Source organism: Theropithecus gelada, chromosome 2 (assembly GCF_003255815.1).
Source record: "Theropithecus gelada isolate Dixy chromosome 2, Tgel_1.0, whole genome shotgun sequence".
Classification (NCBI taxonomy): domain Eukaryota; kingdom Metazoa; phylum Chordata; class Mammalia; order Primates; family Cercopithecidae; genus Theropithecus; species Theropithecus gelada.
The window spans coordinates 89,525,845-89,595,519 of NC_037669.1; the positions used below are offsets into that span (position 1 = coordinate 89,525,845).

General features: G+C 53.0%; 2 protein-coding genes across 5 annotated transcripts; one reads left to right on the forward strand and one right to left on the reverse strand.

Annotated features, from left to right (window-relative positions):
- Positions 1-10,026: 10,026 nt before the first annotated feature.
- On the reverse strand, positions 10,027-43,634 carry MAPKAPK3 (mitogen-activated protein kinase-activated protein kinase 3). Of its 3 annotated transcripts, none has more exons than XM_025376954.1 (11): positions 43,535-43,634; positions 42,963-43,233; positions 19,132-19,271; positions 17,815-17,879; positions 17,246-17,325; positions 14,793-14,916; positions 13,551-13,626; positions 13,072-13,196; positions 12,510-12,595; positions 12,132-12,212; positions 10,027-11,436 (listed from the first exon to the last, which is right to left on the reverse strand). In XM_025376954.1, the coding sequence occupies exons 2-11, from the start codon at positions 43,179-43,181 to the stop codon at positions 11,284-11,286; spliced, it is 1,149 nt and encodes a 382-aa protein (XP_025232739.1). In that variant the 5' UTR covers positions 43,182-43,233; positions 43,535-43,634; the 3' UTR covers positions 10,027-11,283. The 3 variants fall into 3 exon arrangements, with proteins under 3 accessions (XP_025232739.1, XP_025232741.1, XP_025232740.1); XM_025376956.1 differs by having other exon boundaries at positions 43,505-43,634; XM_025376955.1 differs by having other exon boundaries at positions 43,520-43,630.
- Positions 43,635-48,864: 5,230 nt separating this feature from the next.
- On the forward strand, positions 48,865-54,018 carry CISH (cytokine inducible SH2 containing protein). Of its 2 annotated transcripts, XM_025375949.1 has the most exons (4): positions 48,865-49,066; positions 49,949-50,106; positions 51,893-52,113; positions 52,344-54,018. In XM_025375949.1, the coding sequence occupies exons 2-4, from the start codon at positions 50,039-50,041 to the stop codon at positions 52,877-52,879; spliced, it is 825 nt and encodes a 274-aa protein (XP_025231734.1). In that variant the 5' UTR covers positions 48,865-49,066; positions 49,949-50,038; the 3' UTR covers positions 52,880-54,018. The 2 variants fall into 2 exon arrangements, with proteins under 2 accessions (XP_025231734.1, XP_025231735.1); XM_025375950.1 differs by lacking the exon at positions 49,949-50,106 and having other exon boundaries at positions 48,871-49,066.
- Positions 54,019-69,675: the final 15,657 nt, after the last annotated feature.

Sequence of the window (69,675 nt, forward strand, 5' to 3'; positions counted from 1 at the left end):
GCCCTGCCCTTTCCTAGCCACACTCCCCACACCCAAATCAGCAAGACTATTCCCAGAGTCATGCTGTGCCCTCTCTGCTTTGACCTTCCACATTCCTTCCAAACCCACCTCAAGTCCCAAGGCCAAGCAAAACTACCACTCTCCTCTCATGATCTCCATAGCCCTGATTCTCTGAAAGACATCCTTATGCCGTAGAGCCTATAGGCAGTGGCCGCATTTCCAGCCGGAGAGTAGGGACTTCAACTCAGCCAGGCCATGGCATCCAACATTTCCACAGCCCCACTCCAACCACAGAATGCACCCAAGAAATCCCTGTTTGTGTCCAGCCTTTGGGCAGTTGTCGTCCTGAGAGTTGTAGGCAGGGGGACATCAGTAGCCAGCCCAGAAGCCAGGACTCTCAGGCTTGAAGGGCCTCTGGGTTCCAGCAGAACATGCATGGGATGGGGTCTGAAAAACCCTCTTCAGGCCTCCAGGCTCTCTAGGCCCCAGTAATTCAGCATCAGTCTCCCTGCACATCTGCACTTCTCTCCATGCTATGGGCAGAGCCCCTTACACTGATCCCAGTGCCAAATACTGATGGTCTTTTCACTCAAAGCCTTTTGAAAGGAGGCCTAAGGAAGCCTAATTAAGAGCTATGGATGCCACAAAAACAGTCACTGATACAGTCCCCTTCAGGAATAAGCAAAAATGGAAAACAGCTCTACAGGAGAAGGTGAGAGCCAGAAAGACCTGAGAGGGAACTCTAAGACCAGGGAAGGCAAGGTGACCCAGCCAGTGGTCAGGGGGCTGCAATGTTGGGTGAGACAGTTGAAGCTGGGTAGCTGGCTTCTGAGTCTCAGTTTTCTCATTTATAAAATGAAAATCAAATAGTACTTTCCAGCTCTGACCGTCTTGAAGTCTATTTAGAACTGCCTGTCCATTCCAGCTCTCAAGCTGTTTCTGAACCATGCCTGTGTCAACTTTCATTTTTCCTGGATCCACTTCCATCCTTGGAGGACTGGGTTTGGCCAGTCCAAGAGGACAAACATGGAGGCAAGAAACTGCAGAGGCCCAAGAGGTACCATCTTTTTCTAAGGGTAATCATACTCTAAGGAGGAATCATCACAAGTCCTGAAGCTAGAACCACAAGCTCTTTTTTTTTTTTTTGAGACGGAGTCTCGCTCTGTCGCCCAGGCTGGAGTGCAGTGGCCGGATCTCAGCTCACTGCAAGCTCCGCCTCCCAGGTTTACGCCATTCTCCTGCCTCAGCCTCCGGAGTAGCTGGGACTACAGGCGCCCGCCACCTCACCCGGCTAGTTTTTTTTTATTTTTTTAGTAGAGACGGGGTTTCACCGGATTAGCCAGGATGGTCTCGATCTCCTGACCTCGTGATCCACCCGTCTCGGCCTCCCAAAGTGCTGGGATTACAGGCTTGAGCCACCGCGCCCGGCCAACTGCAAGCTCTTCTAAGTCCCTCCAGTCCCCATGCCCTTTTCCTCTGCCCCTATGATTCAGACCATCTCCAGGGAGCCTTCTTTTGTTCACAGATCCAGCTACTAACCTTCTGGGCAACCTTGGACAATTCAGCTGACCTCTGACTATCATCTCTCCAGAGTGTGGAAACTGGCTGTCTGCTCCTTCCCTAAACCCCCTTTCACACTTGCACGGCATCCTAACCTCCTCCAGGCAGCCCTCCCAGCTTCAGGTGGGAAGTATTTATTCCCTGGAACTAACTCTCTCAGAAACCCACCTGACTTCCAGAGCAACAGAAGGAAGAAAACCTTCTCAGGGCAGGCTGGGAAAGGTGGCCATAGGAGGAAGATGGCTGTCCCAGGAAGAACACCTTGGGATCCCCTCATCCCTTGGCAGTGCTCCTAGCCCAGGCCCCTAGCCTGCACTGACTCATGGGCTAGAGGGAGGAGGGGCTTGTCTCTTGCTTGCTGAGATTAGAGTGTGTGACTATTGCTGAAAATCTCTGCTCACCTCTACTCCAGGATCTCCCTCCCAAGCATTCATATAACTGTGATAAGATCAAGCCTAGTTACAGGAGCTCAGTAACAGGAATCCACCTCTCTCTTCCAGGCCCAAAGGGCAGAGCCCTATCTCCATGTAATCCATCTCCAGAGGTGAGTTGTATCTTATTGCATCTTAGTGTGAAAACAGGCACAGCCACTGGCTTTGCTGATGTTAACAGCCCCAATGAGCTGTGCATCCACAGTTTTGTGGGTTTAATTTATTGCCAGCAATTAGATATCAAAGCCATCTTAGGAGCTGGTGTTCCATCTGTAAAGTCAAGGGCCAGGTGGGGGCTGCTTCACACCTGGCCAACCCATCCTGAGCCCTGGACTCATTCTATTCTGGGTGGTCAGTGGCAGAACCTAGAGAAAGGTGCCTCCAAAAAGCTTGACTTCCTTGGGTCCCATAAGAATGCCCACATGCTCACTTCTGTCTGGAGGAGGCTAGACGAGACCAGCGCTCTCTATATTGTGCTCTTTTCTGCTCCTCAGAATCTCAAAGGCTGTTTCCACTATAAGGCCTTTGCGCTTGCTATTCTCTCTTCCTGGGATGCCCTTCTTTTCTTTTCTTTTTCTTTTTTTTTTTTTTTTTTTTTGAGACGGAGTCTCGCCCTTTCATCCAGGCTGGGGTGCAGTGGTACGATCTCGGCTCACTGCAACCTCGCCTCCCAGGTTCAAGCAATTCTCCTGCCTCAGCCTCCCAAGTAGCTGGGATTATAGGTGCATGCCACCACACCTGGCTCATTTTTATATTTTTAGTAGAAATAGGGTTTCACCATGTTGGCCAGCCTGGTCTTGAACTCCTGACCTCAGGTGATCTGCCCACCTCAGCCTCCCAAGGTGCTGGGATTACAGGCGTGAGACACCATGCCCGACCTCTCTTTTCTTATAATCAACTTCTTGTCATTCATCCTTGGCTGAGTGTCCCCTTCTCAGAGACACCCCCCCACCCCCCGACCCTTCTGTCCCTCTCTGTCACTCCACTGTTTGGCTGTTGGCTCCATCATTGTAGAAGGAGTCCTGTCTGCTTAACTTGACTCAGCCAACAGCACAGAGACACCTGCCCAAAGGAGGCATGCTGGGCCAGTCCATCCCGTCACTAGCTGGTACGATGCCCCACAGGCTCTGGCTCCCTTCCTGACCTTGTAAGGAGGGGTTCTCTGTACCTGCCTGATGCCACTGGGCAGAGCCTCACCTGCTTCACCTGTATTTCACAGCAGCCCTGGCCAGTCCCACTGCGCAGCCTACTAGGGCCTGGCCTGGCAGGAACTGAGAGAGAGAGAGAGACCGACCGAGACCTCAAGGGCAGGTGGGCGGCTCAGTTAGACAGGAGCTCTGACTGCAGCTTCTCCCAGGAAGTCAGCCTCCTTTCTGAAGGCTTTAACCTGTGACTCAATACTTCCTTAAACACCGTCCCACCCCACGCGGTCTCATGTGAGGTGAATTTTTTCAGGACCTGTGACATGCTGGTAGCGCAGCAAACTGTCGTGCCTGACCTCTCCCAGTCTCACAGTCTGGGGGGCAGGCATTGCTATCCATATGTTCTAATGAGGAAATGGGCTCAGAGAGATTAAGGGAGTTGTCCAAGGTCGCAGAGTGGAGTCAGAAGGGGATCCCAAGCTGTGTGACTCAGACCCAACATCTGTCTCCTCTGCAGGGAGGCACTCTGACTTTAAAGCATCCCGAGAGGTGCCAGGCACTCCTTGCCCAAGTTCAGGGACCAGAGGCCATAGAAGGGCACCCCCAAGAATCCTTCCTCTGGCATCGAGGGGCATAGGAGGTCAAGGCAGAGGAGGAACAGGTTTGTGACGTCTTCTCCAGCTAGACCAGATCAGGGAAGGGGTCAGATGACATTGGAACTCTTTGGGCAGGGATAGCCTTCCCATTAGGAAGGGGATTGTGAAGCTCCATGCCCCTAGCTTCAGACCCTGGTCCTGCCACACACCACTCATAGGAACCTAGGAAGTTTCTTCTGCTACTATTCAAGTTTCCATGACTTCATCTGCAAAATGGGCATGATCTCTGCCTGGGAGGGCTACGAGAAGAACAGAAAAGTAAACAAAGTCAAGTATGAGATATGTCGGGCACACACTATGTGCTAAAACATGAGCTCCAAGGCATGACTCAAACAGGCCCAGAGCTAAGAGCCCAGCCCCTCACCCCCCTGGGCCTTTTCAGGGGGCCCTGAGACCCTCCATCCAGCCCTAGTAGTTCATGTGGGGGAAACATGACCCATGAGTGAAGGTACTGTCACCTGGAAGGGAGGCTGGGGTGGGGAGAGTCCCTGCACCGGGGACACTGCTTCAAGAGGTGGCTGAGGGGCCTGCCTCATTCCCACACAGGGCATCTCTGCCAGGTTTGAGGGTTGATTACTCCCTAGCTTGCTGTGAACACAGATCAAGGTCAGGAATGGGAATGGGGGTGTCATTTGCTTTATCTACACAGCCTCTACACTGGGGCAGGGTTTATAGGCTAAGGCAGGCTTCCCAGTGCTTCCCCTGCTGCCTCAGTCCCACCACCCACTCTCTGCCCCAACTGTCTCTGTCCAGAGTGAACTCTCCAGAAAGGGGAAAACAAGCCTGCCTAAGACAGCCATGACCACCCAGTCATCTCTGCTCCCCTTGTCAACACCGATGCCCCACCAGACAATGCCGGCAGGTGCCTGTGCCCATGAAGTATGGACTCTCTGAGGGCAGGAACCATGGGAGAAAGGACAATCTTGTAGCCATTTTGCCACATCAGAGCCCTGCCTCTTGTCCTCACCAGCCATGAACCTCGGCAAGCCACTTAGTTACTCCAAGCCTTGGTTTCTCATCTGTAAAATGGAGATCTTAATGCCTGACTTGCAAAATTTGAGATCAGTTTTGTTAATGTCTAGTTCAGTGTTCCATAAACTTTTTTAACGCGTGTAAACTTGTTCAAATTATATCTCAGGACACCAATCTATGAAATAGCTGTGTTGGAAGGAAAAGTGGAGGGCCCTAGGACTCCTTCACCAAATCCTGGGAAGTTCAGGGAGTCCAATGTGAAAAGATCTGGCCCCAACTCTAACAGCCAACTCTGAAATCAACCAGAAATGCTAGAGCAGTAAGAGGGGATGGATAGATTGTCTCACACATTGGCTGGGTCTATCTCCAGAGGAGCCAGAGGTGCACATGTGGAGGGGGAATGCACCACCCATGGGAGAACCCTGGGGGCTCTAAGAAAGAGGAGCTGTTACCAGGGGCCCATTGTCTTATCCCTGAGCACCCAATTCTGACTTCCTACAGGAGGTGGGACAAAGAAATGAGAGACCCCTGTGCCACGGCCGCCTCTCACCCAGTAAATAGACTTGTTCTCCATTCTTCACACAAAATGCCTTGCCTCCCCGTGTACCTGCCAGCTAAGTCCCTAAATGTTTGTCTATCCAAATCTGGCTTTCCCTTTGAGTTCATATTGTCACCACCTTTTGGAAGTCTTCTGTGATTGCCCCTAGCCAAAAATAGCATTTCCTTCCTTTGACCTCCTCTAGCACAGAGAGCAGCAGCTAAGAGCTTGGGACTCAGTTTCTCTATTTGTAAGATGAGAATGTGAGGACTGAGATGATCCATGTAAAGCTTTAGTACAGTCCTGGCACACAGTAAGCACTCAATGTCAGCTATTCATTATGGTGCTGTGGTCTCTCCCCTGCCCCACAGCTCCTTCAGGCTGTGGCACACAGTAGGTGCCCACTGAATGCTTATCCAGGTGACCAGCAGGTGGCCCCACACCCCAATTAACCTCTCTACCAGCTCCTCTGAGCCCCAGAGAACTTGTTCCCTTGAGTCAACAGCTGCCTTCTCCTGGTCAGGGGACACAGAGAGGGTAGAACTGGCAGAGTGCTGGGCAGCTTAGTGCATCACCTAGCAGACGCTTGAGCTATGCTGGTGACCAAGGCCTTTGGGCTGAGCCTTCCCTCTCCCTGTCTTCATTGCAGCCCTGCCCCATCCTTGTGAGAATTATGCTAACAGATAAGAAAACTGAGGCTTGGAAAAATGCATGATCTGCTTGAACATAGAACATTCCTCACAATCCATCAACTGGTAGTGATATGTCTGTCAAGGGTGCTGGAATAATCTGGTCCTGTTAATTCAGTCTCTCACTTTACTGATGGACAACCTCAAAAATAAGAACTGCCTTGCTCAAGGCCTCATGTAAACCAAAGCTCATGTCTCCTGGCTCTAGACAACCCCACTCCATCCCACACACAGCAGGGGAGGCGGGCTTGCCAGACCCTTCCCTGCCTGCTGGTTAAGCATGCTGGCTGCTCAGTATGACAAAATGAAGAATTTTACCCTGCTGGGTTTGTGGGCAGCCATGAGGACCCACGACGGATGCAAAGGCTCAGCCCAAAGCAGCCAGGCCCAAGGCGGCCAGGTCTGGTGACAGCCACACACAGCCTGCCCTCCCCTCTTCCCCATGCCGGCCAGAAAGAAAGTTTCAAGCAGGCTTGGAATCATGGAGACCCCTGCAGATGCTGTAGCAGGCTGCATTTTGAGGCTCAATTCTGACACTGCAGTGAAGGGGCTGAATTGAGGGCAGAGAGGGGCTGGTGTAGAATAGCAATGAGCCAGGCTATTGGAAGCCAGCCAGCATCAGGTTTGGAGGACAGAATCAGGGCGGTTGGCCAGGTCAGGGGAAACATCACTGGGAAGAGATGTTACACACGCACGCATGCACGTGCACACGTGTGTATATAGCTTATGGCTTTTTTTTTTTTTTTTTGAGACAGAGTCTGGCTCTGTTGCCCAGGCTGGAGTGCAGTGCGGGATCTCGGCTCACTACAAGCTCCGCCTCCCAGGTTCACACTGTTCTCCTGCCTCAGCCTCCCGAGTAGCTGGGACTACAGGCGCCCGCCACCACACCCGGCTAATTTTTCGTATTTTTAGTAGAGACGGGGTTTCACCATGTTAGCCAGGATGGTCTCAATCTCCTGACCTCGTGATCCACCCGCCTCGGCCTCCCAAAGTGCTGGGATTACAGGCATGAGCCACCGCGTGCTGCCATTTTTTTTTTTTTTTTTTTTTTTTTGAGAGACAGAGTCTCGCTCTGTTGCCCAGGCTGGAATGCAGTGGTACAATCATGGCTCACTATAACTTCAAGCTCCTGGGTTCAAGCTATCTTCCTGCCTCAGCCTCCCAAGTAGCTTCTTATGGAATTCCTTACCGAAAGCTGCCAGGGAAGCTATCATAGAGCCCATGCAAATGCCTGTGCGTCTGGACTCGCTGATGAGAACAAGTGGCCACTTGGCTTCTTAGCTCACCTAATACTAGCTGATTGTCAGAGATTTGCGCCCATTTCATGGACAGCCACACTGAGGCCCAAAAAGGAGTGTGACTTGGCCAGGCATCCAGCCTCCCGGTCCTGGCTTGTAAGAGCAACACCTGATGCTGGAGATCACGGAGCCAGGCCCTGGGCTGGGCTAGCGGCTGGATCAGGCTCCTCATGGGCTCTTGGAAGTGGCCAAAAAGATGTGGGAGATAATGAGGCAACCCTTCCATCTGCTCCTCTGCTAACTGCCTCTAGGGCACCCCTCCCCACCTAGTTACAGGAGGGGCCCTACCCTCTCCCCAACAACAGCAAGGGGCCAAATGTGACCAATAAGAACCCTCCCCTGAAACTGACATGTGGACACCTGAGCAGATGACCTCCCCAGCTAGGACTTCTGCAGCTCTGGTTTTGCCAGAGCTGTGGAGGTTTAAAAAAAAAAAAAAAAAAAAAAAAATGGCTGGGCGCGGTGGCTCACGCCTGTAATCCCAGCACTTTGGGAGGCCGAGGCGGGCAGATCACGAGGTCAAGAGTTCGAGACCAGCCTGACCAACATAGTGAAACCCCATCTCTACTAAAAATACAAAAATTAGCTGGGTGTAGTGGCGCGCACCTGTAATCCCAGCTACTTGGGAGGCTGGGGCAGCAGAATCGCTTGAACCCGGGAGGTGGAGGTTGCAGTGAACCAAGATGGCACCACTGCATTCCTGGGCGACAGGGCGAGACTCCGTCTCAAAAAACAAAAAACAAAAAACAAAACAAAACAAACCACTAGTGCAGGCAGAGGATCAAGGCCAGCCCCAGGAAGAAGCACAGACTGGCAGAGAGGAGTGGCAGACAGAAGTCCTAGAGCAGGGAGTCCCTCTGTCCCTGAGGCCCTGGTCCCTGCACTTCTGCCTGTAACCCTGTATCCTATCAGGCACCTAGGTACCTTTCCCAGCACTGGGATGCATACATTCTCTCTTTGGCTCAAACTGTCCCATGATACCTCCTTCTCCTGGAGCCATGTTCTTCCATCACAGACCATATCAAGACTTTGATTAAACATTTTTTTTTTTTTTTTGAAATGGACTCTTGCTCTGTCCCCAGGTTGGAGTGCAGTGGTGTGACCTCGGCTCACCACAACCTGTGCCTCCCGGGTTCAAGTGTTTCTCGTGCCTCAGCCTCCCAAGTAGCTGGGATTACAGGCACCTGCCACAACACCTGGCTAACTTTTTGTATTTTAGTAGAGACAGGGTTTCACCACATTGGCCAGGATGGTCTTGATCTCCTGACTCCATGATCTGCCCGCCTTGGCCTCCCAAAGTGCTGGGATTATAGGCGTGAGTCACCACGCCCGGCCAATTTAACATTTTCAACATGTGATGTTTTTACCTTCTCCCACATGAATGTAAACACCTTGAGGTGAGCCCCCTGTCTGAAGTTCTCACTGCAGCCTTCCTTGTACCCAGCACAGCATCTCAGGTACACTGGATGCTTGGCAGCCAAGCGAGGGAGGCCATCTGTGCCTCCACAGCTTTGTGACTAGATGGACTACGTCTACCTTTGCATCTGGCCAGCATTCCTCCAGATGTAGAGTACACTAGGAAGGCTGGGCTGAACCACAGGCTCCATGGGGTCTCTTGAACTTACCTGGCCACCCTCCTGGAAGCCCAGTACTGGAACCAAGGCCCAGGAGGCCCACATGATGCTGCTCTGGAAATAAAACCCCATGGGTGAGGAAGGCCTGATTGTCTGGATAGAAATTTCCTGAGGTAGAAGTCTAGAGACTTCTAGATACTCTAGATATAACTCTAGATATTCTCTCCTTCCTGAGGTAGATTTGGGGCTGCTTTTTCTTCTAGAGACTTCTAGATACTCTAGATGTAACTCTAGATACTTCCTTCCTTCCTGATGACTAAGGATGTTAGAGTAGCTAATGACTGTGGGGCATAAGCCACGCACCTGGCACCTCACTAAGTACTTCACACACATCATCTGCTCAAATCCCCCACACAACTCCATGAGATGGGCACTATCATCACCAGGACACAGCTGAGGAAACTGAGGCCAAGAAAGCTGCCCAAGGTCACCAGGCTGGGAAGCAGCAGAACATCTCAGGCGTGTTTGCCTGTCCCCTGCTTTCCAGCAGCTCTGCACCCTCCCCCACGCCCTGAAGGAAGCGGGGTGGAGGAGCGAGCGCTGCAGGCAGCAGATGAGCTCTTGGAAAACTGGGAGTTTCAAGATAGGAGCTGGGAGAGAAATGCCACAGTTAGAGCCCTCCTTGAGGCTGCCCGCAAGGGCTCCTGAGGGGTAAGAGTGCTCTGTTACTGGAGTAGTCAAAAGACAGTCTTGCAGCATGCCGCCCCCTCCCCTCCTCGATATTCTCACTGCCAAATGAAATCTGGCAGTTTCTGAAAATAGCTCAGCGCTGCAGCAGGCACTCTGCCCGCCCTTCAGCAGGCTGGCACGCAGCTGGGGGTGGCCACTGTGGGCAGACACTGGCACACACAGGACCGGGGGTAGGTGTCACACACACTGCACAGGGGCGGCACAGAGCTGGGGGCATGTGGCAGCTGCCATCCCTCAGCTTTTCTGACCTTTCTACGCCTAGCGAGGACTCAGTGGCCTTGGAGTTAGCATGGCATGCTTACCAGGCCTGAGGCACCCCCTCCAGCTGGGGTGAAATCACTAGTGGGTCTGAGAAGCTGCCCTTGGGCCACTTTTGTCCACCCCTGTAGACAAAAAGTAAACCTAGGAGCCAGGAGAAAATGATGAAATGGTGTTTATTACTATCTGGATGTAAAACCCAGCAGTGTTGTCCTATCTGACATGGTCTAGGGTTTTCCAGCCAGTGAGAGAGGGGCCAGGAAGGAACTAGGCTGGGTGTCAGGCACTTGTCAGGCAGCACCAGGCACTCGGCACCCTGAGGCTACCATGGTGGGGTGGGGCTGGTAAGTCCTGATCAGCCAGGAAAGGCCCTCTCTGCCCCACTCAGGCCCAAGCCAGGACCAGATGTTCTGAGCATGGCTCGGTCGCCTTCCCCAACCTCAGGTCTGACCCAGAGTAAAGAAAGAGACCTCAGGTTAATGGGAAGCCTCTTGGCCCTGCTCCCAACCAGCCACTTTCACATAAGTACACCAAAAGATAGCCCCTCCCATCAACAGAGAGGGGCTTTCCTGCCTGAGATCTGGTGAGCAGATGGGTGCAGGGAAAGTATACTGGCTTTTCTCACAGTGACATTTTCCAAAGTGGAAAAAGGTTAAAAATATCCCCCACCTTAAGTTCAGATGAAAAGCCACCATTTGGGTAGGGAGTAGTGAGGGGATAGCTAGGCCCAGGGACTCCCTCAGGGGAGAGTGCTGTGTTCCCTCTGGGCTGGGCTGCAGCAAGGCAGGGCTGGACTGCACAGGGAGGCAGGCAGACCGGATCCAGCAGCCTCGGGGAGCCCAAGGAGGAGTGAGACTGAGAGGGCCAGCCCGTGTGTGAGAAATCAGCCTCCCCAAGAAGGCAGAGGTGAACCCTTAGTTGCCCCTCCTCCCTTACTCGCTCACTCAGCATTCACAGGCAGCAATGTGGTCCCTGGTCACCATGGCAACCAATGGCCAATGCCTTTCTCAAGGCCAGGCCCATCTGCCCACCCCGCAGGGGGATGTCTCTGTGGAAGACATGGAAGATGGGAAGCCCAGCCACAACTCCCAGTGGCCTAGAAAGCTAAGGCCATGGACCAGGGCAGGACAGCACAGAGGCCTCACTCAGGCCATCCTGGCTAAAGGTGCTGCTATGGCAGCAGGCAGCTCCCAGCCCCTAGGCCCTGCCCGTCTCTAGGGCTTGAGCCTGGGCCAGAGATCTGAAAGAGGTTTAGGGTCAGGGTCCTCCATCCTGAAGTTCCAAGTGACAAATTAAAACACAACAAAATAATCCTTTTGTTAAAAGAATGACCCTGGGCCCTCCTGGCCAGGGCCTCAGCACATTCCAGTCTGTCATGCAGGCTGAGAGGCCAGGCTCCTCCAAGGTCCCATGAGCTACTGGTTGTTGCAGCCCTGAGAGGCAGAGGAGCTGCCTGCCTGCTTTTTTCTCCTCTTGTTGAGGAGCCGGTTGTTAGAGGTCTTCAGGTCCTTGATCTTCACCTGATCGTAGTCCACCCGCATAGTGGCTAAGGCACTGGTCATCTCCTCCTGGGGACAGACAGGATGGGGGGCACTAAGAGGTCAGGATGTACTGACGTTAGGAACTATCACCCCCTGCCTGGGCAGCCCCTTAACAGTGTCAGTGACAGCCTGTGCTGCTTCTGTGCCCACTGTGTGCCCAGCACTGGGCCAAGCCCTTTGCATCACATGAGGGACCTCACTACAGTCCTCTGTGGCAGACACTGAGCTTCTTCACAAAGGCACAAAAGGAGAGTTATTCCCTGGGACCACACCAAGGGTAAGTGGGATAGTGAACTGAACCACTTCCACCACAGAACCACAAGACCTTCAGAGAATGCCATCTCGCTGGGCAACCAGCACACTGGGGTGTGGAGTTTGTGCCACTGGAGCTGCTACCCCATATATTCAAATGTGGCCTCTGCTGGGTCTAAACCAGGCTGACCACCCTCCCAAATGTTGTTGGTTATAAGACAGGTCATCATCCAAGCTTGGTACCAAAGCCCTGTTTCATTGAGAAAGTACGCCAGGAGCACCACACTGAATAGGGTAGTGAGGCCCAATCCTTGGAGTGCCATGGTTGGACCACTGTGACAGTCACTGACATCCTGTCCTCCAGGCATAGAAAGGGGCCAAAGACCCCAGACTCTGGGTAGCCACCCCCCTGAAGTCCCTTTTGCCCAAATCCTGGCACCTGTAGTGAGACTGAGGCAGAGCCCACCCACCTTGACTTCATCCCAGTGGTCTTTGTCTTCCTGCAGCACTCGGGCCGTGTGGAGTGGGGTCTGTGGCACCACCATCGATTGCTGGAAGGAGCCCCATGCCCATGGATTAGAAACTGGAGGCACCTGGGACAGCACTGGTTCCCCCAACTCCATCCCCTTCTCCGAGTCTCAGATGGGAAAACTAAGGCTTGGGGTGGGGAAGGAGCCTCAATGGGGCAGTGGCAAAGCCAGGTTGTAGGTGAGGCCCTACTATCTACCTGTGCGCATGGGCCCATTCCAGCCCTGTACTGGGGCCTCAAAGCAGAGCCACCACCCTCCTGCCCGGCAGTCCCACTCCGGCTGGACACCCTGCCTGCCATGGGAGGAGGAGGGGCTCACGTTGATCCAGGGGTGGTTCATAAACTGAGTGATGGTCAGCCTCTCTGTGGGGTCCGTCTTCAACAGGAGGCGGATCAGCTGCTTGGCTAGGGAGGCCAGGGAAGAGAGGGGAGAGGTGAGGTTGCAGAGTTCCTCAGAGCCAGCCCCTCCACCCTTCCCCATAGACCACAAGCTCTGCTGAGGCAGGGGCTGCATGTGCTCCCAAATTCCCAACCCACAGAAAGAGTGAGCTAACAACTATTTCTTGTTTTGAAGCACTAAGTGTCCAGGATAACTGGTTAAGCAGCAGTAGATAACTCATACAGGGCAGCCTTATTTGTGGTCCTCAGAAGGGAAAATATGAATGAGGAATAGGAGTTAGAGGGAGTTTTGAGGAAGCAAGTTTTGAGCCTGTTTGATAGATGTAGAAACTGAGGCTCAAGAAGGTTAGGGGACTTGCCTAGGATCCCATAGCTGGGAAGAGGGGGAGCCAAGATTTGAACACAGGTCAGTTTGACACCAAAGTGATGTTTCCCAGAATGAAAGCTGCAGGGGCCAGGCTGGGACAGAGAGGTTCACTCACCATCCTCAGAGACCTCTGACCACTCAGGATTGGGGAAGCCATACTGGCCCAGGCGGATCCTTCTCTTCATCCCTGGGGAGATGGCCTGGCCCGTGTTGGAGTAGAAGGGTGGGAAGCCACAAAGGCTGGGGGAAGGGGTAAGTCATTTGGCATAGGGTGGGACCAGTGCCAGGGTAGACCCATTTCCCCTCAAAAGTCCCTGACTGGGGAGACAGGCAACCAGACACCATGGCAATAATACCAGCCCTCCAGACTCCCAGGCATATCCCAGGAATGCCATCAGCCCTTGGCATGGGGAGACCCTCAGGTACCTGAAGGAGTGGTGTCCCATGACCAAAAGGGAAGGGCAGCCTGCATGAGGAGTGACACACACAAGCCCCTCACCAAGGACATGGGGGTAGGGGGACAGAAGTGGTCCTGAGGGCTCACAGTGGGGGTGAGGGCAGAAGATGGAGGCAGGAGGTGGGGAAGGTACTCACAGGATGTACATGATGACACCCAGGGACCACATGTCACATGACTTGTCATACTTCTCTGGACCCAGGACCTCAGGGGCTGCCAGGGCAGAGGGACATCAGGGCTCTCAGACCCAAGGGTCTTAGAGCCCAGGCAGAAGCCTGAAGCCTGGGCGAGGTGGGGAGCAGGTACCTGGGCTGGGAGGTAGGGCAGAGCAGACTGGCGTCTGGCACCTTTTGGAAAGGCAGCACGTGTGTGAAGCTGGGGGAGGAGAAAGCTCCCGGAAAAAAATCAACCACTTTCAGACATACCCCTAGCTCCCTTGGGCCTGGGCCCCTCTGCCAGTCTCAACCTTGGTGAAATAAGAGAAGGCCAGTCTGGGGCTTGGTGGGAAACTGCCGTAGGTGAGAGGGTCTTGGCCTGCCAGCTGTCCTGTGTCCCTTGCCTCCCAGAATGCACAGCCTAGGTCACAGGCAAGGAGGAACCAGGGGCAAGGCTCTGCATTCCATCATCAGCTTGGCTACCAATCCATGGGGCCTGTCTTCCCTGTGCAATGAGGTGGGTAGGCTAGAAGATTTCTAAGTTAAAATACTGCAAAACACATCCTACTTAACAAATTGCCATTTCAACTATCTCAGGGAGCTTCCCACCCCTTCAGCAGCCCTCCAGGAAGACCTCTTCTGAGGAAGAAAAGCCCTCTGTCATCAACCCACTCTCAGGTTAGGGGGCAGTTTTGGCAAGGAGCATTTTCAGATCTGGGGGTTGCCCACTTGCAGGAGGGCAAGGAACTTTTCCAGGAAACATGAGTATGTGCACACCTCCAAGCCCTGGCTTTAGTGACTCTCTCCCACAAGGCAGGTGACTGGTACCCTTTGTCCCTCCAGGTTAGGAGGAAATGCCTGCCCGCTTTCTGAATATGAATCCCAGGAAGACAAAAACTAGAGAAAAACAACCGCGGTTGGGCTCCGTCCCGAGCTGATGGCAGCCTTTTATCACATATATATTTAGAGCTGCTGTGATGTCATTCAGCTCACAGGCCACAGCCAGAATTTTCCTGGATCTATTTTCAAAAGCAGAAGCTGAAGTTTGGGAGAATATTTTTGCAGCCTCCGGCCCCCCACGTCACCCGCCTCCATGCAGACAGAATTCTCCCCCTCCCTCCTTGCTGGGCTTTAACCCTTTGTTTTCTGCAACCCACCGGCTACCCTACAATACAGCTGTATAAGTTGGGGTGAGGAGTTACAAATCATGTCCCAAGGACTCACCCACATAATAGGGAGTATAGCAGGGTGTCTGCAGGGCATTTTGGGTGGTCTCCTTAGCAAAGCCAAAATCGGTGAGCTTAAGCACTGCGTCTTTCTCCTTAGATGTGTAGAGCAGGTTTTCAGGCTGGGCCAGAAAGAGAAAACATTGGTTTGGAGTTAGGAACCAGGCAGGAGCAGAGCCCCAAGGTGATCTTCAGCCAGACTCCCCAACTCCATCCCAGTGCAGAAGGAGCCAGGTCCATTTATAAAAAGACCTGGGCCTTGCCCACCAACATGGGTCAAATACAGAGAAACCCAAGGTGCTACCTGCATTCACAAAAGGGGAAGCAAGGCAGGTGTTCAGCCAAGGCTGTGAATGACCAAGTGCCATAGAAAGTCTCGGGGCAGGAACTTCTTCACCCTGGCTAACCCGGTGAAACCCCGTCTCTACTAAAAAAAAAAAAGATACAAAAAACTAGCCGGGCGAGGTGGCGGGCGCCTGTAGTCCCAGCTACTCGGGAGGCTGAGGCAGGAGAATGGCGTAAACCCGGGAGGCGGAGCTTGCAGTGAACTGAGATCCGGCCACTGCACTCCAGCCTGGGCGACAGAGCGAGACTCCGTCTTAAAAAAAAAAAAAAAAAAGAAAGTCTCGGGGCAGGAACTTCTGATCCTGAGTTGGTGACATTGCCATGAAATGTTACAGCAAGGGTGCTAGGGGAAGGCAGGCTGCTCATAAGTCAGTGTTGCCAAGCACATGTCCCATACCCAGCCCAGAGTGAATCCTACAGGGCTAGAAGGACAGCCCCAACTGAGGTTGCTTAGGGGAGAAGGCCCTGGTTGCTCAGACCCCAGGAGCTGCACAGGGGCAATCTTCCTGTGTCCCAGGAGTAGCCAGGGGCCTGGCAGATGAGGGCAGTGGGGAGGTCTGTCCCTGAAACTGGTTTTTAATGAATGGGTAGGATATAGGCCCATGGAGAGGAGCAGAAGAGACCCCCAAGCAGAGCTGGGGTAGAAGGATGGGGTGTTGTTAGAAGGATGGGGTGGTGGTTTAGAACCAATGGATGCTATTTCTCAGGTTCTGTTTGAGAAGATCTGACCTTCTCAATTGTGATAAAAATTGTGATAAAAACAGAAAAGCAGTTTTAGTCTATTCAAGGGAATCTCCTCTGCAGAAGGCTTTTCTCTCTTTGGGAAAAAAAAGAAGCCAGGGTCCAAGTAAAGCAAGGATTTACAGGTTGTGGTGCTCAGCCAGAGGGAGGACCTGATGCAGCAACTAGAACCTCAGCTTGCCTCTGCCCAGTCTGAGGAGGAACTAAACCAAGGAAGGTAATGTTCTAGGCTTGGGGCAGAGGGTCCAGGAGAAGCAGACTCTGCTCTGATAGTGCTCACACATGCTTCTGTGTGCACGTGCATGTGTGTGCTGTACATGCAGAGTGCCTTGGATGCATTTCATCCATCTGATCCAGATGACCTCTAAGACCCAGTTCTCCCAGGATAGGAAATTTGGAGAGCTGACCTTCCAGCCTCAAGACTGGAAGGTGGCCCAACAACTGGCACTATCTCTATTCCTTCCTCCAGTGCTCAGCAAATGGCTTCTTTCCCTTAAAATGCTGGTATCAGAGGGCCTGATCTATCAAAGCTATGGCTGTGACTTCACAAAAGCCCCAACAGGGCCAGGTGCAGTGGCTCATACCTGTAATCCCAGACTTTGTGAGGCCAAGGCAGGTGGATCACCTGAGGTCAGGAGTTCAAGACCAGCCTGGCCAACATGGTGAAACCCTGTCTCTACGAAAAATACAAAAATTAGCCAGGTGTGGTGGCGGGTGCCTGTAGTCCCAGCTACTTGGGAGGCTGAGGCAGGAGAATCGCTTGAACCTGGGAGGCAGAAGCTGCAGTGAGCTGAGATCGTGCCACTGCACTCCAGCCTGGGTGACAGAGTGAGACTCTGTCTCAAAAAAACAGAACAAAACCAAACAAAAAACCCCAACAGCATCAGGCAGCCCCTTCCTGAGGTTGCATGCACACAAAATTTCTTGCTGAACAAGTGAACAAATGAATGAATGAATCCCAGTGCAGCAACTACACAGCCCTGGGCATGTCACTTAATCTTTCTCTGAGCCTTATTTTCCTCATCTGTAAAATGGGTAATGGCACTTGTCTCACAAGGCTGGGTGAGAATGAAATGAGATTGCTTGTCAGGGCCTGCTAGCTTCAGGCAGGCACTTGGTTATTCTTATTACTATTGGGATTACTCAGTATTTGAAAGAAACAAGGGGACCCATCTGGTGAGAACAGAATGAGTATGCTGAAACCAGAGAAGAGGCTGAGAAGAGCAGTCTGGGACACAGAGCGGATGCTTTGAATGTGACTATGGAATATGGCCTCCACCCAGTGGGTCCTGGATGCCATCAGGGATTGTGGAGTGTGACAATATCCTCTTCCCTGGGTCCCCAACCTGAATCCTAGAGCCTCACCTTGACATCTCGGTGGGCGATGTTATGGCTATGCAGAAACTGGATGGCAGTGCCGATATCCCGCATTATCTCTGCAGCTTCTGCAGAAACAGAAGAGGAGGGGGTCAGTGATGCCAGTCAAAGGTGAAGCTCCCACCCTATCATCCCTCCTGGACACAGTCTAGCTGGCCAGCACAAGACAAGAAGACAGTGACAGCACTCCTGCTATCCAGGTTCTCTATCCCGGGATGTCTACCCCACCCCAGATACCCCAGTTTCCTCCGAGGATACCCCCAACCCATCTAAACTTCTTTCCTCAGTCCTGAACTACCTCTTCCCAGTTCAACTGCAAGGCAGCACCAAGAGGCTTTGAGGCCCCCATCCCAAAGCCATAGAGAGTCCATCTTCGACAAAGTGTCTCAGACTCAGAGAGTCCCTTGTGGGGTTGGACACTGAGTCCCACCCTTTCTTATTCAGATGGGAAGACTGAGGCACAGAGAGGAACAGGGTCTTGCCCAGCATCACACACAACTCTCTGGTCCATACCTCTCACCCTGAATCCTCCTGCTGGTCCAGCTACATGCACATACCTCTCTCCGTGAAAGCCTGGTCGCCACGCTCCTGAATCCTGCTGAACAACTCACCACCTTCCATGCTGTAAAAGAGGTGACTATAAGCAGAGAGGGGGAAACTGCACATCATCGTACCCTTGCCCCTGCCCCAAATCACAGGACCAGGCTTCAAGCCCTACCACTCTGCTCCTCCCCTACTGAACAGCCACTGTCACCCTCCCTGTCCCTTGCAGAACCTGGTGCATGGTGGGTTGTCAGCTTGGGTGGGTTGAACTGAACTCTTGGAACTAGAAGAGGGTGGTGGGCTCTGATCCCTGCCAAGAAGCCTGTGTGTTCCCAGTGGCACGGCCCCTACCTGACTGTGAGGGCTTGGGTACTCCCAACCCTATTCAAGTCTCTGTTTCCCTAAATGTGAGATGAGATGTTAATTATCATCATATGACCACTGTTCTCTGGGCACCTACTATGTGCCATGCCCTGGGATCCACATTTCATGAGTGCTGTTGTGTGATCCTGGGCTGGTTCTTTCACCTCTCTGTGCCTCAGCTGTCTCTTTTGTATAATAGGCATGACAACACCAACCCCATAGTCATGCAGATTGAATATGCAATACACATGGGCCACGTAGAATGGAGTCAATCACAGGGTAAATGCTACATTAAGATCTTCCCCACATCTTACATCTGAGTTACAGAGATTCAGAGAGGTTAAGAGCTGCCCATGGTCACACAGCTAGTGGGTAGCAGAGGCAGGATCTGAACCCCAAATCTGAAGAACTGGCTAACCGGTACAGGAAGGGGGGACTTGAAAGGCAGACAGGGAGGAGCTGGGGACCCAGAGTCCAAGGACAGCTGGTGCTGAGCCACGGTGTTACAGAAAGAAGCCCAGGGTGGAGCAGGCTTCTGGCTCCTGGTTCTAAGCCCCAAGCACCCAATTCCTGGTGGGACCATGGGAGCACATATCCAGGTCAAAAAGAGAGAAAGTTGAGGGAACTGTGTGGGTCCTGTTCTTCCCCACATCCCCCATCCCCCATATTCAGGGATTGGGAGGCTTCTCTGACAGCTCTTCTAGGCCTCCTCACAGAGTAGAAATCACACTCAGGAAGGCCATATTAACCCCTATGGTTTCTTGTCCACCCTTGAGGGAATGTCCTTATGGCCAACTCCATAGATCCACAGGCAGGGCCTGTGGCTGCCTGCTCCATTGCCCCTCAGGGGCTACAGTGGCATCCAGATCTGCTACCTGGAAAACAAAGAAAGTCTCTAGAAGCATGGCAGGGAGCCTGGGGGCCACAGGGATGCCGAGGGGGTATGGAGACAGGGCAGGCCAGCATACCATTCCATGATGATGAGGAGACAGCGCTTGCCATGGTGCATGTTCTCATACACATCCAGGATGCGGACAATGTGGGGGCCGCCAGAAGCCTGCCAGTGATGGTCTACCTCCTGCCGGGCCTTGGGGCTGTCATATAGGAGCTGTGGGTGGGTGGGCGTAGAAAGCATCAGGCTCAGAGCCCTCTACCATCACTTTGCAGACAAAAACATATAAGCTCAGAGGCCTGTGACCTGCCCCAGGTCACACAGCTTATAAGGAGCAGAATGAGAATTTGAATCCAGGTTTCTCTGACTTGTGGTCCAATGAGCCTCTGGACTTGAGGGTCAGTCCTGGGCTCAAGCAGCTTGGCAGGTAGTTCAAGGAGTCTCTGGGAGGTGGCTGACTGCTTCGAGGGGCTCAGAGGCCAAAGAAGCCCTTGCCTCCCTTCTCAGGGACTGCAAATAAGATGGAAATTGAGTGGGTTTTATAACCCCACTCTAATCACACAGCAGCCATGGGACCTCAAGCCAGGGGCCACACATCCCTTGAGCCTCATTTTTACAATGAGGATGACACAGTTGTTCTATTTCCTAGGCTAGGGTTGGAAATTGTACATGTAAATTGAACAGGATAGCACCTGGCACATAGTAGGCCCTTGGTGCCTCCCTTGTGATTCTCACCCAGCACATCTATGAGAAACATAAGTGTAGATGTAAAAGGTGCTGGGGAAAGGCTGGGGAGGGGAGAGGGTGCACTAACACACAAATCTGCCCTACAGGCCGCAGCATGATCAGGAGAGTGCTGGAGTGGGAAGGAAGACTTCCTGCAGGAGAGGTTGAGGCCTGTGTCTGTCAATCTATCTCCCACAAAGAAACTGGCCCAGAGTGGAGGGAGACAAGGCCACACTCCTGTAGGGGTAAAAGTAATTAAGACTTCAAATTCTCCAGGAGTGGGAGCGAGAACAAAACTGTCACTACCAAGTAAAGTGCTTCTAAAATGAGTTGCTTGGTCATGACCGCCCAGTCAGTCCCCAGCTCCCAAGGTAACTTTGTAGCCTGCCTGGGAGCTGCTATACAATACCAGGGCAACAATGGCATCCCGCTGTGAGAGAGGTGGGGCCATCTCAAGGTGACCTAGCTGCCTAGCCTCCACCCTCATCCCATGCTTACAGATCTCCGGTGAGGACCCAGAGGTAGAGACTGGGGGCAGGGAGGACCCTAGTTGAAGGAGATGACAGCTGAGTGGAGTGAGATGTGGGTTTGGGATTGAATTCCTCCAATGACTCGGTGTGACCTCAGGCAAACATTCACAGCTCCAAGCTGCAGCCCACAACTCTGTAAAATGGAGTAATAGCAGAGTCATTCCCACAGGGTGCATCCCAGCAAGGCAAGCATCCAGTGGGCGGGCATCAGGATCCTTGCTTGGATTAACTCAGCCCTGGACTGTGGCTGCCAACCAGCACCACAAATGAACAAGGTCTCACAGTGGCCCTGCTGTAGGGGGAGAAGAAGTCAGCATGCATGAGGAGATGGCCCAGAATAGGGACAGCAGGGACAAGCCACTCCCCAAAAGGGTTGCTCACTCAAGGACCAGCCATGACACTGTGTTTCCTAATGGAGGAGGGCTGGGGACCAGGGCTGATGCTCAAGACTGGGGCTCAGATCAGCACTGCTCAGCATCCGTAGGACCCTGGGCTGCCCCAGCCTTAATTTCCTCCTCTGCAGGATGCGGACAGCCAGGCCACTTTACACAGGGCACTGTTGGGGGCAGGCTCTGGGACCACACACCCTCTCTAGGTAAAGACAAACTGGGGCAGGGCAGTGTCCCAGAGAGGGGAGAGGCAGGCAATGGTTTCTCGAGCCTGCTGCCCTTTGGCTGTCCCTCCTTTTGTGGAGCTGCTCCCGTCAACTCTAGCCTGGGAATACAGGCAGTGCAAGGAATATAGAGAGCCAGGGTCTGGACAAGCCCTCCAGCAGCTCTGTGCCCCTGTTCCATTACCCAGAGCAGGCTGGGGGTATGTGTCAAGGCTGCTGTGGGCAGATGCTCCTGCCTGGACACTGTGGATCATTGCTTATGCTGCCCTTGCCTTCCAGAACACCCCTCAGGTTGGTGTCCGCACAATTCCCAATCACCAGCTTCTTCCTCAGTGCTGGGACCAGAAAGCTCGGTGCCCCCAACTCGCCTCCACCATGTCCTGGGGTGGCTCTAGCTGGGGGTACCCCAATCCTCAGCCATAGGAGCCAAGAGGCACCATCCTCCCTCCCTGCACCTGGTTCCTTCTTTGCCTCCTCCCCTTCCCCTTGCCTGATCCACTCCTCCCCAGCCTGACCTAACCATCTCCTCTCAGGCCTAGCAGGCTGGCTCCCACACTCCCTCCTCACTCCCCATCTTGTGGCATCTCACTCCCACATCAGAATCCTCCTCTTCTCTCTTAAAAGCCCGAGCTCACAGCTGGAATGCTTTCAGTAGGGTCCTCAGCCCTGCCTCTCCCTTTATGACTGTAATCCACCTGTGGCCACAGACACTTCCTCACGTCTTCCAGATAAATGTCCTCCCCCAGCACGCAGGGCTTACCTTCCTTTCCCACCTCACTTCCTGCTACCTCTGGGCCAAAACCACTTTGTTCTGGCCAGAAAAATACATGTGCTGTTCCCAAACAGGCCTTACTCCCCCAGGCCTCTGCGTCTAGGCCTGTGCTGGTCTCTGTCATGTGCATTCTTGCCTCATCTTCTCTGTTGGGTCAACTCCCTCTTTTTGAGGAATCTTCAGGGCTCAATTCAGATCGATCAATCAATCTCTCTCTCTCTCTCTCTCTCTGTGGAAAATCCTCCCAGTACCTTTCTTACTGGTTTTGCCTCTGTTCCTCCTATCAGCCTGGGAGCAGCTTGAGGACAGAGGCAGGTCAAATTCAGCTGGGGGTCCCTGGCTGGGGCCTGGCAGGAAACACTGGGCTCCTGAGCAAACAAAGGATGGGAGGATGGGCCCAGGACCGGAGGGAGAGAGGGAGAGAGGGAGGGCAATCGATGGCCAAGGAGCCACCAGAGAGCCTTCCAGCCTGGGCCTGTAGCCTGTGCTTTGCTGAGGTAGAGGAGCAGGTGGAGCTGCCCTGAGCTGGAGCCTCTCGAGGCTTCCTGCCCCACTGCGTCCATATTTAGGAACCCATTTCCCACATGGATTAAAATAGTCCTTCTACAAGTGCCAAAGCCCTGAAAATAGGCACAGGGGCAGGGGAGAGGGCTGTTTCCGGAAAATATAATAAATGCCCCACTGGCCTCTCTACAGAGCACATCACAGGAGACAGACCCCTCAGCCTGGGCCCAGGTCCAGCTGCCAAGAAATCTCCTAAGCTATCTCCCCTGACCCCTTGAGTTGAACATGAGCATAGCCCAAAACCTCCTAGAGCCTCAGTTTTCTCATCTTCCTTCCCCTTAGCCAGAGCCTTCTCCTCCTCCAGGTCTCCCCTCAATGTGGTACACCTCAATGTCATCTCATCTCAGAAGCCCTCCCTCTTCATCCTTTGTTTTTCTTTCTTTCAATATATGCTTCGTTTATTGAGGTGTAATTGACATATAGTAGAATGCACAGGTCTCAAGGGTCCAATTCAATGAGTTTTGACGATTGCACACACCCTTGGGACCCAAACTTCCATCAAGATGGAAAACATTCCTAGCTCCCCAGAAAGCTCTCACATCATTGCCCTTTTTACTTCCTGTGCAGCACTTGCTCACAACCTGCAATTAGCTTGTTCCTTTGATAACTCTTTAAGCAAACACACACATACAGATATTGTACTTTCAATGTGCCTGGCTCTGTTTGGGGTATTTTATAAACATTAGGAGGAAAGGACTTCATTATCGCCACTTTTTGGATGAGAAATTGAGGCACAGAGAGAGAAAGTAATTGGCCCCAAATCACATGGCTGATCCCTCATCAGACTGTGGGCCCACAGGGCAGGGTCAGTCTGCCTGGCCACCTCTAGGTCCCAGTACTGGGATACAGGGCCTGACACAGAGCACTAACTCAGGTAATAGTTGTAGATTTCTTTTTGAGACAGAATCTTGCTCTGTCATCCAGGCTGGAGTGCAGTGACACAATCATAGCTCACTGCAGCCTCGATCTCCTGGGCTCAATGATTCTCCAACCTCAGCCTCCCAAGTAGCTGGGACCACAGGTATATGCTACCACACATGGCTAATTTTTTTTTTTTTTTTTTTTTTGTAGAGACGGGGTTTTATCATGTTGCCCAGGCTGGTCTCGAACTCCTAGGCTCAAGTGATCCTCCTGCCTTGGCTTCCGAAGCAATGAGATTACAGGCATGAGCCACTGCACCTGTTAATATTGGTAGATTTAATAAATCTATAGAGTAAGGATGAGGGGAAAAACCTCTCACAACCTATCATGAGGACAAGATAAGATTAAATTGGCTGCGCGTGGTGGCTGACACCTGTAATCCCACCATTTTGGGAGGCCGAGGCAGGTGGATCACGAGGTCAGGAGTTCGAGACTAGCCTGACCAACATGGCGAAACTCCGTCTCTACTAAAAAATACAAAAATTAGCCAGTGTGGTGATGTGCACCTGTAACCCCAGCTACTCAGGAGGCTGAGGCAGGAGAATCACTTGAACCTGGGAGGCGGAGGTTGCAGTGAGCTGAGATCGCGCCACTGCACTCCAGCCTAGACGACAGATTGAGACTCCGTCTCAAAAAAAAAAAAAAAAAAAAAAGATTAAATTGAGGAGGCCCCAGTGAGGCTCAATAAATGGGAGACATGACAACCTGGCCAAACTTTCTCCCTGCTGCCCAAGGGCAGCCTGTACCTCACCTACCCGCTCTGTTGAACCAGGCTTTACCTCCTCTTCCAGGGAGCCCATCATGACTGCTCCATTCCACAAGGCATTGCTGCAAGTTGACCTCCTTCACATAGGTACATGACTCCACACTACTCTTCACAAAAGATGTCCCAAAGCAAGAGCTCCATCTTCCCAGGTATGAGAATGAGCACAGAGCCAGGACACAGGAGGCCCAGGCTTTATCCCTATTCTCAGTATGACCTTAGGCCAATCCCTTTTCCTCTCTGGGCCTCTGTTTCCCCAGTGTTAAGTTGTAGGGCTTGGGCTACATAGGGTGGGGGAGAGAAGTGGGTAACAAGGCGGACTTCTAGACAGGGGTTCCTTGCAAAGTACCTACCATAGTACCACTCCCACATCATTGCCCCCATGGAGCAGCCTCTGGGTCCCCGTGGCCTCCACACCACATGCCTGAGCCCACTGGGGGCTACCTGGAATGGGCAATGATGTCATGGTTCCCAGTCACAGCTGGGAAGACAAGAAGATAGGAGGGGGCTAAGCACGGTGGATCACGCCTGTAATCCCAACACTTTGGGAGGCCGAGGCGGGAGGATCACCTGAGGTCGGAAGTTTGAGACCAGCCTGGCCAACATGGTGAAACCCCATCTTACTAAAATACAAAACATTAGCCAGGTGTGGTGGCACACACCTGTAATCCCAGCTACTTGGAAGGCTGAGGCAGGAGAACGGCTTGAACCTGGGAGGTAGAGATTGCAGTGAGCCGAGATTGCACCATTGCACTCCAGCCTGGGCGAGAGAATGAGACTTCGTCTCAAAAAAAAAAAAAAAAAAAAGAAGAAGAAGATAGGAGGGGACTTCTGACAACCCAACAGGCCCCTACCCTTGCCTCACTCCTCTCCTATGTTCCCTGAGCTCCCCAGCGGTCCATCAGAACTGGAGGGTCTGTGATGGCACTTGGGCAGCTCCACAGCTCTAGCTAGTGCCCAGTAGGTACACACAGACACACACACTCACCACACACACACAGACATACACACACATACACCCCTGTGAGGTGGAAACTGCGCTTCTTCCTGAAGAAGGGGATTCCTGGCCATGCACCTGAGGTGTGGGTCCCCACTGAAGCTCAATGAGCATTGAATTTGAGATGACATTTCCTTTAGCGAGTGACCGCAGGCCTCAGGCTTTGATGTACTGGTTTTCACTTCCCCCTTCTCCCCTCATCCACCTTTGCCAGATTCTCTTTCTTGCCCCCAGAGCCAGCAGCCAGAGGCCAAGACCCCTACTGACTTCACCAGCTAGTGAGTCCCAGCAAAATTTGAGAGCAGAAGGGCCAGTGCCCCTCTAGCATCACCAGGTGGAATGTGGGGGCCTCAAAACAGGCCAGGCCCCTCACTATCACCCTACTATGTCCCTTCCCACCCTTGCAAGGACACGGTTTACTTGTGGGTGGAGGAATTCTTGAGTTCCATAGCTGGGAAAACTACAGCACCATTTGCCTGTTTGGAAAACAATTTGCAGTTTACAAAACACTCTGCTGTCCCTTATCTCATGGGAATCCTTGGCGCCACCCTGTGAGGCAAGCAGGGTGGGAACCATTAGCCCCAATTTACAAATTGAGGAAACACAGGCTCAGGAGGATGAAGTCATTGCCCTGTGGCCACCTGGCTACAGGATGGCAAGGCTGGAGAAGGAAGGAGAACAGGACTTTTGAGAGAGCACCCAGACAACCCCTCCCTGAGGGGAGATGAGAGGAGGGGGTGGCCCCAAGTTGGAGAGGCACTGGTCAAATCCACAGCTTGCACAAGACTGGGGAAGCTTGTTCTGAAATAAATGTGTGCATCGGTGAGTGGGTGTGTGCATATGTAGGGGTATGAGGAGGGTATGTGGGGGCATGTGTGTGTGTGGGAACATGAGTGTGTACATGCATGTGTACATCCATGTGTAGGGGTGTGTGCATGGGTGTGTGGGGCATATGGGAGTGGGTGTGTGGGCCCATGGGCATATGTGTGTCTCCAGTCTCTGCAATGTTGACTTTGAACTCGCAGAGAACAGGATTTATCCATCTGTTCATTTGTTCATCTAGTATTTTCTACTTTTCCAAAGTACCTAGCAGAGAACTGGCCACAGAGAGGTGCCCAAGAAACATTGGGGGGTCTTATTGCTACAACTCAACCTAGGACAGCCTGTGCAAGAAGGTGACCAAGAGATGGGCGGATCACGAGGTCAGGAGATCAAGACCATCCTGGCTAACACGGTGAAACCCCATCTCTACTAAAAATACAAAAAAAAAAAATTAGCCGGGCGAGGTGGCAGGCGCCTGTAGTCCCAGCTACACAGGAGGCTGAGGCAGGAGAATGGCGTGAACCCAGGAAGCGGAGCTTGCAGTGAGGGGAGATCACACCACTGCACTCTAGCCTGGGCAACAGAGCAAGATTCCGTCTCAAAAAAAAAAAAAAAAAAAAGAAGGTGACCAAGCCCAGATGCCTCCATTATTCAGCATTCAGACCTCCTCTCCCACTGGGACCCCATCTCCATGGCAGGGCCTAACACTTCTTTTTGCCCAGAACTAGAAAAGCACTCTGTCTGTCTTCTTAGAGATCGAACAAAGCTGGGATGTCTGCAGTGACTCTTGGGAACCAGTCCCCAACACCCTCCTCCAGCCACCTCCTTTCCCAGGAAGGGCCCCCTATCCAGGTCCACCCACCACACATGGGTATCCCCATCCAGCTCACCCCAGTGCTGGGCTCTTCTCAAGTAAAAGTGCCCACAGTATCTCCATCTCTCACATACAGGAAGCGCCCAGGCTACCAGCTTGGAAAAGCAGTTTCCCCAACACCCCCTGCAGCCACCCCCCAACCTCCATACCCCTGGCCAATTAACCTGCAGCCCCGGCCAGGCTGCTATATGTATGGTCTCTGCCAGAACACCCACTCTTTCCGGGGGAAGAGAGCTGACTTATCTCTCCCATCAACGAGGCAGTAATAAATTAAGAAGCTGAAGCTATGGATTTTGTGACAACTCACAATATGAGAGACATCAGCCCTACAGCAAAGGGAACTTCCTCCTGGAGGCCAGGGTTCTAGTTCCTCTCACCACCCCTTGAGGCCCTCCAAGCCCCATTATTTCTGCAAGCCCTGCTTATTAACAACAGTATTTCAGACATTTTATAATTCTAAAACAAGGCAAAAGCCAAACCAAACAAAAACAGCAGATTTTCTTTAGAATGAAGAAAAAGATAAAATGCACCAGAAACCCATGCAAGTTCAAAACTATAAATGAGGACAAATTTTAATTCTGAGCTTCCTGGAAGTCTTGGCAAAGAAGGAAACCAGTTAGGCTCTGCTGCTTTTATTACCCCATGAAGAGGAGCACAGACATTCACTGAACATTTTCTAAGACAAAATTCTAAAAAGGATTTCAAATCAAACCTTATATGGGAGAAAACCTTCTGACAACACCTTCAACAGCAATTTTGCAAAAGATACAGACTCAAATGAACATATCTAATATGGATTCCCCCATGAAGACTGACGCCAGCACATGGGCCTCAGCTATTGCCTGGCATGTGGGCCAGGAGTGCTGAGATAACATCACCAGACCTTCATTTTCTTGGGATTCCAGCTTTGTTTTCTGCCGGAGGGCAGAGAGGAGAGGAGCAGCAGGAACCATCATGGCCTCCAACACCTTCTGTCCCACCTAAGGGTCTCGTCCCAGCCTCAGGCAAAGGCAGGCCAGGATGCTGAAGATTAAATCTCAGCGCACGTGCTCAACACTAAATCTCAGGCAGCAAAACTGTGGAGAATGTTGTAGGGAAATTTAGGTTTCATTGTTGGGAACCCCTATTCTTACAGAGACAAGCCATGAATAAGACAAAGCACTTTGAACCTACCATACTTCCTCCTTGACAAGTCTTCGACTCAGCCATCTCTAAGATCTCTCCCAGCTCCCAGTTGTATGATTATTTGTGATTGTTTCCCATGAGGATCACATCTCAAATGATGTAAGAGATACCACTGGAATAGCAGAATTCATTTTACAGCCAGTTGTTGAAACCCCTGCCAGCAGTGCTGGCACCTGTGCGGGCAATTAACACACTCGGCCCTGCCAGCCAGTGTGACCCTTGCGGGCTGCTTTGCCCACTCAGAGAATGGGTCACAGCCTCAGCCTCTGCTCTGTGGGGAAGACATCAGGATGGGACTGACCCTGAATTTAGAGTTCAGAAGCAGGCTTTTCCTTCTTAAGGCTTCAGCATCTTCCTTATAATGCCAGAGCCCCGCTCCTGCCCCCCGTGTCCTCCTTCTCCCTCCCACCAAGGGCACCGGTGCTATTTGGAGAGCTGGAAGTAGTGTAATATCTAACTTTTTAGCCACAGTTTCAAAACAGAGCTGCAGACCCGTGCCATTATTCTCTCACACACTCATTTTCCCAGCTTTTGTATCTCATTAAAGGAGCTAATGGAACCAATTTTGCAGCTATGGATAAGTTGGCCTCCTGACAGATGAGACCTCGCTTCATTAAGTTCTGACCACATCCTGTCCTCTGTCTCACCCTGCCCATTGACCTCTCCTCCTCAGAGGCTCAGTTCCAAGGAGGGTGGCTCACGTGATACTACTGACCCCAAACGTCCAGGCCCCAGGTGGGTGCTGAGGGAATGATGGAGTCAGGTAGGATTAGCTCTCGCTACATGACAACAGTCTGTCCCTGGTGCTGGGCCAGTACTGTGCTGAGGCCACCTCATACAGTGCTCACCATAACCCAACGAGCATCAGCAGTGCCCTTCTACCTGTAGGGAAATGTCCCTCTAGAAGGTTAAGTGACTTGCCCAAAGTCACACAGCTGGGCAGTGAGAGTCAAGACTTGAACCTGGACCTGTCCCCTGCACTGGGAACCATGTACAGCTGCTTCACCCCTTTTCCATGCAGCTTCAAGGCTTGGAGCAGGCACTCATCCCTACAACACCAGCCTGGGGAAAACAGAGAAGGCCCTGCCACTCCTTCCGAGAGCTTGGCCCACGCCCCTGGTCTGGACCAGGCCCTGCTGCTTGGTGGTTGTTACAATAATGGCAGATGTTCACGGAGCCCTGCCCTGTACCAGGCATGTCACACCCATTAGCTCTTGCCCTTCAACAACTCCATTGTTAGCCACCATTTTCAGATGAGGAAACTGAGGGTCAGGGAGGCTTTGTAGATTCTCTGGGTCACATGGTTTGCACATGGCCACCTCTGAGTCAGAGTTCTTTGGGAAGCAGGATTCAACTTTCATCCCCAAGGAGGCCTGCCCATGTACAGATCCCCTCCCAATTCCTGCAAACATGTACTGGACCTGTCTGGGGGCTAGGTGGACTGGGACTGGGAATGCTGCCATGGGCACTCTGTCCTCAAGGATTTAGGGGTCTATGGATGAGTCACTGCCAATTGGGATGCTTGATGATGACATGTACAGCTGGGAAACTGGTCCTGGCTCCTTCCCTTCCCTTCTCCTTTCTTTCCAGAACCAGAACCTGGCAGAACAGGCGAGATGGGGAAGGCCAGCCTCTCCTGAGGGAACTCACAAGAAAGGAAGATGCCTGAACAACCACTCCCCTTCTAGGCCAAGGCCAGGACACCTGATGGGGGCAGGGGGCAGCTTGACAGGCTGCGAACCTCCACCTGACCACTTCCCACTAGAGTTCTTGGGGGGAGAGGGAGTAGCTGAGGTTCCAAACCTAGTGTCTTCCCAGGAAGCTCTGCTGACAGGACAGCCAACACAAATTTTGAAATCATCAAGTCTTAGGCTGGGCGCGGTGGCTCACGCCTGTAATCCCAGCACTTTGGGAGGCTGAGGCGGGCGGATCACGAGGTCAGGAGATTGAGATCATCCTGGCCAACACAGTGAAACCCTGTCTCTACCAAAAATACAAAAAAATTAGCCAGGCATGGTGGTGGCGGGTGCCTGTAGTCCCAGCTACTTGGGAGGCTGAGGCAGGAGAATAGTGTGAACCCGGGAGGTGGAGCTTGCAGTGAGTGGAGATCGCGCCACTGCACTCCAGCCTGGGCGACAAAGCGAGACTCCATCTCACATTAAAAAAAAAAAAAAGAAATCCTCAAGTCTTAGGAAGACAAGATTCCTCCAATTTACTAAATTTTGATGGCCTCAGTTGGTCTGCTTCCCACCAGCCCCAGACAACCTGGAAACAAAGGCTGAAATGCTAAGTCTGGGGGATGGGAAGAGTGGAGGGAAATGCTTCTAGAAAGAGGGACCTGAGGGAGGCTCCCGGGAAGGAAGAGGGAAGAACAGTGAGAATGTGAGTGCTAGGGGGTCCCAGTGCCCCAGACCAGGGACCATGCACAGCAGGACTAGCTGCAGCCACAGGGGTCCAGGTCTGTCCCCAACTCCCCTGTGGCCTTAAGCAGGCCATTCAGCCTCTCTGAGCCTCACGGGCCCAATCTGGAAAGTGGAGATGGTGCTAATACTCCTGTTCCCAGGGAGCCAGGAGGAGGGAATGAGAGCACACGCAAAGAGCTCAGATGAACTCGGTGTCGGGTGTACACTGAAGGAATTGAGGGGCCATGATGGTACAGGTGAAAACAGTTTCCGGGTTTGCTTAGGGACTCCTGGCTTCAGGATTCCCCTGGGTCTTCCTGAAATGGCCTTACACTCCTCCCCTCCTTGTTTCCCAGAACTCAGGGAAAGCGAGGTGCAGCCTTGGGGACCCGGGGGAGGCAGAACCCCTCCAATCCAGCAGGTCACAGGAAATGGTCTCATATCCTCAGAGGTGCACGGCCAGACTGGGCTCTTCAAAGATGGACCAAGAACCTTGAGTCCATGAATCCTGTTTAGCTGTGAAAGGCTCAATAAGAAAGGGGAAGACCCTCCAGGGTGGAGAGGGTGGCTGATCTCAGGGGAGGGACCCTGGGGAATGGGAACCAAGACTGAAAGGACGGAGACCCACAACAGGGAACTCACCCAGCTTTCAAGCTTGGTCAACTACAGGAGGGGGCCCATCTTCACTTCTTTGTGGAAGCCCCCTACTCTCCCAGGTAGCAGACACCTTTACACCCCTCAATAACTCCTCGCATCCTTTTGAACAATGTCCCTCCTGCAAAGTGTGTGACCATGGCCAGTCCTTTTACCTTCCTAAGCCCCAGCTTGCATCTGTGAACTGGGTACCCACTCTCCTCCCACATGGCACCTGTGTTACAGGTGGGGAGAGACCCAGAGACAGCTATGGCCTCCTCCCCTCCCCCAGAGGTTCTACAGTGAGAAAGCGGCAGGATCAGAACTCCCTCTGCCCTTGACGGGTGTGAGATCCCAGCATTCTGCCCACGGCCTTCCCACAGAGGGCTGGGGGAGGCCGCAGAGACCACTTGTGAGCCCCCTGAGTACATACTCAGAAGATCTAGGTTCTGGTATCTTCCTTTAACTTCAAAGAGGAAAAGGGGATTTTTCTATCAAAATCAGCTACATAATCTGTGAAACTTTACCCTGGTTCTATTTCTTCTATGACAGTGTAAAAATAGGACATTTTCATCATAAGACTGGAACATTTTAGCAAACACAAGTGTTTTGTTGCAATCTCAGAAACAATGTCCCATCAGCGGTCTCTCTTCATGAAGAGACTCCACAGCAGCTATGAAATATGTGCCCCCAACTGGCCAGTTGTGTGACAGTGATGCCCACATAGCTGCCACAGGGTTACAAATGGCCATAGAACCCACCCTAACAGGGGTGGCCAGGGCAAGTGAGGTCATGCCTAGGTGACCCCTGCTGAAGCACTCAGCAGGTCAGGCCTCTGGTCAGCTCTGGAGAGAGGGGACCCAACACCCTCCAGCTTTCAGAAGAATGACAGCTGGTCTCCCTCACCCGGAGGAGATGTCACAGAGATGACAAAGGAATCAGAAGTGGGCGTGAGGAGATGCACTGGCTCACCCCCAGAGGCATGGCACAGAGGCCCTAGGGAACCTTCCATCCCCACCCCCGACACTGACCTTCTATCTCATATCTGCTCAGCATGTCTCCCTCATCCTTTGGCTTCATTCACGTCTCTGCAGCTCACCACACAGGCCTGGGTGAGCACAGGCAGCCATCGCTCTCCTCAGGCTCCTCCCAGGGGTAGCAGGAGCACTGGCCATCCAGGCTTCCAGTCTCCCTTGGTCCCTGGCCCCTCTCCCCTCCTGCTCATGCTCAACCAGAGGACTCCCAGGGCACTGACACCCAGCCGGCTCCCAGAAGCTTTCCTAGTCTCTGATCACACCATGGAGCCATAGCTACGAGGAAGAGGGGGAGGCCCTGCCCTCTAGGGGACCAGAGTGGTGGCCTGGCAGTGTCTGAGGGACACTGCCTGTTCCTGCCATGAGACTAGGTGGCAGTGACTCACTCCCCCTCTCCTGGGCCTGCCTAGGGTAAGGACACACCCTGGTACTGGCTCAGCCTGACTCAAGCACTTAATTAGGCCATGAAGTACAGCAGAAGGGGTCCCCAAACCTGAGTCATAACCCCCAGAGTTCCTGAGCCTGGCAGAATATAGCCCTTGCTGGTGGCATCACCATAGACAAATGTTCCCCCTGACAACACCATTTGCTGACTGGTGTGGGAGAGGCATCCTGGGGCACTCTCTGACCAGTCTCTATGCTGTCTATCTACTTGCAAGATCAGCCCCAGCAGTGGGCAAGGCAGGCCCCCCTGACCTGCCTGCTTCCCTGGTACTGCCGATAATCATTGCCCACCTAACATGTCTTCACAACCAAAATGGAGGCCTTTGCCAAGCAGAGCACCCAGGCCTTCATTTTTTTTTTTTTTTTTTTTTGAGATGGAGTTTCACTCTTGTCGCCCAGGCTAGAGTGCAATGGCACAATCTCAGCTCACTGCAACCTCCACCTCCCAGGTTCAGGTGATTCTCCTGCCTCAGTCTCTCAAGTAGCTGGTATTAAAGGCATATGCCACCTCATCCAGCTAATTTTTCTATTTTTAGTAGAGACGGGGTTTCACCACGCTGATCTCGAACTCCTGACTTCAGGTGATCCACCCGCCTCAGCCTCCCAAAGTGCTTGGATTACAGGTGTAAGCCAGCGCACCCGGCCCAGGCTCTCATTTTGCAGATGAGCAGACTGTGGTTCCCGATTCCCAGAGGAGCACACACGCAGGGAGGAATGGCTGAGAGCCAGGCCTGGGTTCCAGCACAGGGCCATGTCCATACTACGTGACCCTGGGTGAGTTACTCTGCTTTTCTGAACCTGTCTGCATCCATGGCATGGGGGTGATAATCCATTCTGATTCTGCCATGTTTGCGCCTGGCATGTAGGAGACACTCAGCAAGTGGGCACCCTTATTGCCATCCCCCAGCCCCCTGTGCCACTGCCTGCCAGAAAGCACGGAGAGGCCAATTCTTCTGCCACATCCTGAGAAGGGGGCTGTTAATGTTGAGTGAGCATCTTTGGATGAGCTATGGGTCTCTTGTGGAGGCTGAACCCTTAAGAATGGGGCAATGAGTGTAGCAGCTCAAGGTCCTGGTCCCACAGGCCCCTGAATGTAGCCTCTGAGCCTTAGCAGGGCGAGGGCGGTCAGGTGCAGGGTGCCAGCTAGAGATTCTTGAGTGTTCACCCCAGCTAGTGCAGGTGTAGCTCACACTCAGTTATGCCCTCTGTAAAAATGGAAGCAGGTTGTACCTCACACCTTGAGCCCTCCCAGACTCCCACCAGCTCCTCTGGCTGGCTCTAAGGCTCTGACTCAGGTCAGATCTCAGCCCCATCTACACCTGACTGTGGCCAGGGAACCCTTGGGGGTCGTACTGTGCCTAGTCCCACACAATTGTCCCAAGCAGAAGTCTCAGACCATTGGGCTGTAAAAGGAGACCCAACAGTAGAGACTGCAGCTGAAGCTGACTTCACACAAGCCATGGGGGGGTGGCGGGGGACCTCCTCAGGTTACAGCTCAGCCCAAGAACTCCTGACTCCACTGTTCTGACTGCCAAGGCTGCTGACACCTGGTCAAGGCGGGTAGCAGGAGGGGACACTGTGAGTGGCATGGGTACAGCAGTCACTCCTTCCTTCCCCACCCCCACCCTCCCCTGGGGTGGGGGTGGGGGAGTGAGCTGCCTGTTGACCAGGATGAGTTCTCAGCACCTGACCTGGCCCTGCTCTGTCCTCCGCCTGCCCTCAGCCTGCTGGGCTGCAGAAAAGAGGCCATCAGGCCTGAAACACATGAGACAGGCAAACTGGCAAGGCCTGGGAGAGTGGGGACAGAGCAATAGCAGGAGAAACAGGTGGAAAAGGAGAAATGAGAGGGATAAGGAGGCAGAGGACAGAAATATCGCTAGTGCCATGAGAAGGCAGCAAAGACAAAGTCCTATCCAAAGAAAAAGGCAACCCTAATCCCAAACTCGCCTCAAAAACAAAAGCAATCTTTCCGCATCCCTGGCCTGTCTAGTGCTGAAAGGGCCTCCTGAGGCTCCTTGTTCCCCAAACAGGAGCCTCGTGTTCCTGCTCTAAGCAAAACCTCCATGGTTCCCACACAGCAGGATTTTAATCACAATTGCACAGGGCCTAATCCACTTAGTTCCAAAAGGGCAGGAAGGTGGGGAAGAGACCAGGATCCAGAGCTCCCTTCACACCATTCTTTCCTGTCCCTCAAGGGGCTGGCTTCCCCAGATGCAGGGTGAACCCTCATAAAAACCAATAATGTTTCACCAGCAAATGCACCCAGGCCACCCCAAATGAAAGCCCTGCCTTCTGAGAGTGTCTGCTGGCCTATGTTGTCTCATAGCATGAATGCAGGGATAGTAACAGTCACCGAGACTGGATCCTATTCCCCACCACATATTCAAACCCAGGGTTCAACTGCACCACAAAATGACGGTTTTGCAAAAGATTATGAAACCGCGTTTAGTCCAAAGTCACTTAGAGAGAATGTCGCAGAAAACATTTTAAGCTGAGAGCACTGTTCCTCTCTCAACCCCAGGTGGGGCCTTTCATCTGGGACCACACAAGATGTCCAACAGATGGAGGGAGAGCAGTAGAACTAATGTTCTCCAGGGAAAACACCAGCGCTCACAGGAGCCATGGTCTCAACTGCCCTGAGAGCAGCAGAGCCAGCTCTCCAGGAAGCGCTTGGTGCACACTCTCACAGCACAGGTATGCTTGGAATGACTCTCACCTAGGGATGTCCTCAGCTCTTGCCTGTGGGCCTTCACTATTAGACATGGCAGCCTGGAGCCAAGGGAGGCTGCGGGCTTACAGAGCCAGATGTTCTAACCGCTGCCTCCACCCAGGGGTCTTCCATGATAATGTCCCCAGTAGAGAAAGATGAGGGATCTAACTCCACTTCCCCAGGTGTGAAGCTCAGAAGAGATATAACAGACCTCTGTTGTAATGAAAACTGAGTCCTTCCCACATAGTCTGAACAACAGCCCAGGTGATCCAGGAGTCCCTGCAGCACCCTCAGCAATGGTGCTCTACCCTTTAAAGCCCTACACAAATGCCTCTTCCTCCACAGATTCCTCTGGTCCTCCCTCAGCTTCCCAGGCTTTGTCAGGACTTTGACACCGGCCTGCTGAGGTCAACCACATCCTGCCAGAACATAGGTCTGCGAGTGGGAAACTGGTACTCCACAGCAGGTACTGAATGTCTAAACCAGGCATGTTGTGACACACACGCACACACACATACACATACACACACACCCACCCACATGCGCACACACGCACACAGGCACACACATACACCCTGTGCCTTCCTCTGTCATCCACATCCTTCTCAAACCAGAGGTCTGGATTAAACTGGCAACCTCTTCCAGGAAGCCTCTCCTAGCTGGCCCAGCCCAGATACAGTTTCCACTCGCCCACTCACCAGTCTGACTTCCTGCCCGTGGTGCTCTGGGCTCTGCTCAGCTCCGCTTGTCTGAGACTCACAAGGCCTGGGAAAAGGCACATGACCTTTCTGAGGTGGCCTCCACAGTCATCATGGTCCTTGTGTGCTGGCCTCATGGGACTGCCACCTGTCCAATCACTGGCATAGAGTTCCATACAGTGAGGAGGACTGGGCAGATGTAGGCAGACACTGGCAGCAACACTCAGGGCCCAGCTGGGGCTGCCAGGGATCCCAGTGGAGCAGAGAGGACAATGCCAGCATCCCTCCAAGGGCCAAGTCTCAGAGACCCTCCCGTGTTCCCACAGACTTGCATGAGGAGTGAGATGACTTAGATGGTAGGACTCTGGCATCAAACTGCCTAGGCTCACAGCTCAGCCCTGCTACCCACTAGTTGTGCACTTTGGGCAAGTTGCTGACCTCTGAACCTCATCCATATAATGGGAGTGATAAGAGTTAGGTAAGATAACTCATGCTGTGCATCGTTGTGCACTGTGGACAGGACCTGCTGGGCAGAATGCTGTGAAAAACTGTTAGCCGTTTATGGGGGTATCAGAATCCACAGCACCAAGGCCTGAATCCTGGAGAGCTGGCATCGGCTCCTAGATGGGATGGGGAAAGATCCTAGAAGCCCCAGCAGAGGTGATCCTCAGAGTAGGCCGGTAGCACAGCTTCGAAAACAGTAAGCAAGGCCAGCCAGGCACAGTATGAACCATCTCAGAACAATCAACCTCTGCCTAAAATTCCACTATTTGCATTTTGTAGGGTTTGATGCCCTCCCCAGGATCTTCATGAAAAAGCAAATTGCCCATCCCTGGCAGTTAACACTCTGGCTCCTCAGATTCTTTCCTTCCAGGTAAGGAGCAGCGTTGGGAGAACGCAGGGGGCAGTGAAACTATTTTAAGGGACTCTGTTGTACAGGGCTGCCAGGCCCTCCATGTGCCTCCTGATTTGTTGACTCTAATGGGTGGCCCTGCAGAGGCTGATCTGACCGGTCTGGAGATGGTAGGTGAGGGGTTGGTGGCTGCCAAATGAAGAAGGGCCTGGCTTACCTGGCAGCTTCACCTGGCTTCAAATCCAGCTCAACAGCACTAGCCCCAACAGGCCAGCCTCACCCATGGAGCAGTGGGCACCATCCCCCCAGGGAGAGTGAGGCATCCAGGGTACTGGGCTCTGGATCCACTGCTTCCCAGTCTCTGCATCCATCATGTTCTATCTTCCTTTCGGCATTCTGGTTATACCCTCTGTCTACTCAGAGGTGCAGCCTGGACAGCAGGCAGTGGGCAGAAATGGCCTCATGAATGGGCATTTCCTTTCTCCCAGGAATTCCCCATGAGGTCTGTTGAGGCAGTGGAACTGTTAGATTCCAATAACAATGTGAATTCTCAGACTTTAGGAGAGGAGAAATAACATTTCTCTGTGGCTTATCTCTGAGCTGCAATCCAAGAACCCCTCTCCTGTGGAGAAGGTGTAACCTGGAAAAAGTCCAGCTCCTGATGCTCCTTCCAAAGCTCAGAGGGGCCAGAGCCTGGTTATTTTCATAAGCACTCATGAGTCCCTGATACATGCCAGGCCTTGGGCCCAGGTGCTATAAAGGTGCTTTGAGTCAAAGGGGAGTATTATGGCTTTAGGGGTCAAACAAAGAAGGTTCCATTGCCCTAAAGCCAGGAACTCTGGGCAGCTTCCTGGAAGAGGTGGCACTGGGGCTGAATCTTGACAGATGGGAAGAAAGTCTTCAGTGCTGGAGAAGGAAAGATGTCACCTAAGGTAGAAAAGGGAGGTGGGTTGGACTGCAGAGGCTTTGAATGCCACAATTAGAGGCTCAGAACATATACAGCCAAGTCCCCAAATCCCTGTGTAATCTCAAATCCCTGTGAGATCTCCTCCTGGTTTCCAGAGCTTAGTTTCCTATCTGTCAGGAGAAATATGCCCTCTTCTGTGTTGTGCTTTGGGGCATCACTGAGATCCCACATGCAGAGCAGCCTGGCTCACGGAAGCCAACTGGCATCAAGGGGAAGGAAACTATCCCAGAGAAGGCAGCTCCAGCAACCTCCCAGATCCTGGGAACCAGAAGGAAGATGCCTGCTACAGAGACTTGACCCAGAGGACTCTGCAGGGGTCTCCTGGACATGTGGATCCACCACCCCACCACTCTACTCTCCTTAACAAAGAAGAGAAGAGGGCACTGGGAGCCCAGAAGAGCTTCCAACATGTTTTAGGGGTCAGAGGGGAAGAGCTCCCAGCCCCACAGTCCAGAACACAGGGGCAGGAAAGAAGACCCCACCATTATGTCTCCGTAAGGCCTTTTATTGCTTTTCTTTCTTTCAATTTTTGAGACAGGTCTCACTCTGTCACCCGGACTGGAGTACAGTGGCATGACCACAGCTCACTGCAGCCTCAAACCCCTAGGCTCAAGCAATCTTCCCACCTCAGCCTCTTGAGTAGCTGGGACTGCAGGTGTGTGCCACCACACCTGGCTAATTTTTTTTTTTTTTTCTGAGACACAGTCTCACTCTCTCACCTAGGCTAGAGTGCAGTGGCGTGATCTCGGCTCACGGCAACCTACGCCTCCCGGGTTCAAGCGATTCTCCTGCCTCAGCCTCCCCAGCAACTGGGATTACAGGCGCTAGTCACTGTGTTCAGCTAATTTTTGTATTTTTAGTAGAGACACGGTTTCGCCAGGTTGGCCAGGCTGGTCTCGAACTCCGGACTTCAAGTGATCCTCCCACCTTGGCCTCCCAAAGTGCTGGGATTACAGGCATAAGCCATCATACCCAGCCCTAATTTTTTAATTTTGTATAGAGATAGGGGTCTTACTATGTTGCCAGGACTGGTCTTAAACTCCTGGACTCAAGTAATTCTCCTGCCTCAGCCTCCCAAAGTGCTGGGATTATAGGCACGAGCCACTGCACCCAGCCTATTGCTTTCATTTAGAGATACTAAGTGCCATGGTCACTTCTGCCTGCCAAGAGGCCAAAAACCACAAGAGGGCTGGGCAGGAAATCAGGAAGGGAGAAAATTATGGCCTCTGCTACACCCCCCACTTCAAGCCATGTGACTCACTTTGGGTCCCAATTTTCACATATACGATAAAGTTTGAGGGACTGGGTCTTGGATGTGGTGGGGTAACTGATTTGTGATAAATCTGCAGGGCTGTGCCCAGTTAAAGGGAAAGCTGAAGGGTACTAATTAACTAGTTAAGCCTGGGAGAGGGCACAAGCAAGAGGTCAGGAGGAACAGACACTGGAGGACTGCCTGGCCCATACACCCTCTCCAAGAAAGGCAGTCCTCCAGTTCCTGCCAAGAGGACAGCAATGAGTGCTCGGAGTAGAATGGAGAAGAATGGCTGCACTGGCAGCAGAAGGTAGCCTTGGGAGGGAGCCACTGAGTATGACTGAGGCCAAGATGAACCTAGCAGGTGGTCAGGGGCTAAGGGAAAGCAGAAGAGGCCCAGCTCCCTGGGAGGGAGGGACCTGTTCCTCTAGGGCCTCCACAGAATAGCAACAGTTACAGGGACAGTGGCCACAGCTCTTCCTGTTTCATGAGTATTTGCTGAGTTTCAGGCTTCCTGTTAAGCACTATCTGCCATCTTGCTGCAACAGAGTCAAGAGAATGAGCATGAGACAAATGGGCAGAGATGGCCTGAACAAGTTCAGGTTATAAAACAAGGACAGGCCAGCCTGGTAACCTGGGGCACATCACCAGGGAGGCAGAAAGACACAGAGCCCATAACTGTTGCCTACACTGAGCTGGGGCAACTAGGGGAAGAGGGCTAGGCAGATGTAAGGAAAGGACTGTGATCCATCACGAGCTGGCTAAGCTCCCTGGGCCCAGGCCTGCCCATGCACTGAGGTCCCCAGGTCCTGGCCCTCCTGGGCAATGGGCAGAAGCTATAAGTGGGGAAGTGCCACCTTCCTCCTCATGGCCACAGCTACCACTCACAAGACAGGTAAAATGACTGTACCAGAGGTTGTGCTTAGCCCAATATTGGGAGATAGTAAATGCCTACTTAGCTGGGTAGTGACTTCTAGGCTTGGTCACTAGGGATACCAAGAACAGGAAGGTCCTGGAGTGGGAGCCACATCTAATCCATGTCCCCTTTGAGTGCCAATTTAGGGCCAGATCCTGAAGGTCCCACGCTAGTAGCCCCAGCCATGCTCACCCATAAAGGGGTACAGAGGGAAACCCACTCCAGGCCTGACCCAATTCCCAGTCCAGAACAAGGAGAGCACTGATGAGGTGCTATGGAAGTTCTTGCAGTCAGAAGTTACCCCAAGTCACTCATCAGACATAGCATCTATGGGGAAGGGGTTAAGTCCAGCCTTACTTATAACTGGCACTGTGTGGGCCTACAAATTCTCATCTCCCACCCCATCCCTGACTCACCCACAGCATCTGGACACCACAGGGGCTGGTCAGAGCTCAGTCTTGGCCCACAGGGCCAAAGCCTTGGTATTAAGAAGTGGGTCTCCAACATGGCACAAGTATACATATGTAACAAACCTGCACGTTATGCACATGTACCCTACAACTTAAAGTATAATAATAATAAATAAATAAATAAATAAATAAATAAATAAATAAATAAAAAAGTCAAAAAAAAATTCTTTGATATTCTTATTTGATCATTCAAATATATGTATTTAAAAAAAAAAAAAAAAAAAAAAAGAAGTGGGTCTCTGGCCTCAATCCCTCACCACCCAGACTGCCCTCAATCATAGCACAGGTGGAAGGGCTAAATGGTGCCCAGAGGGGGATGAAAACTCTCATTCCTCATCCCCTTATCCCCGTCTGCCCTCAGAATCCCAGTCTGCCCTCAGAAGAGTCACTTTTTCCCTAAGAGACTCAGAGAATCCCATTCCTGAGACTCTGAAAATCTCCCGCACCCCATTCGACTGCTGGGTTAGTGGGCAAAGAAGCTATACCTGGGGCCCAGCCCCACCAGCCCAACCTGATCCTCTCCTAGAACCATCCGCATGATCCCCTCCAAGGCAGTCTCGGAGACAACCTCCTCTGTTGGCCCTAGTGGTCCTGGGAAAGACACAGAGAGCTGGGCCCAGCTCTCTGCTCAGATGCTTTACGATCCTGTGCTTTAAATAAGTCCTGTAACCTCTCCAGACCTGTATCAGGTCCTGTACCAAGTGCTTTAAACGTATAATCTCATTTCATCTTCACAACAACTCCTTATCTTTCCCCATGAATAGATGCAGAAACCTGGCTTCAAGAGTCTGGGATATCATCCAAGGTCATGAAACTGGCAAACACAGGATACCTATTAGCCATATCTAGAGGACTCTGCACTTGGACTCATAATTAAAAGTTGTGTAAAGGCCAGGTGCAGTGGCTCACGCCTATAATCCCAGCACTTTGGGAGGCCGAGGCAGGCGGATCACGAGGTCAAGAGATCGAGACCATTCTGGCCAATATGGTGAAACCCTGTCTCTATTAAAAATACAAAAAATTAGCTGGGCATGGTGGCACACACCTGCAGTCCCAGCTACTTGGGAGGCTGAGGCAGGAAAATCACTTGAACCTGGGAGGTGGAAATTGCAGTGAGCCGAGATCGTGCCACTGCACTCTAGCCTGGCAACAGAGCCGGAGACGGAGCTCCAGAGAGAGACAGAGTCTCAAAAAAAAAACAAAAAAAAAATCTTTTGTAAAATGAGAAGGGCTGGCCGGGCATGGTGGCTCAGCCTGTAATCCCAGCACTTTGGGAGGCCGAGGCGGGCGGATCACAAGGTCAGGAGATTGAGACCATGGTGAAACCCCGTCTCTATTAAAAATACGAAAAATTAGCCGGGCGCTGTGGTGGGTGCCTGTAGTCCCAGCTACTCAGGAGGCTGAGGCAGGAGAATGGCGTGAACCCGGGAGGCGGAGCTTGCAGTGAGCCAAGATTGCGCCACTGCACTCCAGCTTGGGCGACAGAGCGAGACTCTGTCTCAAAAAAAAAAAAAAAAAAAAAAAAAAATTGAAAAGGGCCTTTGCTGTACTTCTAGCCTCCAGGAGTCACTATCCCTGCCATGCTCTACCTATCCATTGGCACAAGCTACAGATGAGTAAAGACCCCAGAGATGACAGATTCAAGGAATTCTGGGTATGGGGTGTGGCCCAAGGCCCAGATGTATGCCTTAAGCTAGAACTAGGTACCCAACCCCCGCATCCCCCTGATCCCCACCATGCCACCTATATCAGCATGCCAGGTCTCCAGGGAGCCTATAGTCTGAGGTAGTTAGATGGCTGGCCCGCCCTCTGCCCAGGAACCAGGGGTGGGTTGGACCAGGGCCTGTCCCTTTCTTTTTTTTTTTTTTTTTTTTTTTTTTTTTTTTTTTGAGACGGAGTCTCGCTGTGTCGCCCAGGCTGGAGTGCAGTGGCCGGATCTCAGCTCACTGCAAGCTCCGCCTCCCGGGTTTTTACGCCATTCTCCTGCCTCAGCCTCCCGAGTAGCCGGGACTACAGGCGCCCGCCACCTCGCCCGGCTAGTTTTTGGTATTTTTTAGTACAGACGGGGTTTCACCGTGTTAGCCAGGATGGTCTCGAACTCCTGACCTCGTGATCCGCCCGTCTCGGCCTCCCAAAGTGCTGGGATTACAGGCTTGAGCCACCGCGCCCGGCCGGCCTGTCCCTTTCAACAGGGGACCAGTGACTCGACAGGAGTCCATCAGCAGCTTCCTGAGGCTCCACAGGTGCAGTGGGCATCAGCCTTGTCTTCTGGCCAGCCCTGGGAGGCTCACACCACTCCAGCCCAGACAGGCAGGGGCCACAGGGAAGAAGCAGCCCCACCCAAGCCTTGGTGAGGGCTCAGCTTCCAGCAAAGGGAAACAGATCCATTCCAGTCAAAGGAGCTTCACATGGAAGGGGCAGCCAAGTTGAACAAGAGACCCCCCTTTGGGCCTGAACACATGGGTCCAGCCAGAACCCCAGAGTCAGGAGTCACCCCTTCCCTGCTTCCGGGTACAGCAGCTCTAGCCATACTGACTCCACCCCTTGCTCACTGGGACACCCAAAGCTTAGCTAGACTACGCCTCAGTTTCCCCATCTGTAAAGTAGGGAGGACCACGAGCCTGACCTTACAGGAGAGTATGAGGATGAAACATGTTGCTGAGCATAGGAAGCTTAGCAGGGGCGCTAGACATAGCTTCACCCACAGGCTTCCGCTGTGGACCCTCCAGGATAGCCCAGGCCTCAGTGAGGGCTCACTGACCTTCAGGGCACACTTCTGCCCAGTGCGCCGATGGAAGCACTCCAGCACCTTGCCGTTCACACCCAGGCCCAGCACCTGCTTGGACAACTGGTAGTCGTCGGTCACTGCGTACTTCTTGGGCTCCCGCCGCCCCCCCGGAGCACCGCCCAAGCCGGGTCCGCCGGGTGCAACTGACGGGGGCACAGGGCCCCCCTGCTCATCTGCTGTTTCACCATCCATGGCCCCCGCGGGGCGCTCAGAGGCGGCCCCAGCCTGGCGCTTCTAGTGGCACCTGGGGGAAAGGGGAAGAGTGAGTCCAGCCCAGACTTTTCCAACACACCCCAGCTTTGGAGCCTCTGAACTGGGCTGGGCTGCTAGCCCGGGGCAAGCTGGGAGTGAGGGACGAACGGCCAGAGAGTACAGACTTGCCGCAGGGGGCGGTGGTCGCGCGGCCGGGTACAAGCGAGCGCCGCCCGGGCACGTGTTAAGAAGGGAAGGGGCAGGGCGCCTAATGGCCGCGAGGTCCCCGGAGGAGGCCGCAGAGGGGACCCAGGAAGGCGTACCTGGCGAGGGCGTACCTGGCGGCAACGCACCTTGCTGAGGCACCAGCGAGGGGCAGGGGCGGCGGTCGCGGGAGCTGGCGGCCGCAGAGCGCCCAGGGCCGAGAGTCGCGCTGCCGGCGCCCACGTGACCTCCCCCGCCCTCCACCCCCAGCTCCTTGCGCGTCATCGCAACTTGGGGCCCCGCTAGGTCAGCCTTAAAGGGCCAGGCGGGCCTCGACTGGGTCCCGCCCCCGAGCCGGAACAAAATAGGAGGCGTGGCTTCCCGAGGGGGCGGTAACTTCCTCGGTTTCCAGGGATACCCAGGGAGGCTCCTGCACTGGCAGTCCGCTACTGTGCGGGTCCCGGGTTTTATTCGCGACCTAGAACGTGACAGCGCAGGACGTCTTCTTTCTCTTGAAAGCTCTCCTTGAGTCAGGTGTTTGCTCTGCACGCTGCCAAGTGGCCCTCCAGTATGGCTTGCTAGGCTTCCGACTTGTCTAGTGGTGGCCAACCCTCAGAGTACTCAACTTTTTAATTTTTGCCAACATGCCGAGGGAAGTGGCATCTCGTCGTTGTTGAATTCGCCACTCTTTAGCCTCTGGTGGCTCTGGGCGTCTCCAGCACTGGCGACTGCCCCCTTTTGTGCAGCTCCCGCTTGACTCGTTGCTTCCCTTTGGTATATACAGCGTCCTGGGGACCAGAAATCCCGAGTTGCCATTTAGTCAGATCCGCCAACCTTTCACTTTATGGTTTGGGCTTTTGGCGTCGTGTTTACAAAGTCTCTGCCCCCCATCCGAGTGACAGATATTCTCCATTAGCTTTCTAGTTTTGCCTTGCACATTTAAGTCTCTGTTAAGCCCATCTTAGACCACATTATGTATTTTGATCCAGTTTTCCCAACACCGGCTGTTAAACAGCTCTCATTTCACAGATGAGGAAACTGGGGCCCCTGGGGAGAAAACAACTTGTCTAGAGCCATAGGGAGGGTGGCTGTGGCTGTCTCCTGGGACAGATCTGAGCTACTCGCGCACAGCACATCACTCCCCCAATCCGGAAGCTGAGGGACCTGAGCGAGCTGGTTCACTTGGGACTGGGAAGGTTGCGGCTCAGGGCAGGGGCTCTGCGTGGGCCTCTGCTGTCATCTACAGGCCATCTACAGGACTGCAGGTACCAGGACCTCGGTCCCACTCAGAGGCATCTCCCAGCCATCCTACTCCTGGCGTCGGAATTTAGGCCTAGTGAGCGCCTTCCCCTCAGCCCCACTGGTTAACACACACACACTCACGGACCCCTGGGCTGCATGTCCAGCCTCATCAGAGAAGTAGCTTTTGGAAAGATGCTCGTCCTCTGAATGAATGAGTGAATGAGTGACTGAAAGGATGCTACAACTTATTCGTGGGTGCCCACTGTGTGCAGATGTTGAGTGGAGACGGGTTTGGGGGCTCTGCCCCTATTTCTTTCAGGCGACCTTCAGGCTAGCAGTATTCAGTGAAGCAGGAGGCTCCAGACAATAGCCTCAGCTGGCCATAGTGAACACTTCTTGTAGACCAGATGCTGGGTAGGTGCTCTCCCTGGAACCCCCTGACCTTACAGAGACTGGAGGACGTCACACTATCCCTTCTGCCCACACTACAGACACACAGGACAGAAAAGCCCAGAGAGGTTAGGTGACCTGTCTGAGGTCAGCAGCTGTCATGACAGAGCCCCCATTCCAACTCCAAAGCACAACCTCAGGGCTGGGCTCTTATCCTCAAACCATGGCCTCCTCTCCTAGTCCTTTCTGGCTCCTCGCACAGCCACATGTACAAACATACTCTCACACATGTACACATGCAGTCACACCTTTACACATGTGCATACACATGCATATAATATACATGTGTAAATACACATTCATATAACACACATGCACACAGATACACATGCACATGTGCACACACACACGCATTTATGCCCAGCTGGACCCAGGACTGATGTCCCTGGGCCCAACCTAAGAATCTGATTCAAGATCTCAGAGCCTCTTAGAAAGCCCTATGATCTGGAAGCTTCTACTGCTGGGGGCACCGAAGAAGGCTCTGCTCTGTAAAGGCAACTAGTTTGAGCCTGGTGAACCTGAGGCTGAGCAAGATGTTATTCTGGATGAGTAGAAGGCTAGGCAGCTGAGGGTGGAGGCTGGCTCCTTGCCTCAGCCAAAGGCATCTCACTGAATGTTATGTGAAGATGTCTCATTTCTTTAAAATGGAGTTAGAGTATAATTGCTCTAAAAATTTTATAATTGTATTTTTAAGCTTGTCTCTTTTTATTAAAATTTTAAATTGCATAAGTAAAACTTGCTCATTGTCATTAATTCAAATTATACAGAAGTATGAAAAGTAAGCAAAGGTGCTGCTTCTCCCCTCCCAGTCCCTATAACCAGTTTCCATAGGCACACGCATTCATAGGCACACGCATTCCCCACATGGGTCCATCAGAGAGATGACTTGCAACTACTCACTTAGCCCAGGAAAGTCAGAATATGTGGTTTTCCCTTAGTGCTCACGTTCCAGCAACCACCTGCCATATCCCCTCCACTATGATGGGAGGATTTGGCATGTGGGATGGCTAGGCCTGGTCAGGAGTGGGTTCATGGTGGCAGACTCTGCCACATAGCCCTTCATATAGCTGTGTGTCCAAGGGGACAGAGACTTTGGAATAGCTTAAAGTGAAGGTGGCTAAATCCTACACACACACACACACACACACACACATTATGTCCTTCCTGGAGAGGGGAGGCTGCACATGATGAAAGGATAGAGGACAAATGAGGGAGACTTTGGGGAAGGCACTGCTGTGTATTCTTGTGACTCATTTTGTGATTGTTCTGGGTAGGGAGGGGCAGGGGAATCTTGCAGTAAGGTCAATCCCTGGAGTGCAGGGGAGGGTATCCTAGAAGGGAGGAATCCATGGAGATTTGGCTAGTGAGGGCATGAGAGGTGGCACCGCTAGGTGGCAGTGTGGGCCCAGCAATCAGAGCCAGGGCTTCTAGGGAGCAGCCAGGGCAGGAGAATTAAGTACTAAGTTGGCCAGAGGGACCCACAATGCCTGAGGCAGGCACTTGGGGCAGAACAGGGGCACATCACTATTCCCAGCATGCAGGTGAGGTGCGCAGTGCTGTCATAGTCACGCACGCACAAAACTAGTTGGAAGGCCAAAACCTTTGGGACCCTTTGGTTTACACATAGACCACATAATCACTGACCTCTGTAGGAGATGCTTTCAAAGGGACACCCATGGTGCTCTCACATTGACAGGCCTGGGGGCAGAGAAGCTTCACTGAGGACCTTAAAGCTGGATGTCTAGGAGTCGGCAGTTCACCAGCACCCACAGAGGAAGTAGGAGGAAGTGTGTAGGCTCCTGACTTCAACCATTACTTGCCAGTTGGGAGATCTAGGGTATACTGTAACCTCTCCATGCCTCAGTTTCCACACCTGTAAAGAGGAGACAATATGTGGTAGTTGTGACAATGACATGAGGCTGCAAATTGCTGAGAGTGCTTGGCACATAGTAAGTGTTCAGTTGAATAGTCATGGTGAGGGGTAAGAAGTATAGTTTTGGTAGAGAGCCTGGGATTTGGCCCCATAAGAGACCCAAGTTCAAAATTGTAACTCTGTTGCCTGGCAGCTGCAAAGTCCTTTTGTCTTCATAGTAATGAGACAGTGGACAGTTCCTACTGCCAAGTCAGTGGTCCACACAGGGGCCCCATACCAGGCTATCCAGGTATCCCACCCCTCAAGGTGGGTTATAAGGTATCCATCCCCTCTACCCCCATTCCAAGAAACTGGCTTCTGACCAACTCAGGAGGGGGCTGGCAGAGTTGCACTGATGAAGCCTGGCTTCCCTTTAGGAAAGCTGCAGAGAAGTTACTGCCCTGAAGTCTGAAACTTAAACCATTTTTCCCCCAGTTTCATAGGGTTTTGCTTTCAGGTCTCTTGCCTTCTGCCATTCTGGGCAGAGCAAGCTGAGCTCTGTCTTCCCTGGACACTATCGTTCAGGCCCTTCAACACAGCCAGGGGTCTGTCATCCCTGCCCAGGATCTCAAAGCTAGCCTCCTTTCTGAGGACCCTGGGTGCACACACTGGGAGGAGGTGGGGGGTAGGGAGTGGACCTGCGACCTCTCCAAATCCCACAGTTCTTCTGGCCCAAGGATTTGGAGGAGAGTCACACAGACCCCACATAGATGCTCCACAGTGAATCCAGTGAACTGAAACAGGTGGAGAGGGTCCTGGTAGGAGTGTGGGCTTCTGATTCAGAGCTGGGATCAAGCTCTTACCCTGCCATTTCCTAGCGTTTGTTCCCTGGGGCTGTCTTCCGTCTGCATAACGGGAGCAACACCAGTTATAGAGGATCAAATGCAGCAAGTACTCCCTGTAGATAAGAGCGAGTGTTACTACTCTGCCCCACCACCCTGCCCAAACCTCTACTACCCTGCTCCCAGATTATCTCCCAATGTTTTGAGCTGCAGGACTCTCTCTCTCAGCATTTTTTTGCGGGTGGGGGGGGGGGCACCAACCCAGAGTCCGGGCCATCTGGAGCTGTCTCTGCTTGCTTCCTTCAATCTGTAGTCTCTTCTCCCCTGACTGGCCGGGCCGGCCAGAATTTGAAAAGTTGGGATGTGCTTTCTCCTTCAACTCTCAAAGAAAACGTTCTTGTCTGGATCTTTCTGGCTGTGGTGACCGCCAGCTTGACCCCAGTGGACCTACTCATTTCTGGAACCGTCCTCTGCACCCCACCCTGCCCTAAGTCCCGCTCCAGACCTCACCCCATGCCACCCAATCCGACACCCGACACACAGAGTCCTAGGGTCCAGGAGCGGCCGTCCCAACACCGGGCGTTTGCCCACGCCGACAGACCTCCTTGGAGGACTCGCTAGCAGGGAGGACGAGGCCGGGACTCCGCCCCCCGCCCTACCAGGAGTTCCACGGCGAGATAAGAGGGCCGTTCCCCAACGACGCAGAATGCCAGAAGGCAATCTGGGCGCGGGTTGCTGAGCCGGGGCCCCTCCTTAACTTTCCCCACCCGGTCTTTCCCTACTGATCTCTCCGTCCTACCCCGCTGGGTAGCGTCAGCCCCAGGTCCACGCGCTGCTATTGGCCCTCCCCGACCGCTCGGCTCCACCTTCAGCGTCGCGATTGGTCGGCTCGCAGGGCCCCGCCCCGTTTTCCTGGAAAGTTCTTGGAAATCTGTCAAAGTATTTCCTTTCACTGCCCAGGGCCCCAGACCCGGCGACTGCGCCCGCGCACCCCGCCCGGGCCCCGCCGCTCAGCCTGCGGTTCTAGGAAGACGCCGCTTCCGGGAAGGGCTGGGACGCGGCAGACAAAGGATTAGGCAGCAGCTCGCCCCGCCCCGCTCGTCCGGCCCGCCCCACCTTGCCCTCGCAGGCGGTCCGCGCCACTGCCTCTCAGTCCCTGCCCTGCGCCCGCGCGCCCCGGGAGCCTACCCTGCACGCGCTCCGCGCCCACTGGTTCCCTCCCGCCGCCGCCGTCCAGCCGAGTCCCTACTCCGGAGTCGCCGCTGCCGCGGGGACATGGTCCTCTGCGTTCAGGGGTAAGCGCGGCTCTCTGCCCCCGCCTGGCCACCAAGAGGGGCGCACGGGAGAACAGGGCCCATGTGCTAGCTGCCGGGCATTGGGAGGGCTTGACGGGCCAGAGGTGACTGAGCGCGGACAGACCTCGGGAGCGAGGCTCTATGTGGGGCTGTGACACTCCTACTCCCCACCCCCACACACTCACCTCAATTCCCACTGTGGATTGGGAAACCGCGGGCTGGCTGGCTACAGGAGGAACTTACGGGGTGGGCTCAGCCTGGGTTCTCACTGGAGCAGATGGACACCAACGGCAGGGCGTCCACCAAGATGTGGCCAACAATCCCAGATCTTCTGGGCCCAGAGCACTCTACACTAGCCTGCCGGCTGCCCTGCCTGCTAGTAACCTTGGACCAGCCCCTGGCCCCCTCTGTCCTGGTGTCCCCTCTCCTGCCCCAGGCTAGCAAATAGGCTCTTTTTTCTTTTTTGGGAAGACAGCCTGAGATCCTTGCCTTTCCTCAGGCTGGCACCTGATGGTCAGCAACTCTTGGGAGCAACCCTTTCAACCAAAGGGTCTGATGCTGGCCATGGTGATCTGACAGGAGCTCAGGGAGCTCCAAGGAGAGAAGAAGAAGGTATAAATGGGTGTTCTGCACTCAGGGAGAACTGGGTGGCTGTGCTTATCACAACTGGCCTGGTGCCAAGTGAGGGAGGGTGGAAGGTGAGGCCAGGGAAGAGGACATGAAGGTGCTGGGAAGACTACTTCTCCCTTGCTGTCTCCAGCAAGTTCCTTCCTCCTGTCTGCATTCGGGGACTCCTGAACACCTGCCCCACCACTACCTTCCTCCCCAGGAGCCTCCCCCTGCATTCTGGGGTCCCATAGGCTCTTTCACTTTTTACCCTAGCTAAGCACCCCCTTATAAGCTCAGGGCCAGTGTTGGGTGTCGGGGAACAAAGTTTTTAACAGACTGCTGGGCTCCAAAGCAGGCACACACATGTACCTAGAATACACCAGCCACTGTCCCCACCATGATGACACAGCCATGGACACACCCCTGCCCAGGTACACAGTCACTCACCAGGAGCTTGTGGTGATCAACACAGCTATTCATACACCCAGCTACCACGTCAGCCCCAGAGGTGCCCACACCCACAGGTGGAATCTGTCTGAGGACCGGCTAAGCTATCTGGACATGGCCACCCACAGAAGTTCCAGCCTGACTGGCTAGCCACCAACCATGCCCCTGGGAAGGTAGCTCTGGGCCCCAGCAGGCAGGTCATCTCAAAATTTGGCCTCCAGTTCTCCAAGAGGGATTTCCGAGCTCCCACAGTACAGCCAGGGTAGGTGTGGAACAGTTTTTAGCAGTCTGTGGTGTGCCAGAGTTGTGTGGCCTTTCTCACTGTGAGTGGTCATAGGGCCATGATTTATTAGAACCTAGAGGGTCACCTATAACCTACACAGGAGTCAGGTCTGGCTCCTGCTACCGGCTCCTGCCTACCCCTCCCTGCCTCACAAGCAATACTGGCACTGTTTGCCCATGCTGTCCTCTCTGCCTGGGGTACCTTCCCCCAGCTCCTTCCTTTGTCCTGGAAGACTCAGCTCAGGAGCAAGCAGACCCTGACTCCCCCACGACACCTGCAGTTTTATGACTTTGCATTATAATTACTCTTAGTGCCATCTTCCCCAGCCAGTCTGGTTGTCCTTGAGGGCAAGGCCATGGTTTCATTATCTCAGTGTCCTGAGGCCCAGCCAGGGACTAGACCCAGAACTGAGGCTTGGAGATGTATTTTGCAAGGAGTGAGGGAGGAGCAGCAGTCTTCTTGGGGAAGTAGAGCCAGTCCCTGCTGCTTTCCCAAGGAGGAAGCCCTAGTATCACCATGCTGGGTGGGCTTCCCCTAGGAGAAATCCCCTTACTCAGAATTTGGTCGGTTTAGTTCCCTCAACCCCAGCCATCCAAGAATATGGTGTTACTGACCCTCTCAGTGTATGGGTTCGTGGGACCCTTTATTTTGGGAAAGAGAAACTGAAGCCCAGTGAAGAGCAAGCTTTGTACAAGATCATAGAGCCTGATAGGGCTGGCTTGCCAGGGTGGGATCTGGAGTGTGGGCTAGGTCCCTGCTATTTGGTGGAAGCTCATACTGAGAGGAGGTGAGACTTGCCAGTGCCTTTAGAGGCCACTGTCCACCCCAGACCCTCCACTGGGAGAAGCAGAGGCCAGGATAGGCTGACTTGTATGGGTAGGGGATTATTTCAGTCTCTATGTCCTGGCCAGTGTGGACCTAGGTCCCTCTGAGAGACACTCCTATCCATGGGGAGGTAGCATGTGACCTCAGGCAGCCTACCATAATCCTGGGACTTCTCTGGAGGACCCCACATAGATCTATTGTAGGATAAATCTACCTGTCTATCGTAGATCTATCGCTCAACTAGGACTGTTCATCAGTGGGCCACTTAGTCAGCCCACCTCAGCCAGGAGGGCACAAACATGAAGCTACTTTGCACTGAATCCTATCAGTGTGGCAAGAACATTAGAAATGCCTATAGGGAATGATCTGTGTTTTTGGTTGATGTAAAATAGAGAGCGATTAATTACTGTTTAGTAAATGCAGGGCAGTGGAAAAGAATCTTTCAAAAGAGGATCCCCACATGGAAACAAGGGGGCTTTTGTGATGACAAGTGGGGAATGAGATACTGGACTAACTGAGCCCATGGCTGGGTAGAGGGGAAGCTGAGGCTTACAGTGAGATGGGCCAGCCAGAGGTCATGCAACTAGTCTGGGGCATAGGGGGGTCTCTGGAGATGGGAGAAGCATGGGTCCTCCACTCACTGCTCATCCACTGCTTTCTAGACCTCGTCCTTTGCTGGCTGTGGAGCGGACTGGGCAGCGGCCCCTGTGGGCCCAGTCCCTGGAACTGCTCGAGACAGTCATGCAGCCCTTGCCTGCTGGGGCCTTCCTGGAGGAGGTGGCAGAGGGGACCCCAGCCCAGATAGAGAGTGAGCCAAAGGTGTTGGACCCCGAGGAGGATCTGCTGTGCATAGCCAAGACCTTCTCCTACCTTCGGGAATCTGGTGAGTCTGAGCGGGGAGGCAGGCCTTTTCCTGGGTGGTCTGGTGGAAGAAGCTGAGTTCTGCCATTGAGTCTGATTTGCGATGCATAGCCCTGCTCAGGAGAGTCTGATGGGAGAGGCACAGCCCTCTCCAGGGAAGTGTGAAGCGAGAGGCACTGCCTTGATTTACCCTGGATTGGTACCCCCAGCTAATTTCCACTATGTCCCTTGTCCCCCTCTGCACTTGCCTAGGCTGGTATTGGGGTTCCATTACGGCCAGCGAGGCCCGGCAACACCTGCAGAAGATGCCAGAGGGCACGTTCCTAGTACGTGACAGCACCCACCCCAGCTACCTGTTCACGCTGTCAGTGAAAACTGCTCGTGGCCCCACCAATGTGCGCATTGAGTATGCTGACTCCAGCTTCCGTCTGGACTCCAACTGCTTGTCCAGGCCACGCATCCTGGCCTTTCCGGATGTGGTCAGCCTTGTGCAGCACTACGTGGCCTCCTGCGCTGCTGACACCCGAAGCGACAGCCCCGATCCTGCTCCCACCCCGGCCCTGCCTATGCCTAAGGAAGATGCGCCTAATGATCCAGCACTGCCTGCTCCTCCACCAGCCACTGCTGTACACCTAAAATTGGTGCAGCCCTTTGTACGCAGAAGCAGTGCCCGCAGCCTGCAACACCTGTGCCGCCTTGTCATCAACCGTCTGGTGACCGACGTGGACTGCCTGCCACTGCCCCGGCGCATGGCTGACTACCTCCGACAGTACCCCTTCCAGCTCTGACTGGGCCGGGCACCCTGCCCAGCCTCACCCAGTCGCACCCTGGAGGGGACATCAGCCCCAGCTGGACTTGGGCTCCCACTGTCCCTCCTCCAGGCATCCTGGTGCCTGCATACCTCTGGCAGCTGGCCCAGGAAGAGCCAGCAAGAACAAAGCATGGGAGAGGGGAGGTGTCACACAACCTGGAGGTAAATGTCCCCAGGCCCCATGTGGCTTCATTACACTGAGCCATGTGTCAGAGGATGGGGAGACAGGCAGGACCTTGTCTCACCTGTGGGCTGGGCCCAGACCTCCACTCGCTTGCCTGCCCTGGCCACCTGAACTGTATGGGCACTCTCAGACCTAGTTTTTCAATCCCCAGGGTCGGGTAGGACTCCTACCAGCAGCCAGCCTCCATTTCTGGGAGGATGACAGGCAGAGGAACTGAGGTCAACCATGACTAGTGACCCCTTGTTGAGGGGTAAGCCAGGCTAGGGGACTGCACAATTATATACTATTTATTTATTTATTCTCCTTGGGGTTGGTGTCAGGGGTGAACCAAGCCCACCTCTATGCCCTGAGCCCTGGTAGTCCAGAGACCCTAACTCTGCCCTGGCTTCTCTGGTTCTTCCCTGAGACATGTTGCTGGAACCAAGGCAATCCTGGATGTCCTGGCACTGACCCACCTGTCTGTGAATGTGTTCACTCTCTTCTGCCCCCAGCCATACTTGGGGAGGATGGACAACTACAATAGATAAGAAAATGCAGCCAGAGCCTCAGTCCCCAGCAGAGCCTGTGTCTCACCCCCTCACAGGACAGAGCTGTGTCTGCATAGAGCTGGTCTCACTGTGGCACAGGCCCTGGGGAAATGCCTGTGCTGTCAGGAAGAGGGGGTGCTGGTTTGAGGGCCGCCGCTGCAGTTCTGCTGGGTCTGCTTCCTGCCCAGGAAGGTGCCTGCACATGAGAGAAGGAGAGAAATACACATCTGATAAGACTTCATGAAATAATAATTATAACAAAGAACAGCTTGGTGGTCTTTTCTTTTCCACTGATATTTCTGTAATGACATTATACCTTTATTACCTCTTTATTTTATTACCTCTATAATAAAATGATACCTTTCATGTATGGAGCCTTCAATGGGGCCACTTTTGAGTTGTGTACACAATGTGTCCCCTTTGATCTTGTTATCATTAGCCCTCATTTGATATCTGGGCTAGTGGAGAGGCCCGGAAACCCTATGTGGCTGAGCAGTCCCTGCTGGGGACTCACTGAGGAGTGGAAGAGACAGGGAGCAGCCTCTTCTGTCGTCTCCCCTGGGTCCCCTTGGGAAATGGGAGCTAGGAGACGAAGGCCAGTTAGACTGCCTGCAGGGTGATTGTCCTGGCCACTACCAGGCGGGGGCTGGGGGGAGGTTGGCAGAGGGGCACCAGCCCTGAGAGATGTGTAAATAAGAAATGCCAACTCCAAATCACAAGTGGAGAATATCCAGGGGGAGAGAGCTGTGGACCACTCCTGGGTCAGTGTCTTGAGATGAGGAAGCCAGTAGTCAGATTAGGGCTGGTTCTCCCAGAAGAAGGTACAGTGAGTGCAAAGGCACCGAGGCATGACTGGGAGGCCCGTGTTCCTGACACAGAGACCTGAGGAGGGCTTGCTCTGCAGTGGGGCAGGGCAACTGAATCAGGGTAGGGGCCAGTGAGCTGGCGGTGTCTGGCCTGGGGCGGGGGTGTCTGGATTCTGGTCCACACTGGTTGGAATTGGGGCATCCTTTCTTCTCTCTCAGGGTTCAGCACACCAGAAGTGTGTGGAAGAGCAGTTACAATGAAAACACCCTCCTTTACCAGACAGTCTGACTTTGGAACACTAGCTGTTGCAATCTCTCTGTGTCCTGAAGTTTTCTGCACCTTTGCTTGAGGGCCCCACAGGAAAGCTTCTCTAAAGCTTTCTAACCTTTATTCTGGAAACAATCCTAACCTTCCTGTCGTCTCAGCCCTCAAGCAATTAGAAGTCTTAGAGTAGAAGAGACACTTGTTGGCAAGTTGAGAGCAAGAAGGGGTGAGGAGTGACAGGCTGATGACAGGGAGGGGTGAGGACGAGGATAGACAGCAAGAACCATGGAGTTCACACAGGACCCTGGGGACATGGAGGCTGTCATGGCAAAGAACAGGCCTGACGTTTGGTGAGAGTGGGCAAGAGGTGGGTGATGGAGGGAGGGCTGTCTTTCCTGGATGTGGCGCCCAGACCCAGGTGGCCAGCCACGTGCCTTCCCTGTTGCTGGCGGCGGCCTGGGCACTTGGCTGTCTGTAGGGCCAGATGGCACACTTCCTTCAGGTCACCATGACCCAGCCAGGGGTATTTGCAGTTCCTCATTCCTTCAGTCTGAATTTCAGCTGCTTCATTGCTTCCAGAATACCTGAGGTAACCCCTCTGTCTGCTTCACCCCAGATTTGTCACCTAGTGGACGGGTAGTGGACACAGAGGGGCCAGTGTCAAGCTCTTCCTCACCTGGTGCTGCAGCCTGGACAGAAAGCTGCTGTGGTGAGAGGAAGCACAGAAAACTGCTTTGTCCACAGAGAGAAAAGCCTCAAGGTGCCTGCCAGGTGCTGGGCATGGGCCGAGGGCTTACACCTCATACAGCACTCACCACAACTGTGGGAGTCAAGTCCAAATATTACCCACGCTCCACAGATGAGGAAACCGAGGCACACAGCGGGGAAGGGGCTGACCAAGGCCACTCAGCAAGTGGGGCTCAGAGCAGAGCCAACCCTGGGGGGTCCTGACTGACCTCTTGTCCTCTGGATTACTACATGAGATAGGGAGAACAGGGATGGCGGCTTCCAGGCAAGTTGCTCTTGGATGCTGTTTTCTATCTCCTGGTCTCCCTGCCTGCTGAGAGCTCTTGGCCACTGGCCTGGCCACCAAGGTCCTGTTCTCTTCACCCTGGCCTCAGCTCAAGCCAGGGCCCAGCTCCTATCTGGGGAGGGGCTGCCAGCTACTTCTGACTCCCAACATGTTCCAGGTTCCATCTTTTCTTGTTTCTCTACCAGGGTAGCGAATGATGCCTGCCCAGACCCCAATCAGAGATTCAGCCTAACAGATACTGAAGATCCGCTGGCCAACATGATCACCACTGGGTGGTCCTGGCCTAGGAAAAGGGGCACACATGTTGACACTAGCCAGGAACAAAGGGATGAGCTTTCTGGTGGGTGCAAGGACCCTGCACAACATACAAACAGTAACGAAGGTCACACTTTACCGTTAAGTCCTCCACCAGCACACGTGCTCCAAAGGCACCAACTGGGCCAGACTCCATCTAGGTCCTGGGGACAGCAGGGAACAAGACAGACACGGTCCCCACCCTCATGGGCTAGTGGGAGAGACAGAGAGTGAACTAGTGAACAAATGGGTGCACAGGACAAGCTTTGAGAGTGTAAAGACAGAAAAGCAGGGGGGTGCGGGGAGAGTAACTTTGGGTACAGGGACACCCTACAGCTGGGAGGGCGTTGGGGATAGCTCTGCAACTTTGGGTGGCACTGAGCCTGGAGACGCAAGCAAAGAGCAGGAGCTGGTCATGCAGACAACGTGCAGAAGAGATGTCCCAGGTGAAAGGAACTACAAGTGCAGTGGCCCTGAGGCAGAAACCTAGAGCCCAGAATGGCTGCCCAGAAGGGGCGGGAAGGGCAAAGGAAGCAGGTGGATTTTATTTGAGGATGGCGAAGCACCTCTTCAGAGCCTAGCAGGAGAGTGCTGTGATCTGAACCTCATTTCTAAGGGAGGTATCTGTACTCATGAGGGCCTGGAGGCAGGAGGCCAGAAAGAAGGATCTGGAGGGTAGAGTGTGGGAGCAGGGGCAGGAAGAGGTGAGGGCAGCAATTCTGTGACTCTGGATGGGGTTCCTGCTCCACTAGCAGAGGCTGTCCTCATCTACAGCTGGAGAGGGAAGGCTCAGAGAGGGATGGTGAGAGGCAGAGCCAGAGTTTACATCCTGATTCCAGACCTTGTTTATGTAACCACTGCTCTATTCTGCCTCCAAGGGGCTGGCTTGCTAAAGCCTAGGCACCCACAGGTTCAGAAGGCATGCAGAAGGGTGGGGAGATTCAGGAGGGCTTTCTAGAAGAGTTGGTCTAGGGGCTGGGCCCTAGAGGATTCTGTCTCCAGGTGGGAAATGGGTTTGGAGATTGATTCTGTGTGGTGTCCCTCCCTGGATTCACAAGCCTCCCTCTGGAATGACCTTGGGACAGAGATGCTACTAAGCCATCCAGGTATTTCTTGTTGCCCCCAAGGAGTATTTGCTGGATACCAGCCCCCTTCAAGCCACGCCACTGGGGTATCATTGGTACCAGTGTATACATCTCACTAGGTCCCTGCACCTACACCTAGGCTGGACTTTTAATCTACTGACTGAGCAAATCTCTCCTGGCCAAGTCTGAACACACATCTGAGTGGGGCTGGGGGCCATGACTAGGCCCACCTCACTCTCAGATGGGGACCCTTCCATCCTGCACGGTTGCCCACAGTGAAGTGGAAGGTGAGGGGCCGGGGGCCTAAAGGCCTAGAGGCCTGACTATGAAGGCAGGAAGACTCAAGGTCTGTGCACAGGACATCCCCGACTTCCTGGGCTCTCATAAAGGCCCTCTTCCTCCAGGAGAAGTAGGCCCTGTGCAAGCCTGGGCAGCCTTTGACACCAACCTGCTAGACCAGTTTTAATATAAAGTAGGCTTGAGCTTTGCCAGAAATTCAACAGCCTCTCATGGTGGATGCGTCCTCCCTACCCCTCCCTGGCTCACGTGGAACACCCAAGGGGTCACTCCAAGAGTCACTCTGGGGCAGCAGGCTGGAGTTCCCACATCTGAGACTCAAGCTAGAGAAGGTCCCTGGAGGTTTAATTTTGGTCAGAATGCAGACCTCAGAGTGGTTGGAGAGTGGCTGGGCCTCGATGCTGGAGAATGGAGAGTGAATGGAAACTGATGCTCTGAGCAGGAGGAGACACAGCAGGCCCAGGGCAGGGGAGCTTTTGTGATGTGGTCAAAGCTTCCTGCTCAGTGGAAAGACAGTTGCTTCCATGACCCGGGCCTCATTAAAGCAGGCAGGGCCTCTGAGGGCTACAGGAACCTAGGACTGCCATGACTCCTCCAGGCAGCCCTCCAGGACTGTCTCACCCACACAGACCCTACTAGTGAGATGCTTGTGCTGGCACCGATGATGCCCTGATGGCATGCTTGGTGGGAGGGTGGTATCCGGCAAATGCTCCTCAGGGCAGAGTCCTGCTACAGGGACTCTCCCCACACCCAGCACCCATGAGCCAGATGGAGCCCTTCCTGTCACCAGAGCTGGGCTCCTCCACCTGAGGTGGGGGTTGCACTCATAGTCCAGACTGGGCCAAAGCTCTGTTCTTCAAAGTACCTCCCAACCCTCAGCCTCCTCCCAGGAAGCACTTCACTGCTCCCACCCCTACCAGCCTCATGTCAGCGACATCACATGTGTGTGTGTGTATGTGCGCACGCGCGCGTGCATGCGTGTGCTGACCTTTCCACTTGGCCAACATGCCTTTGTTTTTCTCAGCTCCTTCAAGTGGATGGCTGTGGGAGGAGAAGCTACTAGGAGAGTAGGTTCTCAGGAAACATTTCCCCCAAAGCCCCAGAGACACGGAGCCCACGAGACATGAGAAAATGAGGCTTAACCAGAAGGAGAGGTGTTCCAAGGGCAGTTCGAGGGGTGTGGGTGAGAGACAAGGAGAGACCCCTGGCAGAGATCACTGTTAACCCTGGTGTGTGAGTGCCTGCGGGGGCATGCTCCCGGGCATCCTTGCCAGATCAGCACCATCAGCCTGGCACCTAGTGGGCAGGCTGACCTTATAAGGGCAGCCAAACCTGGGTGGCCCTAGGCAAGTTGCTGCATCTTGCCGGGACATATATGGCTCAGAGTAGGCCAGGGTCCTGGGTTTGCTGTTGTGGGATCAGTTCACTCTCTCCCCTGCCCAGAGGCGCCTGGTTGGGAGCTGTGGACTTTGGGGGCAGGAGCAGCCCCTCCCAGCACCTTGACAATCACTCCCTTTCTCTTCTGAGTCTCAGTGAGTAACTGGGGTGGAAGCTAGCTTCCAGAGGATCCCTGGGCCTTGCGGAGGGCAGAGAAGGCCTGGCGTGGGCACCCCCCACCCCCAGCCTGGGTGAGGTGTTTTCGCCAGAATTGCAGCAGCTGCGGCTGGAGGCCTCTTCCCAGGAAGAGCAGAGCGCCTCTTCCAAGAACTCAGAGGAGGCCGCAGGCGGGAGGGGAAGCGGGGGAGTTAATTTTAAACCACACTGCCTTCAACGCTTCTCAGGAACTGGTTGCTCAACGTGATCTGGCAGGTCCCAGGCAGCTGGGCAGGCCTGGTGCCAGCTCAGAGGTGGCGGGTGGAGGACACACCCCAGGGGAAGGCCCAGTGACCTTGAGGGAAGTTGGGGCCTGTCCTTGACCACTTATCAGGGCCTGTCCCCCATTCACCTGACCCAACTTGCTGGGGGGTGTGAGGTGGGGTGATTTACGCAGTTCTAACCAGGCAAGGTAAAACCATAACAGGATTAATAACACAATTGTCATGGCCTTCCAAGGGCCCCAAGACTGACGATCCCATCCCCCTTCCCTGCTCAGAACCTGCCTGTCCTGCACCCTGGCCTGTCCTCTGGAGGTTATCTGATGAGAGCCTATTCTGAGGGTAAGACATGTGCTGATTCTGTGTGGGACCCTGGTACCAGGCTAGCGGGGGGAGGAGAGATGGGGGCGTGGAGGGTGACATGTGGCAAGCTGGTGGAAGTTCTGGACCTAGGGAGTGAGCCTCCTTTTTGTGCAGGGAGAACTCATGGGCCCACATCCCATGGTTGACTGGAGTCAAAGCACCCGCATTTCACCGACCTCCTGTCTCCCACCCTAGTGTGGCCAACCACTCCTGGCTGACAGCCTAGGTCCACCTCCCAGTGTCTGGTCCATGGGATGTTCTCCCTGCAGAGACATGTCCCAGGGCACCCCCTTCCCCCACTACCCCCACTGGCTGCCCTCTGAGACCCCAGCAGTCTGGGCAGAGCAAGCCTTGAGTTCTAGGAAAGGATCCTAAGCAAATGCTGCCAAGAGCTGCAGTTCTTGGAACCAGCACTGCAGGGCGAGGGGACACTTCCTGGAACCTGCTGGCCCTTCCAGGGAGTGAGGCTCAGAGGACAGCCAATGACCTGGGGTAAGTGGGGGGAGAGGGTGCTGAGCCCTTAGCTTGAGTCTCTGCCTCCAGGAAGCCCTCCCTGACTGCAGGTGCCTCCTTAGACTCCTCCATGTCTGTGCTGGATCTGGCATGACTTCTGAAGTGCCCAGTATCCAGCCTGGCAGAGTGGATGACGAGAAACAGGTGTTAGCAGAGAAAAAAAGGGCATGTGTACCTGTGGAGGTAGCATGTGGGTGTGGGTCCACAGTGAAAGCAGGAGGTTAGACAGGAGTGTCCTGCCTAGGCCAGTGGGCAGCCGGGGGTGTGAAGTTCCAAGGGAGAGTAGGAGGGAAAGCAAGGTGGGGTCAGCAGTGCCAGGCCCTGCTCACTGAGCCCTCTTTGCTGGTGGGCAGGCAGCCTCTGGCTCTAGTCACTCCAGGCCAACCTTGTCTCACCCACAGTTCCCTGTCCCACAGCTAGGCCCCAGCGTCAGCATCAAGCCACCCAGGATATGCATCCAGCCTGTTGGAGAATGGCCTGGAGAATGCGGAGGAGAGGCTGCAGTGGGTGGGCACTGACACCTGTTTGGGACTGGGTTGAAGTCTGGCCACATTTCAAGGGAATGGCCATGAGTGTTCCCATCACAGGATCCCAAGGGCAGAATTGTCAGAGCAGCGGACTGGAAGTCTGGCTGAGGGTGCTGAATGAGCAGGTTAGGGTTGCATAGCTGGGAGGCACTAGGACAACCTTTTAACCACTCGTGACCCATTTACCTTCAGAATGGAGAACCTCCCCTGGCCAAGGCTGGACAGGGGTGCCAGCAAGAACTTGCCTCTCCCCTCCCACCCTCAGGTCACTCTTTGGCCCTCACTGAGCACAGCGCCAAGCTTGCTACCCACCCACCCCAATGTCACAGAGAAGGCAGGGACGATGCTGGGGTTAAGAAGGGCTAGGACCCAGTGGGTGGGTGGCAGCTGTGAGGTGGGGCTATGGCAGAGAGGTCCTCCCACCCCTGTAGGAGGGCAGTGGGGCAACCCAAGGACACAGGTCATTGCTGTGCTTGTACTTTGCAGTGGCCAGTTCTCAGAGGCTACCTGGGGCAGCTGGCAGTGGGCGGGAATGCTGCATTCTCTGTCACTTAGAGGCCTTGGTGCCTGCACCCAGGTCAGGCTGGCTGTGGCTGGAAAGAACCTGCTGTGGATGAAATTGACCTGGGGACCATCTGACCTGAGTGAAAAGAGCTATGGGTTTGCAGAGGACTCCGGTGCCCTGCTGCACGTGGTTCTAGAACTAGGTATCCTGCGTCGTGACTTGAGCAAGTCATGAACCCACTCTGAGCCTCAGTTTCTCACTCTGTTTTTGGTGTTTTGTTTTGTTTGGTTTGGTTTTGAGACAGGGTCTCACCCTCTTGCCCAGGCTGGAGTCCAGTGGCACAATCTTGGCTCACTGCAGCCTCTACTACCTGAGCTCAACCAATCCTCCTACCTTAGTCTCCCAAGTAGCTGGGACTACAGGTGTGTGCCACCACACACCACTAATTTTTTGTACAGATCTAGTTTCACCGTGTTGCCCAGGCTGGTCTGAACTCCTGGGTTCAAGCAATTCTCCTGCCTCAGCCTCCCAAAGCACTAGGATTACAGATGTGAGCTACTGCACCGGGCCTCCACCTCTGTTTTGGGGACAATGTTATCAAGTGATATTCCTTATGGAATCTTTGTAAGAAGGAAATGTATAGACTTGGTGATTTTTGTTTCTCCTCGGAGTCTTCCCCTGGATCCCACCTCACCCCTCCAGCTCCCGCTTCACCATGAGCCCATGGAGACATGAGCCCCAGGACAGCTCTTTCTCTGGTCTCTCTTGCAGCGAGAACTACCTGTGGGCACACTGGAGCACAGGCCTTGATGTTTGCAGTGCTCCAGGCAAAAGGACAAATGGAGGCCCATATACCAGAGTCTAAATATTAAACAACCATGAATCAAGCTGCTAATAAAATGTGTTCTATCCTCCTACTGAACAAATAAGCTTTCATAGCAGTAAAAACATCTGTAAATCTATGGTTTTTATGTCTGAAAGTCAGCAGATATCCAAAATGATGGAACTTAATAATTATCACTCATGTCCAGGTGTTCAGTGACCTGAGGTTTAAGTGAGAGAATGAAGACTTGCCTAATGCCTAAGACATTCTGTATTTATTCTGTAACATCGATTCTCCTCATCTTTATTCTAGTAAAACGATTGATTATGTTGTTACAGTCAAGACTTCTACACTATTACTGTTCTTTTCATGGTAATGATTCAAAAGATTAGAATAAGGCTGGATATGGTGGCTCACACATGTAATCCCAGCGCTTTGAGAAACCAAGTGACAGGATTGCTTGAGGCCAGCCAAGTTTATAGTGAGCTATGACTATACTACTGCACTCCAGACTAGGCAACAGAGCAAGACTCTGTCTACAAAAAAATAATAATAATTTTTAAAAAGACTAAAATAAAATATTGGCCAGATGTAGTGGCTCACACCTGTAATCCCAGCACTTTGGGAGTCCAAGGTGGGTGGATCACCTGAGGTCAGGAGTTCAAGACCAGCCTGGCCAACATGGTAAAACCTCATCTCTACTAAAAATACAAAAATTAGCCAGGCGTGGTGGTGCACACCTGTAATCCCAGCTACTTGGGAGGCTGAGGCAGGAGAATTTCTTGAACCCAGGAGGCAGAGGCTGCAGTGAGCCGAGACTGCACCACTGCACTCCAGCCTGGGTGACAAGAGTGAAACTCCATCTCAAATAAATAAATAAATAAATAAAATAATGAAATAAAATATTACATTCAAATAACATAAAGTTAAATGAGATATAGCAAAATTTCAAAATATGTTATAGTCCAAAAAGTTATTTTTATTTTAAAATTAATTTAATTATTATCATTATTTTTTGAGACAGGGTCTCACTCTTTTGCCCAGGCTGGAGTGCAGTGGTGCAATCTTGGCTCACTGCAGCCTTGACCTCCTAGGCTTAAGTGATCCACCCACCTTAGCCTCCCAAGTAGCTGGTACTACAGGTGTGTGCCACCAAATCCTGCTAATTTTTTTGTATTTTTTGTACAGATGGAGTTTTGCCATGTTTCCCAGGCTACTCTCAAACTCCTGGGCTCAAGGGATTCTCCCGCCTCGGCCTCCCAAAGCTTTGGGACTTCAGACATAAGCCACTACGCCTGGCCTTAATTGTAATTATTTTTTGAGGGGGTGGTCTTGCTCTGTCACCCAGGCTGGAGCACAGTAGTGTGATCATAGCTCACTGACACCTCAAACTCCTGGGCTCAAGGGGTCCTCCCACCTCGGCCTCCCTGAGTAGCTGAGACTACAGGCACCCGCCACCACACCTCGCTAATTTTTGTATAGAGACAGGGTTTCGCCACATTGCTCAGGCTGGTCTTGAACTCCTGAGCTCAAGCGATCCACCCACTTCAGCCTCCCAAAGTGCTGAGATTACAGGCGTTAGCCACCACACCCAGCCTAAAAAGTTATTTTTTAAATAATCAAAATCACCTAGTAAAATTGAGGCAAAACAAACTATAAGTTATAATTGTATTAAAATTTAAATTAAGAAGATTTCAAACTAAAATTTTACTTAACTTTTTGAAGTTGTTATTGAATATTGCTAAATGTTTTTATAAAAAGAAACCTTAGCAGAGTGCAGTGGCTCACACTTGTAATCCCAGCACTTTGGGAGGCCAAAGCAGGAGGATCGCTTGAGTCCATGAGTCCAAGACCAACCTGGACAACATAGTGAGACCTTTTCTCTCCAAAAAATATTTTTTTTTTTTTTTTTTTTTTGAGACGGAGTCTCGCTCTGTCGCCCAGGCTGGAGTGCAGTGGCCGGATCTCAGCTCACTGCAAGCTCTGCCTCCCGGGTTCACGCCATTCTCCTGCCTCAGCCTCCAGAGTAGCTGGGACTACAGGCGCCCGCCACCTCGCCCGGCTAGTTTTTTGTATTTTTTAGTAGAGACGGGGTTTCACCGTGTTAGCCAGGATGGTCTCGATCTCCTGACCTTGTGATCCGCCCGTCTCGGCCTCCCAAAGTGCTGGGATTACAGGCTTGAGCCACCGCGCCCAGCCTCCAAAAAATATTTTTAAAATTAGCCAAACATGGCAGGGCATGTCTGCAGTTCAGCTACTTGGGAGGCTGAGGCCAAAGGATCACTTGAGCCCAGGATTTCGAGGCTGCAGTGAGCCATGATTATACCACTACACTCCAGCCTGGGTGACAGAGCAAAACTCTTCTCAAAAAGAAAGAGAGAGAAGAAAAGAAATCTTCAGTATTCATAGTCAAATTATCTGTGAAGGCTGAAGTAGTGTTTGCTCTGCAGTTAGCCAAAGCACAACCTCCATGCGTTGCCCTAGAACGCATGTTATCATGAGTGTGGGTGTTTGGGTTTGTCTCACACTGCACCAGCACTGAGTGTCAAATCCCAGTGATGGGAATGCACATGAATTCTTTAATCAATTTATTTGAAATTGATCACTTGTATGTTTGTGATACACTCTAAGGAACAGGCCACAGGCGGATTAGAAGAAAGTGGCAAGAGACTAAGCACAATTTCCAGTCAGTGATACTGGAGCAACTTGGAGGGAAAAAAAGTGCAATGTCTACCTCACACTTTCCACCATAAATTCTAGATGGACCAAACATTAAACGTTAAAAATGAAATTCTAAGAGTCCTTTAGAGCACCTGCCCTGAAGTCCCAGCAGTATCAATCCTAGGTGTGGAAACCTCTTCCTTTGTGTAGCTCCCCTGTGATGTTTGCAGGACACGTCTGGAGGAAAGAGAGTCACCCCAGAAATACACCGATGCCTATATAGTGTTATCTCTCCATCTTGGGTTTTTCCCCCCAGAAACGACTCTGAGACAAGCATCCAAATGCAAATAGATTATTTGGGAAGTAATGCCAAGAAGCACCAGTAAGGTATTGAGAGACAGTTCCCCATGGTTCTCTCCTATTTCTGCACATTTGCCAGTAGAGGCACTGGTTGCCCTTGTTCTAAACTATCTTTACAAGGGTGATTATTATAGTGAGTAGTGTTAGAAGATAGAGGTAGTATCTCCCTCCAGGGCAAAAGGCAGATTTGTTTATTATCCCACATACTAAAGATAACATCTCCCACCTGGGCAGGTTTGCTTGCAGCTTATTATACAAGATGTGGGTCCCCTAAATTCAGCACAGTTTCTCCACTGTAATGCAACCCAATGCATATGCAGGCATCACCGGGCCATCAACACATCACTCTGTGGGAACTGAGGTTCAAGGAAGTGGTGCAAGAAAATGGTTTTACTCTGTCTACTGCCATTACTGTAAACAATAATCTGTTGTCTGTTTCTGAACCAGGAGTTCTGTGCCTTCTACCATGATCCTTGAGAATATGACAGACTAACTTGTTTGCTTGAAAGTCGGATAAGCCTGGTGCGGTGGCTCATGCCTGTAATCCCAGCACTTTGGGAGGCCGAGGCAGATGGATCACAAGGTCAGGAGATCGAGACCATCCTGGCTAACACGGTGAAACCCCGTCTCTACTAATAATACAAAAAATTAGCCGGGCGCGGTGGTGGGTGCCTGTAGTCCCAGTTACATGGGAGGCTGAGGCAGGAGAATGGCGTGAACGCGGGAGGCAGAGCTTGCAGTGAGTCAAGATAGCGCCACTGCACTCCAGCCTGGGCGACAGAGTGAGACTCTGTCTCAAAAAAAAAAAAAAAAAAATGCAAAATAGCTGGGCGTGGTGGCCTGTGCCTGTAGTTCCAGTACTGGGGAGACTGAGGCAGGAGAATCGCTTGAACCCGGGAGGCAGAGGTTGCACTCCAGCCTGGCAACAGAGTGAGACTCTGTCTCAAAAAAAAAAGAAAGTTGGATAAAATCTCAGCCTTCACACTTACTGATGTAAAACGGGAGAGGGGTGAGACAGGGAAGGAAAGGCAGTCAAAGGAGATAGGTGGGTTAATGAGTGGGTTCCTTCTGTAGGCAACTGAGGCTCAGTCTTCAGTTGAGAGCTGGCAGAAAACAAGCCATGGTTGTCCCATGCAAGGGGTGAGGGAGCTGGGCATGTGTCTACCAACTCTCTCTCTTCCTTGGTTTCAGGCTGCTCTGGGGGATTAGCTCTTGGGCACTTTTGTTTACTTACCCACCTGGCCTCTGCAGCAGAGAAAACCTCAGCTCACCATTACAACTACTCTGTGGGAACTTGAGTGAGAGGGGATGTGAGCTGCTTAGACCCCATCAGACTGTGATGGGGGCCTGTCTGAATAGTGCCCATTCCTGGTGCCTGGCACAGTGCCAGCAGATGGTGATTGAATGCACGCCCCATGGCCTAAGGATAAGGATCTATTTGCCTGCCTCTATCTATCCTCCACCAGGCCACGAACTCCTTTTGAGTAGGGACCATGTCAATTTTTCTTTGGTACCACAGTATGACAGTGTAGTCCTGGCAATCAGCTCACTGAAGGTCTGTTGCATGAATGAAAGATGAAAAAAAAAAAAAAAAAAAAAAGCCTCTAAAATAAACAAAAATCAGAGTCAGCCAGAACTAGACTGAACCATTAAGTAGAAAAGGGCCGTCTATCCAAAATCAATAGCAAATGCACTCAACAGGGAGGGACCAGAGGCACCCCAAGTGAGAAACAATATACAAATGCTCTAGTTGTTACTGTTTTTCAACATTGTATTGAAGGTCTCAGCCAAGCTATTAAACAAGAAAAATAAATAAGAGCCATAAGTATTAGAAAGGAAAAGACAGGCCAGATATTGTGGCTCACGCCTGTAATCCCAGCACTTTGGGAGGTCGAGGTGGGCAGATCACTTGAGGTCAGGAGTTCGAGACCAGCCTGGCCAACACGGCAAAACCCCATCTCTACTAAAAATACAAAAAATAAATTAGCCTGGCATGGTGATGGACGCCTGTAACCCCAGTTACTCGGGAGGCTGAGCCAAGAGAATCGCTTGAACCTGGGAGTCGGAGGTTGCAATGCGTGGAGATCACACCACTGCACTCCAGTCTGGGCAACAGAGTGGGAATCCGTCTCAAAAAAAAAAAAAAAAAAAAGAAAGGAAAAGACAAATTTGTCATTATTTTCAGTGGTAAAATGTCAATGTAGAAAATCCAAGAGAAGCAACAACCAGCACATCTTGTAAGAGAAACCAAAAAGGTGTCCAGTTATAAGATAAACCCCTGTAAATTAATGACTTGACCTTGCAGCAGCAAGAACCAGTTAGGCCATCTCTTTGTGCAATACATAACAAGAAAAACTGTAACACCTGAGACTAGATAAGCAGGAAAGCGAACCTTCCATGAGGGGCATGGCCCTGGTGCAGCCAGGGTAAAAAGAAATGAGAAGCGGGGAGCTGAAAGCCACCTTCTGCTTGGCTGTGAGTTGTATTCTCCTGCCCACCCTTAGCCCACCAAATCTTCTCTGGGGCCCCTGAGTCAGGTGCACGGGCAGGTTCCTAATGTCCTTCCCTAAACTAGCCCCTCTGCACTAGGGACTGGACGCAAGCTGGCTGTCCTAGAGTGTGGAGTGGCTATGTTCTTTCCCTATAGCAAAGCCAAGGACATCAGTACAGCTATGGGCAGGGTTCCTAAGCCGGGCCTGAGGCTCCCATCGGGAGTGGGAGTGGGTAGTGAGAGAATGAGGGGACAGCCAGATAGTGAGAGGGTTCAGAGCTCATGGGGTAAAGGCAGCCTCTCCGGCCTCTCCTCAAGACCAAGTGGAAGGGAAAAGCTCTGCAAACTGGCAGAGAACTTGGTCTGGGGCCATGTAGTGGAGGGGCAACACCCCAAAGACCTGAGGTTTCTCTACAATTTGTCTGGCCCCCGCCCCTCACCCTGCCAAATACAGGCACAGGCCTGACACCCAGTTAATGGTGCTCAGGGTACAGAGGAGTAAATAAAAGCTGGAATAGCAAACTCCACAGGGCCAGCTTTGCCTCGGGCCCAGTGCTCCAGGTCTCCTCCCACAGCCAGCAGCCTCCTCTGCCCTTGGAGGGCACACAGGACCTTGTCGGGCCTTCGGAGGAGAAGCAGGGTTGAGGGCAGGTGGTGACTCTGGTGGAGGCTGTTTCCTCTTCCAGCTCCAGGGCCCACCCCACTGTGACTGGCAGAGTCTGAAGGGCTGGGCTGTTCTGGGTGTGGTCCCAGCTAAGAAGATCCTCCACCCAGAGTCTCGGGCTCTAGGGGTCAATTTTTGGCCTTTGTGGGGAAGTAAACAGGAGGTAAGAATGAGGGGACAGATGCTGGAGGGAGGCTGGCGACAGGGGAAAGTTCCAGGGGGTCAGAGAAAGTAGAAGCATTTGAGTAAAATTTAGAAGGCTGAATTTTATTCAAGGAATCAGGGAGGGAGGGTGGCAGGGAGAATGAGTTTCAGGTGCCCAGCACAGCTAAGCAAAGCACTGGTGTTGGAAATCCTGGGGTTGGTTAGTGAAGGTTGGGAGGAGCCTGTGGTTAGTTCCCAGGCGGGTTTGCTGGGAGAATCACCAGTCTCCATTTCCCAGAGGTCAATGGAGTGTGGTTCGCAGGGGGTGCCAAGCTCCAAGCATGAAGCAAAAAGGTCAGGGATGTGGATAAGGTCTGGTTCATTTCCCTCCCAGACCTGCCCCACCTTGCTGTGTGACACTGGGCAAGTCATGGGCCCTCTCTGAGCTTTGGCCCTGTTTTCTATGACATGGGGCAGTGTTTGAGCTCACATGGGCTCTGCACTCCCATGACTTGGAGGCAGTGGTTGGGCCTCTGAGGCAGAGTGACACGACACCACACACACACACACACGTGTGTGTGCATGCAGCCCTGACCTCGTTTCCAGAGCCTGGAGCTCCCCGATCCAAGGGAGGCCCTGCGTGGACACCTGTGATTATGGACATGGAGCCAGTTGGCCAGGTGCAGTGGCTCACGGGACCCAGTGCTCAAGGCCCACGCCCATGAACATACATGTACATGTGGCTGCCTGTGCAGGGGCGTGTGAGTCTCTGTGCTATGTACATGCGATGTGGCTTGGCTTCCCCAGAGCCTAGTGCCTCCCATGGCTCCCCATTGCTGACCAGAAAACTCGTAAAGACCCAGCCACTCATGAAGGGCCTGTCAGGAGGACTCCATGTGCAAGTCCATAAGTTCTGCAAGGACAGGGTCCCACCTGAACCATCCAACCTCCTGGGCCTGGCTTACAGTTGGTGCCTAATAAATGACTATGCAGGAATGACGGGCCTGCAAGTAGGAGGTGAGACAGGTCAGATGAGAACCTCAGTTACCCCTTTCCCAACTTTGGGAAGGCAGTCTTAGCCCTCAGCAATCCCAGGACCCCTCACAGAGGCTGTTGGCAGGAAAGGAGGACTCGTCCCAGATGCTGTGTCCTGGCCTGACCTTGAATTCTGCCCCACCCAGTGGCCCTAAGGGAGGCTCAGATACTGAGCTCTCGGCTGTGACTAAGCGGAAGGAAGAAAGGAGGGGTGATACTGGGGCCCTAGGGTTTTGCTTCTCATTTCTCTCTTTCCAAAGCACAGTCAGTTCCCAGAAATGAAGGTACCCAGAACCAGTGAAACTCTGGGCTTTCAGGGGCACAGGGTTCCCCAGTCTTTCCACCCTTGGAGGCACCACCAAGGGCCTGGGGAAATCCCTAG

Coding starts and splice junctions, on each gene's coding strand:
- MAPKAPK3 (XM_025376954.1), bottom strand. CDS start 43,181: ATGGATGGTGAAACAGCAGATGAGCAGGGGGGCCCTGTGCCCCCGTCA. Junction 14,917..17,245: donor TCGCCCACCGAGATGTCAAG/GTGAGGCTCTAG, acceptor TTTCTGGCCCAG/CCTGAAAACCTGCTCTACAC. Junction 12,596..13,071: donor GTCAGAGGTCTCTGAGGATG/GTGAGTGAACCT, acceptor TGGCCTCCCTAG/CCAAGCAGCTGATCCGCCTC.
- CISH (XM_025375949.1), top strand. CDS start 50,039: ATGTACCTAGAATACACCAGCCACTGTCCCCACCATGATGACACAGCC. Junction 50,107..51,892: donor ATGGACACACCCCTGCCCAG/GTACACAGTCAC, acceptor ACTGCTTTCTAG/ACCTCGTCCTTTGCTGGCTG. Junction 52,114..52,343: donor CTCCTACCTTCGGGAATCTG/GTGAGTCTGAGC, acceptor GCACTTGCCTAG/GCTGGTATTGGGGTTCCATT.